This window comes from Mustela lutreola, chromosome 4, assembly GCF_030435805.1.
Source record: "Mustela lutreola isolate mMusLut2 chromosome 4, mMusLut2.pri, whole genome shotgun sequence".
NCBI lineage: Eukaryota > Metazoa > Chordata > Mammalia > Carnivora > Mustelidae > Mustela > Mustela lutreola.
Genome location: NC_081293.1, coordinates 51502492 through 51574386, shown reverse-complemented (window position 1 = coordinate 51574386; position 71895 = coordinate 51502492). Strand labels below are relative to the sequence as shown.

Sequence of the window (71895 nt, the reverse complement as noted above, 5' to 3'; positions counted from 1 at the left end):
GGCCTCTGCTCCTCCTGAGACTGGACTTGGAAGACCATCATTTTGTAATGGAGTAGCCAGTGAGACGGCACTCTGTGTGTGTGTGTGTGTGTGTGTGTGTGTGTAACATAAAGGACACATGGGACTTGTATCATTGCAGGAAAGTGGCATGAATGCAGAAGCATCCTGGAAGAGAAAGGACCAAGACTCCAATTCTTTCTGTGTAAGACTTGAAGGTATGAAGAACTTTTAGAATGTGTTTCTGATAAAGAAATTGAACTGTGGTGATGGTTGCACGTTTCTGTGACTAGACCAAACACCACCGAACTGTACATTTTAAATGGATGAATTGTATGACGTGCGAACTCTATTTCAGTAAGGCGGTTACTAAAACAACAACAAAGAAACCCAGTGGCAGGGAAGGTTATTGAGGTCCCAGAGATAACATCACCAAGGGACAGGCTTGGCACCAGTGGACTGGCTGGCAGAGAGGGAGCAGGCTCTGGGTGGGACAGACAGCAGAAACCAAATTCTGTCTTGGTCCAGTCATTTGAGTTTGCACCTTTGGATTTTGTGTGTAGTGGATTATTGAAGAATATATACATTTTTAGAAAAATTCAAACAGATAAAGGTACCAAAGGGGTTTTTAGAAGATGTCAAACAGGAAATTTCATATCCAAGCAGAAAGAGAAGAGTAGAATGAACTCCTGTGTACCCGTCACCCAACTTCAATAATTCTCAACACGTGGCTGTTTAATTTCATCCACATCCCGGTACACTTCTGTCCTTTCTAGATTGTACTGAAGGGAATCCTACACACATCACATCATTTTATCTGATAATACCATTATCACACCTAGAATAGTAATCATCAAATATCTGGTCATTATCTGAATTTCCAAATGTCTCATTAATGTCATACTTTTTAAAAAAATTGTTTGTCGGAGTCAGGATCTAAACAAGGTCGGCACATTGTGATTAATCGATGATGTATCACTAAGTCTTTTTCAATCCGTAAGTGCCTCCTCTATTCTTTTTTTTTCCTGAAGTTGATTTGTCGAAGAAACTAGAATGGTGTTCAGAAGAGTTTCTCGTAGCCTGAATTTTCTAATTGTATGTTTAGGAAACCTCCACTGGACTCTGAACTTTCTGTAAACTGGAAGTTGGATGTAGAAGTTTGATAAGATTTAGGGTCTCTAAAAAATTATTTATTTATTTATTTATTTATTTATTTATTTATTTATTTATGTTTTTGGCAAGACTACTCTGTGGCAGTATATTCTTCCTCTGGGAGACACATCATGTCTGGTTGTCTTTTTGTGTGTGTGTGTGTGTGATATCAGGGACCACTGATATTCAATACCTAGATCCAGAAATTCATAAGGGGCTGCAAAAACTATCGTTCCTTCTTCATTTGCTAGCACAAAGGAACTTCTCTTTGTCTATCATTTGGTTACTGAGTACAATGGATATAGGAATGGGAGACTAAGGCTGATTTGTTCTTTTCTTTATTAGTCTTCAAAAGAACAAGTTATCATCTGCCCGAGTTTGTTTGCTTTTAGTGTCATTATGCATGTATAGATTTAAACAGATTGACACATTTCAAACCCGTTACAGTTAGTTTTATTATTATTGCCCAGCTTGTCCCATCTTTGTCCAATGGGAGCATTTTAGTAGGCTCCTGAGTCCTTTTTTTTTTTCTTTTCTCCTGAGTCCTTTTGACAGCAACCTCGGGGTCTTTGGAGAGTCCTTGCTAACTGGTATACCATGGCTCATCTTACACATTTTCTGCCTCAGAACTGGGATCTGCCATTTTCTGTGGGTGAATACGTCTAGGCCCATCTGGGAGGAGGGTCATCCTCTCTCACGCTGTGTGCCCCACTTTGGGCTGGGCCCTGTATGACCCAAAGAGCTACACCCAGGTTCATTTCTTGGACAGAGCAGGTGGCAATGGTCTTGGCATAAACAGCATTTCCCCAAGAAAACCCTCCCCGCTCCCTCAGACCACACATCAGCAGCCTTTCTTTCTCCTTTCTTGTTTTACTTGTTTTTGTAACAGTCAACATTATTAGTTGCAAGCAATAGAAACTGTCTCAGGTAACCTAAATGATTTTTTTTTTTTTAAGATTTATTTATTTGAGAGAGAGATAGTGTGTGCACAAGCAGTAGGGAGAGGGGGAAGGGACAGACAGAATCTCAAGGAGTCTCCTGCTGAGTGTGGAGCCCGGCTCAGGCCTCGATCCCACGACCCTGAGATCATGACTTGAGCTGAGATCAATAGTTGGATGCTTCACTGACTGAGCCACCCAGGTGCTCCTAAACGATTTTTTTAAAAAAAAGTGTTTATTAGGATATTGGTTTGGCTGCATTGACAAGCATATAAAGATGGGTTTGTTTCTCTCTTGTAAAAATGTAAGGTGATGGGCACTTAGGGAAGGGGAGGCTGTAGGGTGACTCTGCTCCTCAAACTTGTCCAAGGACCCAGGTTCCTTCTGTCTTGTTCCTCCACGTCCTCCAGGACAGTGCTGTCCAGTAAAATTTTGGTGATGATGACAGTCTTCATGTGTCCAAGCACAGTAGCCACTGGCCACATCTGTCTGTTGAGCACGTGAAAGAGCAACTGAGGGACTGGGTTTAAATTTTATTTAATTTGAATTAATTTAAATAGACTAATGTGGCTAATGACGCCAGTGTTGAACACCCTATATAGACTGTTGTGCTTACCTGCCTGGCCGAAAGGGATGCCTCCAGGCCTTCTGGTAGATTTCAGGAAGGGGAAGAGAAATGGGAAGGCAAGCTGCTTCCTTCTCAAGACACATGTCACTTCCTCTCACGTCCCATTGGTGGGAACTTAGAGGGCCACACCTAGCTCCAAGAGAGGGAAACGGTCTCTGGTTGGAGAGCCAGGTGTTCAGCGGCCACTCAGCAGTCGCTCCTACTAAAAGGAAGAAGGGGGATAGTAGATATCGGGAGACCATTAGAGACACGGGCAGCTCTAGACGGTTGCTGGGAGTCAGGAGGTGACCAAGGCAGAGAATCAGGCTTTGAGGCCTCCGAAGTAGACGTAAAACTGAAAATTCTCCCTGCGATGCTGATCTCATGTCTTACTCACCAGGTGTCCCCAGCAATAAGTGCTCTGGGACACAACTGAGGGGACTCCGTTCCAGGGACGCGGTGTTGAACACAGTGGCCCTGCTGGTGAGGGCAGAGCTGGAACTTGAATCCAGGCCAGGCTGATTGCAAAGCCCACTATTTCCAGCGGGAATTTAATCCGTGAAGGTTTGAGAGTTAGGGCAGTGCGAGACCAGAGGGCCGGAGTTGGCCTGTATGAGCGCAGAAGGCTGGACCTGAGGTTCACATCCTGCATGAACTGTTTGGCTCCAAATCACAGGTTTCTTTTTGGTCTTTCTTTTCCCCCTTCCCCGGTCCTCCCCCGCCCTAGTGGGGTGTGCTGTGCCTCTCAAAGAGAAGACTTCCTCACATCTGTAAAGTGCTTTATCCTTTTTAAAGCAATTTCACATAATATGAAATCGAAGACTTTTTTTTTAGACTTGGCGCCACTTACTGTTCTTGATTTAAAAAGCAGAGGAGTTGAGTTCCTTTGGTATTTTTCAAGGAAAAACAGTTCCCAGATTAAGTTGATTTTTGTATGTGACTCTTGATTTCTTTTTGGGGTCAGTGACCTTTGATAGAAGAAAGTACCCGTGATCCTTCAGCCTGAGGAAATGGAAAGACAACAGGAGGTTTCAATAGCCCAAGATAGGAAGGAGCCAACCTTGTGCAGGGCCTGCTCCCCAGGGCCCAGGGCTACGGAGAAGACAGCTGTGCAAAGGCTGGCCTCCACAGGGAGGCTGGGCCCGGGCTCCTAAGGGCTGGATGCCAGGCTGGGAAGGCACCCCGGCGGTAGGCTGGGCATGGCTGCTCTTTCCAGAATCCCGGCACAGGAGCCCTCGAGAGCATTCGTGCTCATTCACTGCAAAGCTGCTCACATCTCCACACTCAGAACCCATGCAGACACGCACTGGTGTGCACACACAGCACATGGGTACACTTAGGAATAATTGCTAGTGCTTATTAGGCACTTACTGTGTACCACCAGCACCGTATCATCTAGTGCTTTTTGGACACATGAATTCATGTCAGTCCTTTCCACAACCCGCTGAGACAGGTAATCTTATTTTTCCCTTTTAACAGATATGAAAACTGAGACATGGAAGAGCTAAGTAAACTGCCTGAGTTTGGATCTGAACCCAGTCCATCTGGGGCTAGAGTCCATGCTAGAGTCCATCCAGGTTCCCACTTACTCTGTCTAATGTGACATGTGTGCATGTGTGTGTGAGCGCGTGCGTGTGCATGTGCACTTGTACACACACTAACATGCATCAGCCTTCCCTTGTACACACAGACCCACTCGTGCACATGGGTACAGACACACCCACACACGCATCTTTTGCCAATCACGATGCTGCCAGACCTGCTTGTGTGCAAACACACTCTGACACACACACTCACGTGCCGACGCTATGTGTGCTGCCCCTCCTGCCTGCCTTCCCCTCCCAGGGACCCGTTATCTTCTGGAGCCAATGACTGAGGCCAGGCAGCACCAGGTGTCAGGGTCAGGATAGGGGCAGGGTGGCTGCTGACAGGGTGATGGAAAGCAGGAAAGTCACAAATAAGCAAACAGCCCCGCCTGGACACAGCCTTGCTGAGCGTTTCCTGAATGTCCAGGGGCATGTTTATTTTTCCACGACCGTCCAGAGCTGATCCCAAGTCTTTCCCTTCCAGAATGGCTGTCTGGATGGAGCGACAGCGCTGTGGGTCTGGCTCCCTCCAAGCTGGTGTTTACAAATGTCTCTTCTTTAACGGAGGCCGAGAGGCCCTTGTGGCCTGTGTCCAGTCTACTTTTCAACCTCGTACCACCCCCCAGCAGCCCCAAGTGTCCTGCTGCCTGCCAGCTCTCCAACCCCACGTCCTGCAGCTCGTCCCGGCCTCCCTGCCTTTGCTCAAGCTGTCCCCTGACTGGGACGGCCAAATCCTGTTCTCCAGCTAAATCCTATTCTCCTTGAACCTCACTCAAATGACACCTCCTCCAGGAAGTTGTCTAGGAGAGTTTCAAGGAATCTCTTTCCCTGGCATTAAAAAAAAGCAAATTTTTAAACTTGTGATAAAATACACATAAAATTGACCATCTTAACGATTTTTTTAAAAAGATTTTATTTATTTATTTGAGACAGAGGGAGAGAAGGAAAGGGCATGATCGGGGGAGAGCATGAGCAGGGGGAGAGGCAGACTCCCTGCTGAGCAGGGAGCCCAACTTGCGGCTGGATTCCAGGACCCAGGGATCATGACCTGAGCCGAAGGCAGATGCCTAACTGACTGAGCCACCCGGTGCCCCTCTTAACCATCTGTAAGTTTACACAGTGGTCTTAAGTACCTTCCCTTCGTTGTGCAGCTGTCACCACCGTCCAACCATAGAACTCTTGTCATCTTGCAAAACTAAAATTTTGTACCCACTCATCCCCCCCCCCCCACAGCCACCCTTTTACTATCTGTCTCTATGGATTTGATAAATTTAGATATGTCATAATAAGAGGAATTGTACAGTATTTGTCTTTTTATGTCTGGCTTATGTTACTGAGCATAATGTCCTCAGGGTTCACCCCTGTTGTAGCGAATGGCAGAATTTCCTTTGTTTTAAAGGCTGAGTACAATTCCATTGCATGTAGAGACCGCATTTTGTTTATCCATCCATCCGTCTGTGGACACTTGGATCGCGTCCATCTTCTGGCTGTTGTGAATGATGCCGCTGTGGACACGAGTGTACAAGTAGCTCCTTAGCACGTTGTTCTTTCCAGCTAGTGCGTGTTTGTCCATTCATCGGTGGATGGATGTCTGGGTTGTTTCCAGTTTGGGGCGATTACAAATAAAGCTGCTGAAACATTTGTCTGTAGGTCTTCGCGTGGGTCTATGCTTTCATTTCCTCTGGGCACGTATCTGGGAACAAGCTGGATCGTCCGCTAGGTGTATATTTAACTTCCTGGAGAGACCGTCAGAACTGTTTTCCAAAGCCGTGGAGCCATGTGACGTTCCTAGCCACAGCGTATGAATGTTCCTGTTCTTCCACATTTTTACCTATGCTTGGTATGGTCGGGCTGTTCGGTTTCAGCTCTGTATTCTAATAGGTGTGCTGTGGCATCCTTGTGTGGCTTTCATTTGCGTTTCCCTACTGACTCTTGTTTGCCATATGTATATCTTCCTTGGGAAAGTGCCTGTTCAAATATTGGGCTGCTTATTTTTATATGGAGTCGTTTGTTTTCTTATTTTTGAATTTTGAAAGTCCTTCCTGTTTTTGAGCTGCAAGTCCACTCTCAGATGTGTGATTTGCCTATATTCCTCCAAATGTATGACTTGTCTTTTCACTCTCCGAACAGTGCTTTTTTGAAGAGTAGAAAACTTTTTAATTTTGATCAAGTCCCATTCATCATTTTTTTCCCTTTATGTGTCCTGCTTTTGATGTCATATCTAAGAAATATTTGCTTCACTCAAGATACAAAGATTTCTAGAAATTTCCAGTTTTAGGTTTTACATGGTAAGTCTAAGATCCATTTTGATCTAATGCTTTGCATATGGCATAAGGTAGAGCCTGAACTGCATTTTCTTAAACACATACATGTCCAGTTGTTTCAGCACCATTTGTTAAAAAGGCAAGCCTTTCTTCACTGAATTGACTTTGCATCTTTGTTGAAAATTTATTGTCCACATATGTGTGGGTCTCTTTCTGCTCCATTGATCTGTTTGTCTCTCTTGATGTCAGTTCTGTCCTATCTTGCTAACTGCAGCTTTCCTGAGATCCAGTAGTGCTGACCCCCTCCTTTGTTGCTTTTCAAAGTTGTTTTGGCTATTGTACGTTTTTTTGTATTTTTGTATTTCCATATGAATTTTAGAATCAGTTTAGAATTTTTCGGTTTCTGCCAAAAGCCTACTAGGATTTTGATTAGGATTGATTTGATGCTGTCCATGAATCTGGGGGAGAAGTGACCTTCTAATTGTCTCCTGACCTATGACCCTGGTGTATCTCTCCATTTATTTAGGTCTTCTTTGTGTTCGCTCAGTAACGGTTGGTAGTTTTTGCTATGTAAGTCTTACACATCTTTTATCAGATTTCTCTCTAAATAGTTTGTATTTTTGATGGCATTTATTTGATTTTTTAAAACATTTGAAACTTTATTGAGGTATAATCGACAGAGTTGTAAGATATTTATTTTTTTTAAGATGTTGTTTATTTATTTGGGAGAGGGAGACTGTGTGTATGTGAGAGAGAGAGAGAGTGAGTGGGGCGGGGGAGGAACAGAGGGAGAGGGACAAACAGACTCCATGCTGAGTATGGAGCCAATGCTGGGCTCAAACCCCAACCCACAACCCTGAGATCATAACCTGAGCTGAAACCAAGAGTCGAAAGCTTTCACCGACTGCACCACCCAGGCAGTCGGCTTTTAAGGTATTTAAAGTGGACATTACAGGGGCGCCTGGGTGGCCCAGTGGGTTAAGCCTCTGCCTTCAGCTCGGGTCATGATCTCAGGGTCCTGGGATCGAGCCCTGCATCGGGCTCTCTGCTCAGCAGGGAGCCTGCTCCCCCCACCCGCCCTGCTCGCCTACTTGTGATCTCTCTCTGTCAAATAAATAATTAAAATCTTTAAAAAGTAAAGTGGACATTACAGCATGTTGATGCACATATACCCTGTGAAAAGAGTCCCTTCCCCCCACCATCTAGTTAATTGACATCCATCACTTCATGCATTTATCTTCTTAGGGGCGGTGAGGATATTTAATCTCTATGCTCTTAGCAAATTCCAATTATGCAATACAGTGTTACCAACCATAGTCACCATGTTTTCTATTAGATCCTCACATCTCATTCATCTTATAGCTGAAACTGTGTACCCTTTTACCGACCTCTGCTTATATTCCCAACCCCCATCTCTGACAGCTACTTTTCTACAGTTTCAATGAGTTTGACCTTTTTGTAGATTCTGTAGGTAAGTGATACCATGCATTATTTTTTTTTTCTGCCTGGTTTATTTCACTTAGTATAATCCCTTGAAATTCAGTCCATGTTGTTGCAAATGGCACGGTCTCCTTTCTCTTGGCTGAGTAATATTCCATTTAAAAATATATCCCACATCTTCTTTATCCATTCATCCGTTGGTGGACACTTAGGTTGTTTCTGTATCTTTGCTATTTGGAATAATCCTACAGTGAACATGGGAGTACAAATATCTCTTCATTCTCCTGTTTTCATTTCCTTTGGTTATATACTCAAAAGTAAGTAGGTAGCGAATGTGGATCATATATGGTAGTTCTATTTTGTAGTGTTTTGAGGATCTTCCATTCTGTTTTCTGTAGTGGCTGCACCAAATTAGATTCCTACCAACAGTGCAAAAGTGTTCCCTTTTCTATACATTTTTGCCAACACTTGTTATCGCTTACCTTTTTGATTGATGATAATCATTCTAATTTCTTCTACAATGGAGTTTGAATTTCTGATTAAGTTTCCAGCTGTTAATTGCTAGATATGGAACTTTAATTGATTTTGGACATTGCTCTTGTATCCTCCAATCTTACTAAACTCAGATACCAATGGATTTTCTACATAGATGGTCATTTCATATGCAGAAAGACAATTCGTTCCTTCTTTTCTAATCTGGATGCCTTCTTAAAAATTTTTTCTTGCCTTGGGCCACCTGGGTAGCTCAAGTAGGTGAAAGCATCCAACTCCTGATTTCAGCTCAAGTCATGATCTCAGTCAGGGTCTTGAGATGGAGCCCCCTTGTCAGGCTCCATGCTTGGCTTGGAACCTGCTTAAGATTCTCTTTCCTCCTCCACCCCTACGGCACCCCCCAACACACACACACAAATATACTCTCTCTCTCTTAAATAAAAAATATTTTCTTGCCTTATTGGATTGTCTAGATTCTCTAGTACAATGTTGGCCAGGAGTGACAAGAGTGCCATCACTATCTTGTTCCTGACCTTAAGGGAAAAGCATTAGGTCTCTCATCATTACATGTGATTTAGCTGTGAACTTTCTGTAGTGCCCTTTATTATGTCCAGGATGTTCCTTCTTTTTCTAGTTTCTGAGAATTTTCCTCATGGATGGGTGCTGGGTTCTGTCAAATTATTTTTCTGTATCAGTTGATATATCAACTGGTTTTTATCACCTTTATTCTATTAATATGGTATATCATATGAATTGATTTTTATATGTTAAATCAGTCTTGTATCCCTGGGATAAACCCTACCTGATCATAATGTATTACTCTTTTTATATATCAATGGATTCAATTTGCTTAAAGTTGTTAAGAATTTTGATGTCAAGGGATATTGTTAACAGTTTTCTTTTTCAGTAGTGTCTTTGTCTAGTTTGGTAAAGTAATGTAAGTCTCAAAGAAAAGAGTCAGGAGTATTCTGTCCTCTTCAACTTTCTGGAAGAATATGTAGAATCGATGTTATTTCTAACTTAAATGTTTGATAGAATTTACCAGTAAAGTCATCTGAGACTGGGAAGGTTTATGACTATAAATTTGATTTCTGTAAGAGATACAGCCATGTTCAGGATATCTATTTCTCCTTGTATCAGCTTTCATAGTAGCTTGCTGAAAAATTGTGGCCACTGGGGTGCCTAGGTGCCTCAGTGGGTTTAACCTCTGCTTTCGGATTAGGTCATGATCTCAGGGTCCTGGAATCGAGCCCCGATTCTGGCTCTCTGCTCAGCGGGGAGCCTCCTTCCCCTTCTCTCTCTGCCTGCCTCTCTGCCTACTTGCGATCTCTGTCAAATAAATAAGTAAAAATCTTTTTAAAAAATTGTGGCTACTATTTCTTCTCTCTCTTTTCCTTTGGCAATTCATGTTGTTATGTGTGTTTGTATTTTATCTAGTATATATTACATAATATTGTAAAATTATATACTTATATATAAGGCTGCTTGAGTTGTTCTACAGTTTGCTGATGATGTGGCCAATTTTATTTCTCTAGAAGCTGATATGGGTCTTTTTTGTGTCTTCCATCTCTCTACTTAACATGTTTGCTCTCTCCTCCAGCTATTGGAAATACAGATACAGTTACAACAACTGTTTTAATGTTCTTGTTCCCCAATTCTAATGTCTGTGTCAATTCTGGATTTTTGTTGATAGATTTTTCTCCTCTTTATGAGTTACATTTTCTTACCTCTTTACCTAGTTTTTGATGAATTTTTGATGAATACCAGATATATTGAATTTTACTTTGTTGAGTACTTTGTATTTGTTTAAATCTTTCTGAGCTTTGTTCTGGATGCCATTAAGTTACTTGAAACAGTTTGATCCTTTTGGGTCTGCTTTTGTTAGTGGAACCAGACTAGTGTTTGTCTAGGGCTAATTTTGTAAGACCCTTCTAAGTACTTTACTCATTGCCCGATTGAAAAATGAGGGTTTCCAGTTTGGCTGATGGAAACAGGAAATATTCTTGGCTCTCTAATTTTCTCTGATAGTTCAGAGGGAGCATCCTCACATACCATACACTGGCCAGTCTTTGCCGAGTTTTAAGGGAGCACGGCACCTCTCTGAGGTTGTTTGTCTGTGCAGCTCTCTTCTCTCCAAGAATCTGTCCTGCTAATGCCAGATACCTTGGTTTCCTCAGAGGTCATCTTAGCTCCATCTCCTTAATTCATCTCCTTAACTAAGCTCTGTCTGGAATTCTTCCTCCCTTTGCTGCATCCTGGAAACTCTCAAAGCAGTGAGTTGGGAAGAGTGTATGGCTCACCTTGTTGATTTCCCATCTTTGTTGCTTCATTTTCAGTGTCTCAAAAATTGTCTCATATATTTTGTCCTATGTTTTAATCGTTTCAGGTGGGAGAATAAATCCAGTCCCTGTTACTCCATCTTGGCTGGAAGTGCAAAGTGCTCAGTGCTCTTTTGCTTTCAGAATAGTGTCATGAAACTGGGCGGTTTGCAGTTCTGGAGGACACTGAGGTGTGTTATGAGATTGGCTGGAAGGAGAGTGAGTTTATATGACAGGATGTGCATCTCTGCACCCACAACTGTATATCTGTCATCCCTGATTGCACATCTGTCTGTATGTCTGTCTGCAAGCCTGAATGCATTCTACCAGAGTTTGGGAAGCTGTCTGTGGCTGTCTCCCTGGGACAGGGTTCTTCCTTCTGTCTGTTCAGGTGAAATTCCAGGCTGCTCATACGGTCATACTGCCAAATTTCTGGATGTCCCATGCCAGAGTTCGTCAGACTGGGGCTTGTGGGAGGACAGGCTGCAGATGAGCCAAGCAGGCATTTGCCTTATGTAGTTCTGATTGGGAAGGCAGGGTGGGAGCAGAATGGTTTTTCTGTTTTGAGTCACTGGGGCTGATCTGAGGGTTCTCCTGCTCCTTTCCTTTCCCAAAGGCCCACAGGCTAACTCTTTTATGGTTCCTAGCTTGCATGCTGGTTTCTCCAGGCATAGAAGAGCTCTGGTTGCTGCTATTAGCCCAGTTCAAGTCTCAGAGCAACATACCTAGTGTTCTGTATGATGGATTTTTCCACGAGTTTCTAGGAGAACGAATGCCATCATACTTCCAGGAGAGCCAGCCTTTAGCAGAACTTTCTCTTTTTCTTCTCTTGCTCCCCACCTATGCCAGGGGCTGGACAAGGGTTCATGTTACCCAGGTCACCTCCATAGTATCCAGCTCGTTCTGATGCCTTTAGTCCAAAGGTGGACAATAGCACATAAAGTTGTATCAAAAACAGGTAGCAAATTTCCCATGATACTTGGAATAGAAGAATTGTGTATGTATATTTTTTTTAACCAAATTAAATTTGGTTCAAGGTTCCACTTGTCAAGATGGATAATTGGCCCAAGAATTCTAGAACTTATGCAAAAAAAAAAAAAAAAAAAAAAAAAAAGCAGGAAGGAGGCTTAAATCCAATTAAGTATATTAAGTGAGTATATCTCTGATAATCTACTGATTCAGCTACCTGGGGAATCTAGATTCCAAGGAAAATGTTCTCACAGGTCCATAAGGGGACGTGCATACGTTCACTCTGACATTGTATATGGGGATGTGGACTCGGAGGCAGATTAGCTGATGTCCCTCCTAGAGTAAGATGAGAACCAGGTGCAGGGAGAGCCTTACGGTGCAGTGTCTCTCATTCTGTAACAGCTTTGGTTTGATGTCCTACTGTGACGGGCTGCTCGGAGTGATGTGCTATGTTGTTGGGAAGTTCACACTGGGCTTCAGACATGTCAGCCGCACACATCAACTTGCAGATGACTATAGTGACTTCATTATCCTGGGAGTGGGCATATGCCTTTGGGAGAAATATCATGTACTCATTCATTCATAAAACAGTTATGGGGCAAAAGCCTCTACTAGGTTACAATCCAGTGGGGGAGACAGGTATTAAATGAAAAACATGTCATCAAATTAATAATTCTGGCCATAAAGGAAAATACCATCATTGGTATGATAGAACTAAGGTTCATAGGGGCCTAATGGAAGACCGCTCTGGAAAAGGAACATTGGAAATGAGACCTGAGAGCTGAGTGGAACTAGGTGTGTTCCAGGAAGAGTAATGCGGGCATGAGGGTCCTGAGGCAGGCAAGCACTGGGTCCCTTCAAAGAATGACTCTGCTTGGGGTGCCTGGGTGGCTCAGTTGGTTAAGTGTCCAACTTGGGATCTCAGCTCAGATCTCAGGGGTGTGAGTTCAAACCCCAAGTCGGGCTCCATGCTTGGCTCCTTGATAGGTGTGGAGCCTACTTAAAAAAAGGAAAAAAAAAAAAAAAAAAAGAATGGCTCTCCCTGGCTAGGGTGAGGTGTGTAAGCTGGAGAGAGCAGCGAGGAGGAGCCTGGGGGCAGAGGCAGGGCTGGGAACATGTAGAGTTTACTGCTTGATAAGGTGGCCACATAATTTATCATCCAGACTAGTACACATTTGAGACTGAAGGGGTGCTACTAATAATAATGTCGGGATAACAGGTCACCCTACTTGTAGGTCAAGGTAAAGAGTCTGAGTTTCATTCTCAAGGATATGAGAAGCCATTGAGATCCTGAGGAAAGAGAGATATGACCTGGTTTGCATCTGGAGCCTGAAATGGGGCCATAGCACTCAGAAACCTCTGTCATCCTTCCTATCTGCATGGAGAAGCCTCTGGGGGAAAGTTGTGGGCCATATCCGAAATCTGGGAGTGAGAGAGGCAGGCAGGAGTCCAGAAAAGGCCTGTGGAGTCCTGCAGGTTGGGCGGTGAGCTGGTGACCATTGCTGTGTAGCACCCCCAAGCCCCCAACCTGTGGCCCTGGAGGAGTGTGCCACCTGTCTCCACCCTGCTCTGGGACAGATGCCTCTCCCAGCAGGTGAATCTGCCTCCAGTTGGGGACAGTGATGAGAGCTTTCCTGTGGGTGCTGTAGACTCGGTGGGGAGGGAATGCTCAGTCCTACCCCAGCTGCAGGTGGAGGTGGGAAGAGAAAAACCCTCTTAAGAACAGCCTGCATCAACTTGACTGCCAACGAGTTTCCAAAGCCAGAGTGTGAAATTTCTCAGTAAGATGACAGGGTCTCTAGCAGGCTGATCTTTACCTTCCTGGGGGAGTTACCCCTCACTCCACTCACTCATGACATTGTCGGCCCACAGCTGGCTCTGGGGCTCACATGCAGGAGAGTAGTCATGGTGTCACCCCTCCCCATGCACACATATTGATCCACAGACCCAGGTCCAAAGGACAGAATACAAACTCCTACCACCACAGAGCTCGGGGTAGATAAAATCCAGGAAATATTGTAGCTTTGGAGGGAACCAAATTTCCAAACCTTCCCCCAAAGCTGTCTATGCACATATCCAGCAAATCAGTCTTTCTCCAGCTGGAACCTGGGTCTCTTCCTTGAGAACAAGAGAAGGCCAAGGGTAAGGACCAGGTGTGGCAGACACTGTCCATTGCATACCCAACAGCCATCCTCACTCCTTCCCTGTTAACAGTGTGATCTTTGCTGCTAATGACTGGAATGCCTTGATCTTTGGGAAACTGGGACCCTGGGGCCTCTCCCAGCCCCAGGAGATGAATCATGACTGGCGATTCAATCAATGAACTGTGGCAACTCATTCCCCTGGCTTATGATTGGTCTAGATGGGGCAGGGTGCGGGGGTTGGAAAGGTGGGAGATATGGGATCCAGTTCTGGTACATGAGATGCAAGTCTGCTGGGGAAGGCCCTTCTTCCCAAAAAGAAGGACAAAGCCTTGGCTGGAGAATGCCTTTTCACCCCTTTTCCATCCCTGGACTGAGACGTGATACTTGGGAGTGCACCAGCCGCTTGGTCACCAGAATGCAAGACGCTAGCATGCGGGAATGGTGGTATGGAAAGGTAAGAGGTTGGCTTCTTGAAGTCATTGTTGGTGGCACCTGTCCTGGGTGACCTACCTCTTATGTGAGACAATAACCTCTCCTTGTTTACGCTGCCACAGCCAGGCATCCTGCTCTCCGCAGCCCGAGTGTAGCCCTCACTCGCACGCTCGTAAAGCGGCTGGGGCTTCCAGTTTGGGGAAACCCTGCCCCCATCCCTAGAGGAGGAATTGAATGACACAAAGAAGTAGGAGACTCCTGAGATCATGAACACCAGCTTGGCTTCTGCTGTAACAGGATGGCCTTGGGTGAATTAACCTCACTGGGTCTTGGTCTCATCTGGGCAGGGGAGGCGATGACTAGCACTTTGCCTCACAGGGTTATTGGAAAAGAAGGGAGAAAATAAATGGGATAATGAGAAGGAAAGCAAGACCTCCAGGAAATGCCTGGTTGTACAGTAGCTGTTCAATAAAAGTCAGCTCCCTCCCCTCTTTGGGAGTTCCAGAACCACCCCTCCGATCCTGGCTGTCAAGTCACACACGGGCTCATTGTACGTGTCACCCTTATTACCAGGCGAGGATTTTGCATTATGGAACCTTGAGTTTTAAATTAAGTGTCAAATATAATTTGGCCACACTAAGAATTAATTATATGACTGCCCTTAGAAAAGCCAGGAAGCTCAGCTCTGAGTGTGAAATTGGTGTCTGCCCACAAGGGAGGGAAGCCCCCCCCCCCAACCCTGAAGAGGGAATGGAGGCTGGACAGCGATGGTGCTTGGCGTGGTCGGGGCATTTCCCACCATGGACCCTGGGAAACAGGGCTCCTTGAGGAGTGTGGCCAAGGGGTAGGGCTTTGGGGCAGAGATGAAAACAGTTTCCAGGAGGTACCCCGCCCCCCCCCCCCCATCACAGCCGGTCTGTCACAGCCAGCCCCGCCCTCCGTGGCTTGCGCACATCTGTCAGCTGCAGACACACATGTGGCTGGTGTCCGTCCTTCCCCTTTAAGGGAAGGGAAACATTTCCTGAGAGGGTGGGGGGGGGGGGGAAGAGGGAGCCATGTGGCCAGAAGAGAGGCCACATTTGTCTCGATGACAATCCAAGGACAAAAGCTCAGTCTGGAGCATTCCAGGAGGGGCCTGCCCTCCTCCCGTGGCCTCAGGCCGGGCCCTGTTTGGAGGGAGGAGGAGGCTGGGTGCAGGGTGTGAGCAGCCAGGCACTGGGCATCCCGGACCCAACCCACGTCAACAGCTGCCACCCCCACCCGGCCTCCCCGCTCTGAGGAGTCTGGGTTTAATTTTCTGGTCAGTGCCAAAAGCAGGAGGAAGAGGACGAGGAGGAGGAGAAGAAAGGAGCGAGCTGAAGCCCTAATGCGGCCGGCTGGGATCTGTCACTCAGCGCACGGCCTGCTGACGACTCAGGGCAGCCCCAGCTGTAAGCAGCCCATGATTTATGGACACCGAGTGAACTCCTGCGGCAGAAACCAGCCTTGAGATCAGAGCAGCAATAGGGCCCTTTTTTTGGCAGGAGACAGGGCCTGCATTTTTCTCATTCATGCCAAACTGCTTTGCACGGCAATTAGCTCTGTCCTCATTTAGTCTCCAGTCCCAAAGGGTAATGAAAGTCATAGATCATCTTCAAGACTGCTAATTATTGAGCTCGCTTACAGGTAGGCTTTGTAACTGTGAGAAGGGCCTGTCGGCCCGATATTTATTACTCTTCCAATAAGTAAGCAAAGTGGGGCGGGAGCACGGGAGGGAGAGGGGAAAGAAGAGGGGTGGGGTGGGGGTTAGACAGGGTGTTGGCGGGGGACAGCTTTCTTGAGACACCGCCCAAGCCCAGCCCCAGGATCTCTGACATACCTTCTGCAAATGTGCTCATCACAGGGGAAACGTCTTTATTCCACGGAGCCATTTCTCATGCCCTAACAAACCAGTCTGGGGGAGCAGAGTGGTGAAGAGAGGCCGGTGGAGGGATGGGCTGGGGTCTGCTCTGGGGGGTGGGGAAGGCGACTGAGAGCACAGGAAGAGCAGGGTAGAAACAGAAGATGGGAGCTCCCCAGCGCCCCCACCAACCTCAGGGTCAGAGCATTCCCCTGTCCTTCTTGGGCTTGCTGGGTGGGTAGAGATGGTCCTGAGTCAGGACCCAGGGCTAGGATGAGCTCTGTCGTGTCAAGGCGTGGAGTGTGTGAGGCTAATGCGGGAAAGGTTTTCCTCTGAGCCCTTTGACTTCACTTGGTCGTCCTGCCACCAAGCAGTTGTCCTCTCTGAATTATAATTTATACCAGCAGATTCCCGCGGATGTGGCTAACTAAGGGGAAGGTAGGCTCTTATTTCCACATCAACAGACTTAAAAAAATATAATGGCTTTAAAAAAAAAAAAGATTTTATTTATTTATTTATTTGACAGACAGAGATCACAAGCAGGCAGAGAGGCAGGCAGAGAGAGAGGGGGAAGCAGGCTCCCTGCTGAGCAGAGAGCCAGATGCGGGACTCAATCCCAGGACCCTGAGATCATGACCTGAGCCAAAGGCAGAGGCCTTAACCCACTGAGCCACCCAGGTGCCCCAATATAATGGCTTTTTAGAAAAACTAAGCATCGATATTAGCCAGGATTACTGATTTTTAAACAGAGGATGCAACTGAAGCAAGAGCTAAAGAAATATAACACGGCCTGTCAGATGCCACACTCAACATACTCAACAACAAATCCTTACTGAGTGCCTGTTGAGTGCCAGGCAAAGGAAAGAATTTGAGGTCATGTTTCTCCTCTGAGTCCTCATAACCTCCATAACTCCCACGGCGCTGGTGCCATCCCCACTTTACAGGTAGGTTAAGTTACATGGCCAAGGTCACATGGCTACTGAGGGTCAGACCCAACACCATGTGGCTCCGAAGTTCATTCTCTCAACCACAATACTGTATTTTCCTTAATTCATGCTCTCCCCTTGTCAGGGGTGGGGGGCAGTAGTGTGCCAGGGTCCTCCCCAACTCCATTCAGCGACATCACGTTGGGAGCTTGGAACTGACCAGGGTAGGAATGTTTACACTATGGAAAATGGCAAATGCTTTTGGGTTAGTTTTTCTGTTGGTTTGTTGGTTGCTTCCTGAAGAGCTATCTATTAAACTTTCACCAGCACATCCCCGGGGAAGGACCCAAGGGGAAAGGGAAAACATTATACTGTAGTTCATGGCAAGTTCTCTCCATCAGAGGCTACTGGAGAGTCTGGAGACGTGAGTTCTACACCCGGCGTTGCTAGTAAGGGACCCTGACTTGAGCAATTTGTCCTCATTTGCTTTGGATGGTCTTTCGGGTGCCACTATAGCCACAAGATTAAGTATAAAACTATTTGCATAAAGAGCCTGGAGACACAAAATTAAGCTTAACTGCCTTTCAGTTTTTGCTCAAGAACATAAGGCGGCTCTCCCATTCGCGGGCAGAGTAGGGCTCGGGCTGGGGGTGCATGTGCAAAGCGCATGTTGCTGTAGGAGCTGCTTGGGTGTGGAGGACATTCCTTCTGCTTCCTCTTTCGTTCCTCACTGTGTCTGGAGCCAGACAGACTAGGGTAGAAACACACCTCTTCCCACCTCTGTGACCTTAGACAGGTTGCTTGGCTTCTCTGCGTTTCCATTTTCTCTACTGGGAAATGAGCATAATCAGTAGTGTCTATTCGCAGGGTGGTGTGAAGACTGAATGAGATAATGCACACCAACTGCAGGTACTAACTTGGCACGGAACAAGTGCTCTGAACCTTCGCAGTGTTGCCCCTTTTCTCCCCGCCGCCCTCCTGTAGTTTCTTTCCGCATGGGGGATGGGGGGAAGGAAGGTCCCCCACCCCCCCATTCCCATCGCACCCCCTAGCTGCCAGGGCCTCTGTACAGGTGGCCAGGTCTGAAAAGGAGGGGCTGCTCTCTCCTGCCTCCGCCTGTGGGAGCAGCACCCCTCCCACACAAGTATGCAAACCATTGTGTGTTCCTACTGCTGGGAGGAAGGTGTGATCCTGGGGTCTCTTGCTCCCAGGGGTAGAGGCTCAGGCTGCAGGGGCATGACCCGGGACTCTGCAGGCAGGTCAGCTGGAAGGACACCAAAGAGGCTGTGGGAGTTCCTAGTCTACTCACCCTGAGCAGCTGTGCCCTCTGTGCATGTGGTTCAGAAATGCCCTTCCCTGTGGGTTGCTTCCGGTGGGCGGGACTGGCCCTCTCCTTGTATGTCTGGTGGTGGGCGTCTTGGGATGGCTTCTGTCTGTACCCTGGCCTTGGCTCTGGGAGACCCTGATCCTCTACCTTCACACCCCTCCGCATGTTCTAGCTGACTTCCCCACAGCCGTCTGAACACGGGCACAAGGTCTTCTTTTTTTCCATCTTTCAGCACTCCCCTATCCTCTGATCCTGGGGGACAGTGGCTCTACCAGCTTGGACACCCACCTCTCCCAAGCCTCTCTCCTGACCTTCTGTCTCCAGGACACCTTGCACTTCACCTCTCACCCTGGATCTGTTTCTCTTTACTTTCTTGGCCTCCCATCCCTGTTACCTACCATCCCAACCCCCAAACCCCGCCCCGCCCACCATGGTCTGGCCTTATAATACCCTCTAGACCCTTGACTTAAGGCTTCCTGAGGGTAGGTTGAACACACGAAGGCTTGAGCAGGACACTGATGAGTGGAACCAGGACCCCCAATGAAGTCAGGATGCAAGGCTCCATCCCTACGCTCTTTTGCTCCCTGGGGCAGTCCTCCTCTCCCCTCAGCTTCTCCTCACGGCAGTGTTGTGGCTGCGAAAGCTGTGGCCTCATCGATGCCCATAGTGAACGAAGGATATCTAGGGAAGGACTGGCTTGTCCAAGCCTGGGACATGGGCTCAACCTTGGCTGCATCACTGTGCTGACCAGGTGGGGTTCCAGGATGGGTCAGGCATGGGCCACCCAGCTGCCGGGTGCATGGTCACATGAAGAGCTGTCCAGAAGCAGGCAGATGCTCTGCTGAGCCAGGACGCAGGACGCCACTGCAGGTGAAGGCTGTCTGTCTGCCCCCCACCCCCCAGTCCAGCACTGGCTACAATAAGCACATGCGAAGTTGCACGGGGACACAGACACAGGTCCAGGTCCAGACACAGATGATGCTGCCCCATCAGGGATTTGTCTCAGGAGAGCCACAGTCATGTGCGGAGCTAGAGGACAATCTTTTATCATTATTATTACTACTACTATTATTATTTTATGAACCAGAAATGCTTATTGCAGAAATGTGGCTACAGTTCTAGTTGGGGGGCTCTGGTTGAGGCTGTACCAGGGCCCCCTGCCAGGACTGGGCAGGTGGGGCAAGAAGCAAGCAGAGGGAGTGTGTCTGGGCCTGGGGCCTGGAGCTGCAGGCAGATGCTGGGAGCTGGGCTACAAGAGAGGCCTGTGCCCTTCCGTTCCATGTTAAGGGCCTTTGCCACATCATCCTCCATCACCATGAAGAACCTCTTGAGTTGTTCATTCCCAAGGAGTGACACCAAGGGAATCATCTGTTAACAAATCTGTCTCCTTCCCAAAGGCTCCAGTGGGTTCAGGAGCCAAACCCTGCTTTCCGAGCTGGGGGCTCTCCCCGCCTCACCAGTCACAGACATCATGGACACTCAGGTGACCAGCAGGACCTCCTAGGCCTGCAGAGTGCCGCCCTGCTGTGTGAATCCTGGCAGATGGGCCTTGGGACAGCCCTGCGAATTCATGGGTAGAGGTCTAAATGGGAGTCATAGAACAGAAAGCACTTTCCCAACTTTGCTGTCCCAGGACTATGAGAAGAGGGTGTGGGTAGAGGGCCTTGTGGGGGTGGGCACAACTCCTACACTTTTTTAAAAAAATTAATTTATTTATTTGACAGACTGAGAGAGCACAAGTAGGCAGAGTAGCAGGGAGAGAGAGAGAAGCAGGCTTTCCGCTGAGTAGGGAGCCCGATTTGAGGCTCGATCCTAGGACCCTGGGATCATGACCTGAGCTGAAGGCAGCCACTTAACCAACTGAGCCACTCAGGTGCCCCAACTCCTACACTTTTAATACTCCTTGTTACTTGCTTGCTACTTGCTGCTACCAGGAGGGGTGGAGACAAGGACTGTTAATGTTAGGGGCAAGGCCTAGGTTTTGAATTGGGATAAAATCTGGCTGGGGAGAGGGACAGTTTGGGGAAGCGGGTTGAGACAGAATAGAGGGTAATAACTGAGTCACCAGTGGGTCCCAGCCCTGGACGTGTCTCATGCTTACAGGCCTCTGAGAACCTCCTGGCCATCTTCCCCTACTGTGTGGGGAACACACATACATAACAAACACACACACATACATAACAAACCAATCCAAACCCATTTTTATTGTGTCACAGATTCTGTGGGACAGGAATTTGGAGAGGGCACAGTGAGAATGGTTTGTCTCTGGGGACCTCAGCTGGGTTGACTCAAAGGCTGGGGGAATAATCTAGAAAAGTCTTCATTCACATGTTTGGCATTTGAGGCTTGCTGTGAGCTGGAAGGTGGCTTGGCTCTGGGTCAGAAACCTCCACCAGCCTCTCCATAGGAACTTTGTGCGGGGGCTACTTTGGGCTTCCTCCCAGCATGGCAGCTGGATTCCAGGACAGGCACCCCCAGAGAGCCAACAGAAGCTGTGTGCCCTTTCTAGTCGAGCTGTAGAAGTCATACAGTGTCACTTCTGCCACATTCTATTCAGGGAAGCAGTCACAAGCCAGCACAGATTGAATGGGAAAGGAATTAGCTGCTTCTTCATGGGGAGAGACAAGGTGATACTGTAAAGAGTTTATGGGAAAGGAGATGTTGTTGAGGCCCTTACCAAAAGTACAAATAGCCACACCTTTGGAAAATTCAACTGCCACACCCATAAATTGCGAAGATGAGAGGGTCCAGGGGCAGACAGAGCCTCACACCCACTTCATAGAGGGGGAAACTGAGGCTACAAAAGTCATTGAATTGAAAAAGGGCCCTTGGGGTGCCTGGGTGGCTCAGTCGTTAAGTGTCTGCGTTCAGCTCAGATCATGATCCCAAGGTCCTTGGATCAAGCCCCACATCTGGCTCCCTGCTGAGCGGAAAACCTGCTTCTCCCTCTCCCACTGCCCCTGCTTGTGTTCCCTGTCTCACTGTATCTCTCTCTGTCAAATAATAAATAAAATCTTTAAAAAAAGGAAGAAAAAGGGCCCTTAAAGCCCAACATATACTCTATTTAGAGATTCTTTCTATGGAATCCCGTGGAGCTAAGGATCTAGTCTCTTCCTGAATGCCTATACTGATGTGGAGCTTGCAAAGTGGCCCATTCCAATTGCTGCGTGGTTGAAATTGTCAGAAAGTTCTTAGATTGTGATAAAAGCCACGTCCCTGTAATGTCTGCTCATCGGCACTGATTATGCCCCCAGTGAATGAGGATGGGTCAAGAAAAAAGGAAACTAACACTCTTGGGTGTTAACTGTGTGTCGGGCCTGTGTCTGGGCCCCTCACAGCCCTTTCCTGGAGGGTAAAAGTGTGCCAATCCACTCACTGTCGATGGACTTGTCACTTTTCCATCTGAGGTCTTTCCCCTTTCCCTCTATGACCCGTTTTCTATCACCTTTGCTTATGTTCCAGCTTCTCCTGGCTTTTTTTTTTTTTTTAAGTAGCCACATCACACAAGATCAGCTTACCTTAAGCTTGCAGTCAGCCGAACATCACCAGTCATTTTTCATTTCGACTGCTGCTGCCCCTGATCTCTCCCGTGCCACCTTTCATCCAGGAGTCTTCTCATCAGACCAGGATTAGCAACGAAGATGGATAGCCAGGGGTCCATGGACGGCCCCAAAGGATGTCTGAGCACAAGGGGTGCCTGAAGGGTGGGATCTGTGAGCTGTCTCAGGTGGACCAGGGATCAGCCTGAGCTCTGGCTTCCTTGTAGCCAAACAGATTTATTCAGAGACTGTGAGGACCATCCCTTAACACTCACCATGCCTGTCCCCTTCTTGCTTATGGGGGAGGGGACAAAGCACAGGGATAGGGACATAACATTCCCGACAGGCTTACAAGGACGTCACCTGAGTCTGGCCTGGGGACAGGCTTACCGCCTGGCATGAAGAGTGAGGTCACGGGGAAGACTGCAGAGATGGAGGGGATCAGAGAAGGCTCACTGCAGCTTCCTTCATTCGGGCCCCAGCAGATTCTTAGTCACATACATATGTGTAAAAAAAGAGTAGAAGCATGTATTAATTTTAGGTGAATCCTGGTAAATTGACATGTCCCTTGAACACCAACCAGTATGAGGACTTCCGGAAATGCAAGTGGTCAAAACAAAACTAAAACTAGTCTCAGTAAGAAAGGGAATATACTGGCTCACCTGCTGTGAAGGCCAAGGGGAGAGTGGGCTTCAGGCTGGACTGGATGCAGGGACCTGGAGAAGTCATCAGACTTGTCATCAGAGGACTCTGTTGCTCTAGTTGGCATCATTTGCTTCTACCATAAATTGTTTCTTTTTCTTTTTTTTTTTTTAAGATTTGATTTGTTTATTTGACAGAGAGAGAGAGATCACAACTAGGCAGAGAGGCAGGCAGAGAGAGAAGGGGAAGCAGGCTCCCTGCTGAGCAGAGAGCCCCATGTGGGGCTCGATCCCAGGACTCTGAGATCATGACCTGAGCCTAAGGCAGAGGCTTAACCCACTGAGCCACCCAGGTGCCCCCATAAATTGTTTCTTCAGGTAGTGGTAGCCAATGCTGTAAGAACTTTGGGGTCCTAGCCTTGTGATTCTCAATCTAAAAGAAATGGACGCAGGGTACCTGGGTGAATCAGCCGGTTAAGCCTCTGCCCTCAGCTTGGGTCATGATCTTAGGGTCCTGGGATCAAGCCCCGAATCAGGCTCTCTGCTCAGCAGGGAGCCTGCTTCCCCCCACCCCCTGCCTACTGCTCTGCTTACTTGTGATTTCTCTTTTTGTTAAATAAATCAATAAAATCTAAAAAAAAAATAAAAGAAACGGACACTATCTCTCCTTCAGAATCAGTGTATAAAATCCCAGGGAAGGACTCTGATTGCCCTGACATAGGTCACATGCTTCTCCTGGGCCAGTCTTTGTAGGCAGAATGATAGGATAGAAGGATTGGCCGGGTCTGGGTCATATATCTTTTCTAGTGGCCTGCTGCCTCCCAGGCATCCAGGGGCGGGAAGGAGTATGACAAGCCTTAGAGGACGGGAATGAGCAAGTCAGGAATTAAAGCTATGCTGTCTTCTGGATCTATCTGATATTTCATATCTGCTTCTTTTCGTCCACTTCCTCATTCTCCTGTTTTCCTTTGAGGATGAGCTGCTGCTGCTTTTTTTTTTTTTTTTTTTTTCCTTTCTCAGTGTCTACCATGGCTCAAAATGGCTGCCTCAGCCCCAAACATTAGTGACTTTTAGGAGCCTAACACCCTCTGTGGCTGAGCTCAGATTTTCAAGGAAGAGAGAATCTGATTGGTTGCAAGGATAGGTGTTCACTACGGGACCATTCCGCTGTGGTGAACATGCAGTGCGGACATGGCCTCTGAGGTCTCCCCCTTGAACAGGCCTGGTAGGAGCAGTTCCTTAGAGAAGGGAGCTGCGGGTGGGGCAGGCATTTTGGACCAACATGTTGTACTAGTCCCGGGTAACCCAGGGAAGGGCAGAGCATGGCACCCTCCTTGTCCTCCAGTAGCTTCAAGTCGAGCTGGGCAGGAAAGATGCTCATTTGGGCCAGGGCTCATAGGCCCTTGGAGAAAAGCAAGGTCATCATGGGCCATGGCAGGCAGAACAAACTTGTCCTGGAGGTGGTGAGAACAGAGCTGGCTTTGTCAGGTGGGCAGAAAGGAAAGGACGAGATACTCCAGAGCACGGAGCAGATGTTCTCTTCCTCACACCTGAGCTGGCTCACCTAAACCAATACACAAATGCACCTGAGGTTCACGATTGAACTTTTCCTCAAAGCAAGGGCTCTAAAGAGGAAGCTTCTACGTGCCTTTCTATCTCCTCCCCCAGGTTCCCGCCAGACTCCTTATAACACCCTCCACCCCAGGATGCCCAGGAAGTGATCCTCCCCCCTCCGCCACTCACCATCTCTGGACATGTGTGTGGAGGCTGCAGGGAGTTTTCCGTGACTTTTTGGAAAGTCAAGGAATGTCTGTCTCCAAAAGCCAAGGAAGGAAGGCAGGAAAGGAGGGAAGGAGGGAGTAAGTAAGTAAGTTTGGTTCAAGAATAAAAAGAGGAATATTAACTGTTTGCATCTGGAGAAGGTAAAGAAACTCTAAGGTAGGGACTTCCGTCCCCTTATTGTGGATGAAGAGAGGTCCAGGGCAATTCCGGCCTTGCTCAAGTTCCCATGGTGGGATTAGAACCCTGGCTTCTCACTGCCCTGGCCGGGCCCAGAGCTCTTTCCATGAGCCCTTGCTTGCCTGCTGGCCTGGCTGGGATAATGGGGGGTGGGGGAGGCATGGGGAAATGCCTCCCCATCACAAAGTGGGAGTAGAGGCTCAGCCCAGGAAAGTGTGGCCAAAACTCAGTTCTCCTGGGAGCCCCAAGGGATCCAGAAAGTGACTAAGAGGTCACCAGCGGCTCCTCTGGGAACTGGGCTAAAGTCCCTCCAGTAGGCTTTATCTGGGCAGATTCCATTTCCTGTTGGAGGAAAAGGAAGAGATCTTTGTGTTTCTCTGCTGTTTTCCCCTTTCAGGCAGATCAGAAACCAGATGGAGTCAGATAAACCCAGTTGAGAAGAAAGAGTACCTGGCTGGCTGGGAAGAGAAGGGTCCCTTTCCCAAGTCACGCAGGAAGACACCCAGAGAGACCCTTCCCCTGCAGAAGAGGGAGAAGGGGTTCAAATGGGTCTCTCCTTAGACTTGTAATAATAGTATTTCCAAATGAGGTTGTCCCTACAGTGACTGTGTTATTATTTTGCATCTGGTTGAGAGCGACAGATTGTTAACCGTGAACTTAAGGACTTGACACTCCTTCACAGTTTCAGCAAGGTCAGTCTCACAAAATGCAAGTGGCCCCAACCTCACTTGACCTCCGCGAGGCTCCCTCGAAGGCAGTCTCGGAGGGCAGGGGGCGTGGAGGAGGAGGCCGAGGAGGTGCGGAAGGGAGAGCGGCTAGAGGGAGGAGAGAGGAGCAGGGAGGAGCAGAGAGGAGGGGTGCGGGGAGTCCGGAGGGAAGGAAACAGGAAAACCGGAGGGAGGGCGAGGAGGGAGCCCGGCGAGAGCGCGCGAGGGGCGAGGGCAAGGTGACCGCGGGTATCAGTGAGGGGCCAGTTGTCAGGGTTCTATCTGCGCCGTGATTGATGGGAGCCTGGGTTTTTCTGTCAGCCTGTCACGGCGCAGGAATGTTTAATGTTCTCATTATTGGTTACGCTGTTGTGTATATTTCTCTGTCAGCACCGCGGACCCAGCTGAACTGGCAGAGCACTTCAAAGGCCTGCGGGTCATTCATCATCCCCATGACGCTCCGGCAAATGCTCAGCTTCAGCTCCGCGCCAGGGATTTGTTATGACTTGCGAGCCGGCTGACAGACAGGACGGTGGCGGCCGCGGGAGGGGGACGCGCGGGAGGGAGGCTCGCAGCCCTTTTGTCACTCCGGGGGAGAGGCAGCGCCCAGCGCCCGGAGTCGGGGCGGGGTGGCAGGTGGGGGGCCGGGGGGGGGGGCAGAAGGTGCAGCCTGGTCGGGAGTCACCCGCGGGGGCGGACCAGGGGTGCACGGGAGGGCTGGGGTCCCAGGACCCCCCCACCCCCCCGCCCCAGGCTGTCCCCGCAGGCCCAGCGAGCGCCCTCGCCCCTCCCGTCCCACTCTCCTCCTCTCGGCGGGCGGCTGCGTCTCCGAAAGTTGTGCTGAAAACCCAGAGGTTGGGGAAAAAAGGGAAACTTGCAACCGGCCCGGCCCGGGCCGGGAGGGGCGGAGTTGGGGGGGGGAGGGGAGGGGAGAGCAGCAGAATATCGGAGCTTTGTTTCCTTTCCCAGGCCGTGACATGATTAATCGTTTTCTTCTGATCTAATTTTGGAACATGAAAAACAGCACATTTGTCTTGAAGAAAAATGATGTGCCGAACTGCGCAGATGGAAATTTCGAGCAATGAGAAAGATTAAAGTGAAACCCCACTCCTTAGACCTAATCATGAGTTGTAGATTATTCTGTCGGCCCAGCCAGATGGTAGCTCTGATTCCACAGCCCCTTCTTATATTAATGAATACTAGACTGTTATATTTGACTTAGGTAAGTGAAATGTCTATCAGAGCTAATGGACTGCCAGCCAGCATAACACATGTTGTACCGCTAAGGGTCCTTGCTGCATTTTTCATGTTTTATACTAATGTAGAACATTTTGTTTCCTACTGTTTTTCATCATTGTCACTGTTTGCTAAATATTTTCACATGGAAGGGGGGGAGGGAGACAAAGTCATGAGGAAAAAGAACCCCCCCTCCAAACTTGTGTCCAAAGCTAATTTCCTCCCGTTGGGCTTGGCTATAACTCTACGAGTAAAACAGTCACCCCAAGCTATGCGTACAGGAACTCAATAGTAACGTGATTAAGTTCCTAGTCAACAAGACTACACTGGACTGTATGTTAACAAACCTAATTATAGCCCCGTGGTGATAAATTGGGCCAGGGCCCTTGCCACACATCTCTGAGGTCATGTCTAGAAGAGCAGCTTGACCCTCTTATCCCAGGGGAGAGAACTGTCCTGGAGAGGAGTCCCAAGCTCGACTTTCATGAGGGGCTCTCTTGACTCAGGGGGTCCTTTGCCTGGGGAGGGTGGGCGCAAGGTCCGAGACGTGGTGGTGGAGCTGAAGGTCAGAGGTATGAGCCACCAGGCTCTCCTGGAGGAGGCTGAAAGGGGGCGGCTTCAAGCTGTGGGCACCAACAGTGTTGTGAGCGCTGCCAGGATGCCTGAGAGGGGAGCGTGCTGTTCCCAGTTCACTGGTTCCGTGGAGACCTTGGGACCTGGTGGCTCACCTTCTCTGGGCCCCATGATGGCAGTCCCTTCTTCCAGCACCTCCTCTGTGCACTGGGGAGGCCCCGAAGAGCTTGCTGTTCAAGAGGAAATCCTGAGTACTTATTTGTGAAAACCCCAAGGCCGGCTGGGACTAGTGTCCTGGAGAAAATGAGTCCTGGAGATGGAATCTGAAAGCTGTTTGGGCAGATAAGACGCAAGCGGTTGAGAGATATCTTCAAAGGGGAGTGCCTATTTTTTTTTTTTTTTTGAGATTTTTGTTTATTTATTTGACAGAGAAAGAGAGCTCAAGTAGGCAGAGAGGCAGGCAGAGGGAGAGGGAAAAGCAGATTCCCCGTTGAGGAAGGAGCAGGATGCAGGACTCCATCCCAGGACCCTGGGACCCTGACCTGAGCCGAAGGCAGACGCTTAACCCACTGAGCCACCCAGGTGCCCCCAAAGGGTAGTGTCTTGAGAAAAAAATGAAAAGAAATACACAGAGAGGGGAGACCTATACAAGACAAGACATGAGAGAGAGAAAGAGAGAGAGAGATGGAGAGGGAGGGAGGAAGGGAGAGAGAGAGAGAGAAGTAAGAGAAGAATGCAGAGAAAGAGAGAGACATTGAGGCAAGGAGGTGTATATACCAACAGAGCAGATAGCCAATGAATTCAAACTATTCTTGCTCCAGTCAAAATGAGCTCCCTACAAAGCGAATTTCATCCCTGCTTAAAATTCTTTCTTGGTGGTGATTCTTGCAGGAGTCAGTTCAGATGTCTTGGCTGTGAAGAGATGACCCTTTTCCATCGACTCCCAGCATACTTCTACAGCCTCATCTCTCACCTCTCCTTCACTATGAACCCTGCACTTCTGCCACAGGAGACTTCTCGGGGCTCTGAAGAATGCTAGGCTCTTTCACAACAACGTATTTGTGTCTGTGTTTGTCTGTCTCACTCCCTTCCATTCTTTATCTGGCAAACTCCTATTCATCCTTCAAGACACAAAGCCAATGTGTCCTCCTCTGCCCCTTTCCTCACATTCCTCTGGGCATTATTTAATACTCTGGGCTTCCATCACATTTTGTTCATATCCCTGTGGATATATGGGCTGGGTTGCATTGAAAAATGCATGTTTTTGTAAACACACTTCTACATTTCCTTTCCTTTCCAACTATTTGTGCGTTCATCCGTTTGTTCATGCATCCGAGTAGTGCGTCTTGAGAACCTACTGTATTGCCAGGTGTTGTTTCAGGCCCTAGGGATTCAGCTCGGTACAAAATTCTCAGCCCTCTCAGAGGTACCATTTTGGTATTATCTGTGTGGGTCTGTTAGTGAGGCTTCTTTGCAGGAAGAAATAGAAATTAATTTAGGCCAGCTCTCATAGTGGGGGTTACTGTAAAATAGTGGCAATAAAGGAGCGAAAATCTCATGGAGACCCAAGAACAACTGAATGGCTTCTGAACAACCTCTCAGCTTCTATAACTCATTATTGGGTCACTCATGGCCCCTCCCAGGCCTTACTGCCATTTAAAAAACTTTGTATTGTGGTATACACGCAGAAAACTGCACATAAGGGGCACCTGGGTGGCTCAGTCGCTAAGTGTCTGAACTTCTGCTTAGGTCCTGATCCCAGGGTCCTGGGATGGAGCCCTGCATCAGGCTCTCTGCTCAGCAGGGACCCTGCTCCTCCTTCTCCCACTCCCCCTGTTTGTGTTCCCTCTCTTGCTGTGTCTTTCTGTCAAATAAATAAATAAAATCTGAAAAAAAAATACTGCACGAGAACACAGCTCAATGATTTTCACAAACTATAATTCACAATAAGATTAAGCGACAGAATATTTAGCACTCCAGTGCCCCCTCTTGTCGTCCTTTTCCGTTTCATTTTTAAGTTAAATTCCCACCCAACTTCCCTCCATTATTTACTATGACATTTTGATTTCTTTTTCAGTGGGTTTGTTTTTCTGAACAGCTTTATTGAAGTAAAATTTACATTCCACAAAATCATCTATTGTATAGAATATTACTCAGCCATAAAAAAGAATGAAATCTTTCCATTTACTACAACATGGATGGACCTACAAGGTATTATGCTAAGTGAAATGAATAAGGCAGACTTGAGAAAGAGAAATACCATACGATTTCACTTATATGTGGACTCAAAAAGACAAAACAAACGAGCAAACAAACTCATAAATACAGAGGACAAACTGACTGGTGGTTGCCAAAGGGGAGGGGTTGGGGGAGGGGTAAAATGGGTGAAAGGGATTAAGAGGTACAAGCCTCAAGTTATAAAGTAAGTCATGGAGAGAAAAGTACAGCACAGGGAATATAGTCAATAATATTATAATAATGTATGGTGACGGATGGTGATTACACTTACTTTGGTAAGTACTGAGTAATGTGTAACTTTGTCAAATCAATATGCTGTACATCTGAAACTAATATAACGTTGTATTTCAGTTATAGTTTAATAAAAAATCACCCATTGTAAGTGAACAATGCAATGATTTTTAGTAAACTTGTAGAGTTGTACAATCATGACTGTAATCCAGTCTTAGGACATTTCCAACATCCCCCCCAAATTCTCTTGGGCCCATTTTCAGTCAATTCTAAGTTCCAGCCCCAGTCCTAGGTAAAGGGCTTTTACATCGAAGTCTGTGATCTATTTGAAAAAAAGACGACAACTTTTTTGAGATACAATCTGCAGGCTATAAATTCCATCCTTTAAAAAATGTAAAATTCAGTGGTTTTAATATATTGCAAAGTTGTGTAAATATCACCACTCTCTAATTCCAGAATATTTCATCACCCAAAAAAAGAACCTATCCCCACCCCATGCTTAAGCAGTCACTGCCCATTCCTCCCTCCCCCAATCCCTGGCAAGCACAAATCTGTTTTCTCTCTCTATGGATTTGCCTATGCTAAACATTCCGTACAAATGGAATCATAGAGTATGAGGCCTTTGTGTCTGGCTTGTTTCACTCAGCATAGTGTTTTCAAGACTAATCCATGCTGTAGCATGAATGAGAACTTCATTTCTTTTTTATGGCCAAATAATATTCCTGTATTACCATACAGATTTATAATATTTTGTTTATCCATTCCTCATTGATGGAGATTTGGGTTGTTTCCATTTCCTGGCAATTATGAATAATGCTGCTGTGACCATGTGTGTACAAATTCTTGTGTGCACATATGTTTTCAATTCTCTTGGCTATATATCCAAGAGTAAATAGGATTGCTCGATCATATGCTAACTCTATATTTAATTTTTGACTGTGATCCATTTGAAGCTAATTTTTGTATAGGTATAGATTGAGAGTCTAAGTTCATTTTTATTTTCATATGAATATCCAGTTTGTCCCAGCACATAACTTTTTAAAATCATGAATTATCACTTGGGTATGTCAGAAGTTTTTCCTGCAACTATAGAGTGAGGTATTAAAATCTCTAGTTCTTATTGTTTATTTATTTCTGTTTGAAATTATCATATGAGTTTTGTCCTTTATTCTTTTTATATGGTAGACCATATTAATTTATCTTCAAATATTAAACCAACCTGCCATTCTTGGGATAAATACACTTAGTCACAGGATGTAATCCTTTTTATGTGTTGCTGAATTTGGTTTGCTAGTATTTTGTTAAGAATTCTTGCATCTGTTTTCATGAGGGATGTTGGTTTTCTTTTCTTTTTTCTGTGACATCTGTGTTTGGCTTTGATTTCTCACTAAATCTAGCATCGTAGAATGATTTGCAGTATTCCTTCCTTCCACTATTTTTTGAATTTGTGAAGGATTGGTATTATTTCTTCTTTAAATATTTAATATTTGATTCACCAGTAAAGCTGTCTGGGCTTAGTCTTTTCTTTGTGGGAAGATGTTTAATTACTCATTCAGTTTCATTTTTCATCATAAGTTTTATCAGATTTTCAATTCTTTGTGAGTCAATTTTGGTAATTTGTGTACTTCTACAATTTTCCCACTTAATTTAGTTTTCTAATTCGATGGCATGAAGTTGTTCATGTATTCTCTTACAATCCTCTTAATTTTTGTAGTATCAGTAATAATATGTCTTCTTGATTTTGGTAATTTGTATTTTCTCTCACTTTCTAGATAGTAAGGTTAAGAATTTTCCAATTTCATTGAGTTTTTCAAATAACCAAATTTGGCTCTATTGGTTTTTCTCTATTTTCCATTTCATTGATTTATGTTCTAAGAATGTGATTTAATTTACAAATGTTTGGCATTTCTCCTGTTTCTTTCTTATGGATCTCTAATTTAGTTTTGTTGTGGTCATGGAACATATTTTGTATGATTTCACTCTTTTTAAAGTTAAACGGACCTGTTTTGTGCTCTAGCATATGATTTATCCTGGAGAATGTTCCATGTGTTCTTGAAAAGAATGTTTATTTCACAGTCTTTGGGTAGAATGTTGTGTACACGTCAGTTAGGTCAAGTTTGTTGATAGTGTTATTCACATCTTACATGTTTTTTTCTGACTTCCTAACTGATTGATCCATTATTGAGAGTAGGATGTTGAAATCTACAATTATTATTGTTGGATGGTCTATTTCTCCTTTCAATTCCATCAGTTTTTGCTTTATGTATTTTAAGGCTCTCTTGTTAAAGGCATTCACATTTATTTATTTATTTTTATTTTAAAAAATTAACATATAATGTATTATTTATTTCAGTGGTACATGTCTGTGATTCACCAATCTTACACAATTCACAGCGCTCACCATAGCACATGCCCTCCCCATTGTCCACCACTCAGCCACCCCATCCCTCCCACCCCCCCTCCACTTCAGCAACCTTCAGTTTATTTCTTGAGATTGAGAGCCTCTTATGGTTTATCTTCCTCTCTGGTTTTGTCCTGTTTCATTTTTTCCCTGTCTTCCTCCATGATCCTCTGCCTTGTTTCTCAAATTCCACATATCAAGTGCACACACATTTCTAATAATTACTTCCTGATATAGTAATATATTCCAGATATATAAATATCCCTTATTATAAAAAATTCCCTCTTTATCTCTACTAGTATTTTTTTGTCTTAAAGTCTATTTTGTCTGCTATTAATGTAGACTCTCATTAGTAAATTTGATTATTAGTGAAAATAATCATGATCTTCAGATATATAGAAGCTCTGCTAATTAACCTTCATTTAAAAATATTTCTTTATTTCCTCTGTAAAACATACAAACTGATGCTCTAAGCACAATAAATACTTGTAACTGGTATGCTACTGTCCAACACTAGTTGTGTTATCTGCTTACTACAAATCAGTTGTGTATGTTCCTAAGCCTGTTTATATCAGCTTTACTTGTAATTTTCATTACCTACTTGATTTAAATATAACATAAACTCATAAAATCTGACTATAACAAGAAATGAATTTTTCTATATTAACTAAATTGAATGTTTTAGAAAGACTCAATAAAAACAAACGGCAAAAAAAATTGTGTCAAATTGAGGGTGCATATGATAGCTAAAAATTTGAAGAAAAAATCACAAATATTTAGAAGGAATTTCCATATGTAAAGAATTCTGCTTGAATTATAGCTGTGTTTACAGTGTAGAAGAGGTAGAGATGTCAAAATTATCTGACAAATTTTAAAGTAATCATGATAAAAATGTTCCAACAGACTATTACAAACATATTTGAAACAAACAAAAAAATAGAAAGTCTTAGCAAAGAAATAGGAGATATAAAGAAGAACCAAATGGAAATACTGTAACTAAAAATACGATAACCAGAATAAACAGCTCAGGGAGTAGAATTAATAGTGGAATGAAAGACAGAGCAAAGAATCACTGAACCAGAAGTCAAAACTATGGAAATTATCCAATCTAAAAGAGAGGGGAGGTGGAGGAAAGACAGAAAGAGAGCTTTAGATATCTTCAGACTACAACAAAAGATCTAACATTTGCGACCTCAGTGTCAGGACACTGAAAAAGTATGGAAGAAGTAATAGTGGAAACCTTTCCAAATTTGTCAAAAAACATAAACTTATAATTCAAGAAGCTGGATGATTCCCAAATAGGATAAATTGGAGATGTCTATACTAAGATGCATGATAATTAAACTTCTGAAAACTAAAGGTAAAGAAAAGTCTCAAAAGCAGGCAGATAAAAATGACAACTTACTTGAAATGAAAAAACAATGTGAATTATGGTGTATTTCTCATCAGAAAATATAAAGGCCAGAAGAAAGTGGCACAATATTTTCAAGTGCTGTCAAATCAGAGTCCCACAGCCAGCAAAAATATCCTTCAGAAATGAAGAGAAAATGGAGACATTCTCTGATGAAGGAAAAGTATGAGGATCTGTCACCAGTAGAACTATCCTAAAAGAATGACAAAAGGAAATTCTCTAAACAGAAAGGAAATAATAAAATGAGAAACTTTAGAACAGCAGGAAGAGATAGTACAGTAAGAAAAAATATGGGTAAATATGATAGTCTTTCTCTTATTAATTTTTCTAAAACAATGTTTAATAATTCAAACAATATTATAATACTATCTTAGTGGTTCTAATTGAATATAAGGGAAATATTTAAAACAATTTTAAGTGGGAGAGAATAAAGGAACATAAAGTGAGATAAAGTTTCTGTTCTTCACTTGAACTGGTAAAATGACATAGATTTTGACAAATTATATGTATATAATATAATACTTAGAGCAACCACAAAAAAAGCTCTGCAAAGAGATACACTGAAAATCACTATAGGCAAATCAAAATGGAAGTTTTAAAAAGTTAAGTAATCCATAGGAAGGTATAATTGAGAAAAGAGAGATGAAAGCAGGATGAAAAAACAGAAAACAAAAAATAAAATGGGAGACTTAACCCCCAGCAGATCAATAATTACATTAAATGTAAACGATCTAAATACAGTAATCATAAGACAGAGAATGGCAGCTGGGTTTAAAAAACATCACCCAAGTAAGTATATGCTGTACACACACACACACACACACACACACACACAATTCCATTTAAATGTAATGATATAACCAGATTGAAAATAATAGGCTGGAAAATGATGTATTATGTAAATATGATCAAGAGTGAGCAAGAGTAGCATACATGAAATAGACCAATACCAAGTACAATGCCAATTACCACAATTTACTCAATATGAAATAGATATTTTGAATAGCCCAATAACTGTTAAGGATATTGAATTTGTAATTTTAAAACTCCCAAATAAGAAATCTCCTGGCCCAGGGACGCCTGGGTGGCTCAGTTGGTTAAGCAGCTGCCTTCGGCTCAGGTCATGATCCCAGCATCCTGGGATCGAGTCCCACATCAGGCTCCTTGCTCCGCAGGGAGCCTACTTCTTCCTCTGACTCTGCCTTCCACTCTGTCTGCCTGTGCTCGCTCTCGCTTGCTCTCTCTCTGACAAATAAATAAATAAAATCTTAAAAAAAAAAAAAAAAAAAGAAATCTCCTGGCCCACATGGTAAAACCAATTACTTCACATCCTCTACAGCACTTGGTATTGGCAGTCTTTCGAATTTTAGCCCTTCCAATAAGTATGTAGGAGTATCTCATGTTGGTTTTAATTTTCTTGTCCCTACTGACTAATTATGCTGAGTATCTGTTCATGTGCTTATTAGCCACCCATGTATCTTCTTTGGTGAAGTATGTGTTCAGAACATTTGGCACTTTAGAAACGGGATTACTTGTTTTTGTATTGTTGAGTTTTTTTATTGTTGAGTTTTATTGTTGTTTTTTATTGTCTATAATCTGTATATAAGTATTTGTTAGAAATATGATTTGCAACTGTTTTTTCCAACCCACGGCTCATTTTTGAATTCTCTTCAATGAAGCAAGAGTTTTTAATTTAAATTTTAATAAAGTTCGAATTAACATTATTTTCTTTGTGAGTCATGCTTTTGTGGATTATACTTTTAGTATCTAAAACCTCTTCGCCTAATGTAGAGTCATGCAGATTGTCTTTTGTATTTCTTTTTTTTTTTTTAAAGATTTTATTTATTTGTCAGAGACAGAGGGAGAGAGAGCGAGCGAGCATAGGCAGACAGAGAAGCAGGCAGAAGCAGAGGGAGAAGCAGGCTCCCTGCCGAGCAAGGAGTCCGATGCGGGACTCAATCCCAGGAACCTGGGATCATGACCTGAGCCGAAGGCAGCTGCTTAACCAACTGAGCCACCCAGGCATCCCTCTTTTTTTTTTTTTTTTTTAAGATGGTTATTTTATTTCTATATTTTATTAACATATAATGTATTATTTGCCCCAGGGGTATATGTCTGTGAATCATCAGGGTTACACACTTCACAGCACCCACCATAGCACATACCCTCCCCAATGTCCATAACCCAACCACCCTCTCCATACCCTCTACCCCTGGTAACCCTCAGTTTGTTTTGTGAAATTAAGAGTCTTTAATGGTTTGTCTCCCTCCCAATCCCATCTTGTTTGTCTTTTATATTTCTACTGAAATTTGGTAGTTTCACATTCTACATTTAGGTTTATGGTCCATTTTGAGTTAGGTTTTTGTTTTTTTTTTTTTTTGAAGATTTTATTTATTTATTTGATAGACAGAGATCACAAGTAGTCAGAGAGGCAGGCAGAGAGAGAGAGAGAGAGAGAGAGAGAGAGAGGAGGAAGCAGGCTCCCCGCTGAGCAGAGCCCGATGCGGGGCTCAATCCCAGGACCTGGAGATCATGACCTGAGCTGAAGGCAGAGGCTTAACCCACTGAGCCACCCAGGTGCCCCTTGAGTTATTTTTGAAAAACATTTTGTTTTATTGAGATATAATTCACATACTATGAAATTTACTTTTTGAAAGTGTACAATTAGGTGGTTTTGGGAATATCCACAAGGTTATGCAACCATCTCCACTATCTAATTCCACTATGTAATTCCAGAGTATTTCATCATCTGAAGAGGAGCCCATTAGCAGTCACTGCCCATTGCTCCTCCTATAGCCCTAGGCAACACTAATCTTTTTGTCTTTAGAGATTCTTTGACTTAGTGTAATGTTTTCAAGGTTCATCCATTCTGTAGCAGGTATTAGTACTTAATTTCTTTTTATGGTGGAATGTTTTATTGTATGGATATTTGAATTTTATTTACCCATTTATCATTCTATGGACATTTGGGGTTGTTCTCACTTTTTGGCTTCTATGAGTAATGCTACTATGAACATTCATGTATGGGTGTGAACACATACTTTTGGTTATCTTGGGTATATACATAGGAGGAGTTGAATTCATTTTTATAAATGGTAGGAGGCATGGGTCAAGGTTTTTTTTGTTTTGCTTGTTGATGTTATTTGCATATGGACATCTAATTAATACAGAGCCATTTATTAAATAATTATCCTTTCTCCATTGAATTGTTTTTGACTTTGTCAAAAGTCTGTTAGATTCTGTTTTGTTCCATTTATCTCTGTGTCTTTTTGCTAATACCACGTTGCCTTGATTACCATAGTTAGTCTTGAAGTTAGGTAGTTCACTTCCTCCAACATTGTTCTTCTTTTTCAAAATTGTTTTGGTTATTCTAGATCCTTTACCTTTCTCACGTACATTTTAGAATCAGTCTGTAATGATTTTTTATTTTATTTATTTATTTTTTAAGAATTTGTTTATTTATTTTTTTTTTTTAAATTTTTTATTTTTTATAAACATATATTTTTTATAAACATATATTTTTATCCCCAGGTCTGTGAATCACCAGGTTTACACACTTCACAGCACTCACCAAATCACATACCCTCCCCAATGTCCATAATCCCACCCCCTTCTCCCCAACCCCCTCCCCCCGGCAACCCTCAGTTTGTTTTGTGAGATTAAGAGTCACTTATGGTTTGTCTCCCTCCCAATCCCATCTTGTTTCATTTATTCTTCTACCCATTTAAGCCTCCATGTTGCATCACCACTTCCTCATATCAGGGAGATCATATGATAGTTGTCTTTCTCTGCTTGACTTATTTCGCTAAGCATGATACGCTCTAGTTCCATCCACGTTGTTGCAAATGGCAAGATTTCATTTCTTTTGATGGCTGCATAGTATTCCATTGTGTATATATACCACATCTTCTTGATCCATTCATCTGTTGATGGACATCTAGGTTCTTTCCATAGTTTGGCTATTGTGGACATTGCTGCTATAAACATTCGGGTGCATGTGTCCCTTTGGATCACTACATTTGTATCTTTAGGGTAAATACCCAATAGTGCAATTGCTGGGTCATAGGGCAGTTCTATTTTCAACATTTTGAGGAACCTCCATGCTGTTTTCCAGAGTGGCTGCACCAGCTTGCATTCCCACCAACAGTGTAGGAGGGTTCCCCTTTCTCCGCATCCTCGCCAGCATCTGTCATTTCCTGACTTGTTGATTTTAGCCATTCTGACTGGTGTGAGGTGATATCTCATTGTGGTTTTGATTTGTATTTCCTTGATGCCGAGTGATATGGAGCACTTTTTCATGTGTCTGTTCGCCATCTGGATGTCTTCTTTGCAGAAATGTCTGTTCATGTCTTCTGCCCATTTCTTGATTGGATTATTTGTTCTTTGGGTGTTGAGTTTGCTAAGTTCTTTATAGATTCTGGACACTAGTCCTTTATCTGATATGTCGTTTGCAAATATCTTCTCCCATTCTGTCAGTTGTTTTTTGATTTTGTTAACTGTTTCCTTTGCTGTGCAAAAGCTTTTGATCTTGATGAAATCCCAGTAGTTCATTTTTTCCCTTGCTTCCCTTGCCTTTTGCGTTGTTCCTAGGAAGATGTTGCTGCGGCAGAGGTCGAAGAGGTTGCTGCCCGTGTTCTCCTCAAGGATTTTGATGGATTCCTTTCGTACATTGAGGTCCTTCATCCATTTTGAGTCTATTTTTGTGTGTGGTGTAAGGAAATGGTCCAATTTCATTTTTCTGCATGTGGCTGTCCAATTTTCCCAGCACCATTTATTGAAAAGGCTGTCTTTTTTCCATTGGACATTCTTTCCTGCTTTGTCGAAGATTAGTTGACCATAGAGTTGAGGGTCTATTTCTGGGCTCTCTATTCTGTTCCATTGATCTATGTGTCTGTTTTTGTGCCAGTACCATGCTGTCTTGATGATGACAGCTTTGTAATAGAGCTTGAAGTCCGGAATTGTGATGCCACCAACGTTGGCTTTCTTTTTCAATATCCCTTTGGCTATTCGAGGTCTTTTCTGGTTCCATATAAATTTTAGAATTATTTGTTCCATTTCTTTGAAAAAGATGGATGGTACTTTGATAGGAATTGCATTAAATGTGTAGATTGCTTTAGGTAGCATAGACATTTTCACAATATTTATTCTTCCAATCCAGGAGCATGGAACATTTTTCCATTTCTTTGTGTCTTCCTCAATTTCTTTCATGAGTACTTTATAGTTTTCTGAGTATAGATTCTGTGTCTCTTTGGTTAGGTTTATTCCTAGGTATCTTATGGTTTTGGATGCAATTGTAAATGGGATTGACTCCTTAATATCTCTTTCTTCTGTCTTGCTGTTGGTGTAGAGAAATGCAACTGATTTCTGTGCATTGATTTTATATCCTGACACTTTACTGAATTCCTGTATAAGTTCTAGCAGTTTTGGAGTGGAGTCTTTTGGGTTTTCCACATATAGTATCATATCATCTGCGAAGAGTGATAATTTGACTTCTTCTTTGCCGATTTGGATGCCTTTAATTTCCTTTTGTTGTCTGATTGCTGAGGCTAGGACCTCTAGTACGATGTTGAATAGCAGTGGTGATAATGGACATCCCTGCCGTGTTCCTGACCTTAGCGGAAAAGCTTTCAGTTTTTCTCCATTGAGAATGATATTTGCGGTGGGTTTTTCATAGATGGCTTTGATGATATTGAGGTATGTGCCCTCTATCCCTACACTTTGAAGAGTTTTGATCAGGAAGGGATGTTGTACTTTGTCAAATGCTTTTTCAGCATCTATTGAGAGTATCATATGGTTCTTGTTCTTACTTTTATTGATGTGTTGTATCACATTGACTGATTTGCGGATGTTGAACCAACCTTGTAGCCCTGGAATAAATCCCACTTGGTCGTGGTGAATAATCCTTTTAATGTACTGTTGAATCCTATTGGCTAGTATTTTGTTGAGTATTTTCGCATCTGTGTTCATCAAGGATATCGGTCTATAGCTCTCTTTTTTGGTGGGATCCTTGTCTGGTTTTGGGATCAAGGTGATGCTGGCCTCATAAAATGAGTTTGGAAGTTTTCCTTCCATTTCTATTTTTTGGAACAGTTTCAGGAGAATAGGAATTAGTTCTTCTTTAAATGTTTGGTAGAATTCCCCCGGGAAGCCGTCTGGCCCTGGGCTTTTGTTTGTTTGGAGATTTTTAATGACTGTTTCAATCTCCTTACTGGTTATGGGTCTGTTCAGGCTTTCTATTTCTTCCTGGTTCAGTTGTGGTAGTTTATATGTTTCTAGGAATGCATCCATTTCTTCCAGATTGTCAAATTTATTGCCGTAGAGTTGCTCATAGTATGTTCTTATAATAGTTTGTATTTCTTTGGTGTTAGTTGTGATCTCTCCTCTTTCATTCATGATTTTATTTATTTGGGTCCTTTCTCTTTTCTTTTTGATAAGTCGGGCCAGGGGTTTATCAATTTTATTAATTCTTTCAAAGAACCAGCTCCTAGTTTCGTTGATTTGTTCTATTGTTTTTTTGGTTTCTATTTCATTGATTTCTGCTCTGATCTTTATGATTTCTCTTCTCCTGCTGGGCTTAGGGTTTCTTTCTTGTTCTTTCTCCAGCTCCTTTAGGTGTAGGGTTAGGTTGTGTACCTGAGACCTTTCTTGTTTCTTGAGAAAGGCTTGTACCGCTATATATTTTCCTCTCAGGACTGCCTTTGTTGTGTCCCACAGATTTTGAACCGTTGTATTTTCATTATCATTTGTTTCCATGATTTTTTTCAATTCTTCTTTAATTTCCCGGTTGACCCATTCATTCTTTAGAAGGATACTGTTTAGTCTCCATGTATTTGGGTTCTTTCCAAACTTCCTTTTGTGGTTGAGTTCTAGCTTTAGAGCATTGTGGTCTGAAAATATGCAGGGAATGATCCCAATCTTTTGATACCGGTTGAGTCCTGATTTAGGACCGAGGATGTGATCTATTCTGGAGAATGTTCCATGTGCACTAGAGAAGAATGTGTATTCTGTTGCTTTGGGATGAAATATTCTGAATATATCTGTGATGTCCATCTGGTCCAGTGTGTCGTTTAAGGCCTTTATTTCCTTGCTGATCTTTTGCTTGGATGACCTGTCCATTTCAGTGAGGGGAGTGTTAAAGTCCCCTAATATTATTGTATTATTGTTGATGTGTTTCTTTGATTTTGTTATTAATTGGTTTATATAGTTGGCTGCTCCCACGTTGGGGGCATAGATATTTAAAATTGTTAGATCTTCTTGTTGGACAGACCCTTTGAGTATGATATAGTGTCCTTCCTCATCTCTTATTATAGTCTTTGGCTTAAAATCTAATTGATCTGATATAAGGATTGCCACTCCTGCTTTCTTCTGATGTCCATTAGCATGGTAAATTCTTTTCCACCCCCTCACTTTAAATCTGGAGGTGTCTTCGGGCTTAAAATGTGTTTCTTGGAGGCAACATATAGATGGGTTTTGTTTTTTTATCCATTCTGATACCCTGTGTCTTTTGACAGGGGCATTTAGCCCATTCACATTCAGGGTAACTATTGAGAGATATGAATTTAGTGCCATTGTATTGCCTGTAAGGTGACTGTTACTGTATATGGTCTCTGTTCCTTTCTGATCTACCACTTGTAGGCTCTCTCTTTGCTTAGAGGACCCCTTTCAAGATTTCCTGTAGAGCTGGTTTGGTATTTGCAAATTCTTTCAGTTGTTGTTTGTCCTGGAAGCTTTTAATCTCTCCTTCTATTTTCAATGATAGCCTAGCTGGATATAGTATTCTTGGCTGCATGTTTTTCTCGTTTAGTGCTCTGAAAATATCATGCCAGCTCTTTCTGGCCTGCCAGGTCTCTGTGGATAAGTCAGCTGCCAATCTAATATTTTTACCATTGTATGTTACAGACTTCTTTTCCCGGGCTGCTTTCAGGATTTTCTCTTTGTCATTGAGACTTGTAAATTTTACTATTAGGTGACGGGGTGTGGGCCTATTCTTATTGATTTTGAGGGGCATTCTCTGAACCTCCTGAATTTTGATGCTCGTTCCCTTTGCCATATTGGGGAAATTCTCCCCAATAATTCTCTCCAGTATACCTTCTGCTCCCCTCTCACTTTCTTCTTCTTCTGGAATCCCAATTATTCTAATGTTGTTTCGTCTTATGGTGTCACTTATTTCTCGAATTCTCCCCTCGTGGTCCAGTAGCTGTTTGTCCCTCTTTTGATCAGCTTCTTTATTCTCTGTCATTTGGTCTTCTATATCACTAATTCTTTCTTCTGCCTCATTTATCCTAGCAGTGAGAGCCTCCATTTTTGATTGCACCTCATTAATAGCTTTTTTGATTTCAACTTGGTTAGATTTTAGTTCTTTTATTTCTCCAGAAAGGGATTTTATATCTCTCGAGAGGGTTTCTCTAATATCTTCCATGCCTTTTTCGAGCCCAGCTAGAACCTTGAGAATTGTCATTCTGAACTCTAGATCTGACATATTACCGATGTCTGTATTGATTAGGTCCCTAGCCTTCGGTACTGCCTCTTGTTCTTTTTTTTGTGGTGAATTTTTACGTCTTGTCATTTTGTCCAGATAAGAGTAAATGAAGGGGCAAGTAAAATACTAAAAGGGTGGCAACAACCCCAGGAAAATATGCTTTAGCCAAATTAGAAGAGATCCAAAATCGTGAGTGGGGAGAAAGGGGATAAAAAGAGGTTCAAAAAGGAAGAAAGAAAAAAGAAAAAAAAAAAGAAAAGAAAAGAAAAGAATTTTTTTAAAAAAAGAAAACACCTAAGAAAAATGTAAAAAAATATATATATATATTAGATAAACTAGTAAAAAATCGTTAAAAAAGAAAAAGGTAACAGTTAAAAAAAAAAAAAAATTTTACCCGAAGGCGAGAAAAAAAAAAAAAAAAAAAGGAAAAAGGAAAAAGAAAAAATTAAATTAACTGCAAGACTAAAAAAAATCACAGGAAAAAAGCCATGAGTTCCGTGCTTGGCTTTCTCCTCCTCTGGAATTCTGCTGCTCTCCTTGGTATTGAAACCGCACTCCTTGGTAGGTGAACTTGGTCTCGGCTGGATTTCTTGTTGATCTTCTGGGGGAGGGGCCTGTTGTAGTGATTCTCAAGTGTCTTTGCCCCAGGCGGAATTACACCGCCCTTACCCGGGGCCGGGGTGAGTAATCCGCTCGGGTTTGCTTTCAGGAGCTTTTGTTCCCTGAGCGCTTTCCGTAGAGTTCCAGAGGACGGGAATACAAATGGCGGCCTCCTGGTCTCTGGCCCGGAGGAGCCGAGAGCCCAGGGCCCCACTCCTCAGTGCGCCCTCAGAGAACAGCGCCCAGTTACTCCCGTCTGCCTGACCTCCGGCCGCGCTCCGAGCTCACCGAGCCTGCGACCGGTTCAAGGTAACACAGAGCTGCGAGCTTACTGTCGGCTCTGTCTCTGTAGCCGGCTTTCCCGTTCCAATACCCGCAAGCTCTGCGACACTCAGACACCCCCGATCCTTCTGTGACCCTGCGGGACCTGAGGCCACGCTGACCCCGCGTGGGCTTCGCCCCGGTTTAGCCTCTGGAGCGATGTCCCTCAGCGGAACAGACTTTTAAAAGTCCTGATTTTGTGCGCGGTTGCTCCGCCGCTTGCCGGGAGCCGGCCCCTCCCCCCGGGGTCTATCTTCCCGTCGCTTTGGATTCACTTCTCCGCCGGTCCTACCTTTCAGAAAGTGGTTGTTTTTCTGTTTCCAGAATTGCTGTTCTTCTTCTCTTCAATCTGCCGATGGATTTTCAGGTGTTTGCAATCTTTAGATAAGCTATCTAGCTGATCTCCGGCTAGCTGAAGCAGTCTCAGCTTGCTACTTCTCCGCCATCTTGACTCCTCACCCCTCAAAGGCTTTTTTTTTTTTTTCAAAAAAGTTATATAAATGACCAACAGGAGCATTAGAAAGTGCTCAACGTAAAAACTCAGGGCAAAGTCATTATGTTGTTGTTGTTGTTGTTTACCTCTGCTTGCAGAGCGTCGTCCAGAGAAGCCATGGGGCAGGACGGGGCAGCGGGCCGCGGGAGCGGGACAGTGCGGCCTCAGGGGCTGGGCTGGAGCGCGGGAGTGCGGGGGTCCTGCAGTGCCTACGGGGCCGCAGCACAGCACAGCGGCGCTGCGCGCCCCTCCACCGCCAGCCCCTCCACCTCCTCTCAGACTCCGAATTTGTTTATTTATTTATCAAAGAGATTGAGAGAGGGAGAGCACAAGCAGGGAGAGCAGCAGGCAGAAGGAGATGCAATTTCCCTGCCTAGCAAGGAGACCCATGTGGAAGGAACCTTCGCCCTCTCTCTCTGCCTGCCTCTCTGCCTACTTGTGATGTCTCTCTCTGTCAAATAAATAAATAAAATCTTTAAAAAAAGATTAGTCCTGGGACGCCTGGGTGGCTCAGTTGGTTAAGCGGCTGCCTTCGGCTCAGGTCATGATCCCAGCGTCCTGGGATCGAGTCCCACATCAGGCTCCTTGCTTGGCGGGGAGCCTGCTTCTCCCTCTGCCTCTGCCTGCCACTCTGTCTGCCTGTGCTTGCTCTCGCTTCTCTCTCTATGACAAATAAATAAATAAAATCTTTAAAAAAAAAAAAAGATTAGTCCTTCTTAAAAAAACAAACAACATATACTATATACATATATATATATGTATATATTTGTTTTTATATATATACATATATAACAACAAAACTACTTGGCTTCTGGGTCCCTCAGATGTTTGCTTGCTAATCTACAAATGCCTGCAAAAAAATGTGGCCATCTGTCAGGTTCACATGAATGGACTTTTTTAATCTTGATAGTCTTGGCCTCTTTGTCAAAAGTCTGTTAGATTCTGTTTTGTTCATTGTCCTGGTAATTTTTCTTTGTGTTAAAACTTGCTTTCCTAGTTGTTTTTGGCAAAGAGGTTGGTATGATACAAGTGAATCCACTATATCCAGAAGCAAAATGGAGAGCGTGGACCTTGGAGCCAAACCTGTAGTATTCCAATTTCAACTCCATCATTTATGTACCCTGTGATCATGAACCAGTTTTAATTTTTTGGAGCATGACTTTTTCTTTTCTTTTCTTTTTTTAAGAAAGAGAAAGCGCAAGCGTGGTGGGGTGGAACAGAGGGAAGGAGAGAGAGAGACTCTCAAGCCGACTCCACACTCAGCATGGAGCCCGACTCCAGGACCCACGACCCTGAGATCATGACCTTAGCTGAAACCAAGCATTGGACATTTAACTGACTGAGCCACCCGGGTGCCCCAAACCTCATTTTTCTTATATCTAAACTAACGATAATAATAGTAGCTACTTTATAGGGGTCTTGTGATGATTAACAAGTACATATAATAATACTTTTAAAAATATAAAATGTTGGGGCGCCTGGGTGGCTCAGTGGGTTGAGCCGCTGCCTTTGGCTCGGGTCATGATCTCAGGGTCTTGGGATCGAGTCCCATATCGGGCTCTCTGCTCAGCGGGGAGCCTGCTTCCTCCTCTCTCTCTGCCTGTCTCTCTGCCTGCTTGTGATCTCTGTCTGTCAAATAAATAAATAAAATCTTTAAAAAAAAAAAAAAAAATATAAAATGTAATATATAATCTTAGAAAAGTGTCAAAAACTGCTGTGCTGTTATTTACTATTATTATTTTTACTTGGTCTTCTCTCCAGTTAGTGTTGTTTTCCATTGTATAATGTCATTCACACATCCTTCCTAGGCTGCACTGGCTAGTAGGCGGGGTCCAAACTCTAGATCTGTGGTTCTCAGCCTTGGGGGAATGTTAGAATAACCTGTGATACTTTTTAAACTCTTAAGCCCTGAGTTGAACCAGGCCGATGGCATTAAAATGTTTGAGGTGGGGTATGGATATCAATCAGTATTTTTAAAAGAGCCCCAGGTTATTCTAATGTTCAGTCAAGATTGAAAACCTCTGTTTCACTTCCTAGCTTTCCACATCCCTTATAGTCTGGCCCCAACCTATCTTTCTTATGACCCTTTTCTCTGCTTCCCAACCTGAGCCATCCCCTATAGCAAGCCCATCTGCTCAAAGTCCAGGCTTCCACCTGCATAATCTCCTAGGCAAGGTGCAAGGATTAAAAGCTGATGGTTTATCTCTTCCCCTTCCCTTTCAAGGTAGTGAAGGTGGAGACCCAAGCCTGTGCTTTTTGTCCTTATGCCCTACCTCTCGGCCTTTATCTCTTTGCCATAACTTGGATCTGTTTCATGGTAAGTTTTGCTCTTTTTTTTTTTTTTAAGATTTTTAAAAAATTTATTTGCTTGACAGAGATCACAAGTAGGCAGAGAGGCAGGCAGAGAGAGGAAGGGACGCAGGCTCCCTGCTGAGCAGAGAGCTTGATGTGGGGCTTGATCTCAGCACCCTGGGATCATGACCTGAGCCTGAGCCAAAGGCAGAGGCTTTAACCCACTGAGCCAATTCCTAGACCTTCCATTCACCTTTCTTTTTCCAAGACTAAGCCAGCCTCCGCTCCTGCCTAGAAACCCACTTTGTATACTTGGCCTTGTTAACTGGTAACTCGGCACAGTAGCTAATTCCCAGTGATGAGGGAGCAGGAGGCTGGCTGAGGACAAAGCAAGAGCTGGCGCCTTGCTCCCCCACCCCTTCCATCCGCTCCCCTCCATAGGTGTAGCATTCCTCAGGCACCCCTGACTGCCATAAAATGATAAATAGTTAACTTGCTAAGATCACAATCCTACAAGACAGGAGTCTCCCTTGGTTTGCAAATGTCCTTGAGATTTACAAACAAAGAAGTTACCTTATCAATAGCCCAAATTCCAAAGACACAGAACTCAGTTTCTCAAGCCTAATGTCACCCTCCCCTCCATAAAAACCGAAGGAGGTGGAGGTAGAAGGAAAAGTAAATAAAGTTAAATTTCTTCTAAACCTAAATCTCATTAACAAGGATGCTTGATGGCAGGAATGTAACATTCCATCAGGAGACTCTCAATTGTCTTTACTTGATAGTAACTAAGCCTTCAATACCCTGATAGTATTCTTTGCCCCAATAGCCCTTCTGAATACCCCTTTGTCCTCACCTACCCAACTCCTGCGTATATAACCAACCACCCCTCACAACCCGGGGCAGCAGCAGCTCTTCCTGCCCACGGGTCCTGTCCCCGTGCTTTAATAAACCACCATTTTGCACCAAAGATGTCTCAAGAATTCTTTCTTGGTCATCGGCTCCGGACCTCAGCCCACCAAACCTCACCTAGGTTCTAGAACTTCATCACCAGTGACAGGGCTTGAGAAACCTGCTTTGCTCTCAGGAACCAAGACCGATCGACATCATGCTTATTCTTACCTCCACTCCTTTGTGCTTTGCCTTCTACCCAGAATTTCTCTACCCCTACCCCTTTCTCTGCTTATTTTAAATCTATCCGTATGCATGTTTCACTTGTCGATGAAGCCTGCTCAACATCTCCAGTGCACACTGTTCTGCTGTCTCTGTCATACCCCTCCTGCTCACCTTGTATATTCCACACAATTTAACCTCCAAATTATATACTGGCCTCCAAGAGAGGACATGGGGACACAACAGGAATTCAATTCTTAATATTTGCTTGTTAGACTCACATGAAATTGACAGAAAGAAGCCTTAGCTCAAAATTGCCTAAATTGATTTCTTTCCCCCAAATAATAGCAACAACAGCATGGGTTGGTAGGAATATGGTAGGGAATTGCATTTTTCTGTTGCTGCATAACAAAGTACCACAATTTGCTATTTATGCAACAGCTTAAAGCAACACCCATTTATTATCAATAAGTTGAGGTGGCTCCGGGCTCCTGGATGGCTCAGTCAGTTAAGCATTTGCCTTTGGCTCAGGTCATGATCTCAGGGTCTTGGGATGGAGCCCCGTGTTGGGCTTCCTGACTAGTGGGGATGGTTTTCTCTCTCCCTGTGCTGCTCCCCCTACTTGTGCATGCTCTCTCTCTCTTTCTCAAATACATAAATAAATAAAATCTTAAAAAAAAAAACACCCTAAAAGTCCAGGTGGCTTGGCTGGGCTCTCTGCTTAGGATCTCACAAGGTCAAAATCAAGATACTGGCCACATTGGAGGCTCTGGGGAAGAATCTACTTCCAAGCTCATTCAGGTTGTTGGCTATTTCAGGTCCTGGTAGCTGTAGGACCAAGGTCCCCTTCTTCTTGCTGGCTGTTGGTGGGGGCTCGGATGGGAATGGGGGTTACTCTTAGGTCCTTCTATGAGAGCCTTCTATCTCAGCCGCAGAGAACCTCCTCTAGGCTGACTTGCTTTCACACTGGGAATTTCTAACTTTTTGCTCTGCTACCAGTGGGAGAAAACTCTGCTTTCAAAAGGCTCACCTTGTTGGGGGAAGCCTACAAGAGTATCTCTGTATCTTAAGGTCAATTGATTTGGTCTTTAATTACATCTGCAAAAGCCCTTCATGGAAGGACCTGGATTGGTGTTTGAATAACCAGGGGATGGAAATCTCAGAGAGCTATCTTTAGAGTTCCGCTTACCACAGGGAAGATGGACCAGAAGGCCAAACCACTAAGAATGCAACCAAAGGACCAATGCCATGCGGAGTGAAAAACACCTTAAGGAACAGCTAGTCCAATCCTCTTTGCCTGATGGAGACACGAAGACTCCATCATAGGGGATTCATAATTCATAATTCATCTTCCACAAATCCACCTTGGGCCAGACACTGTATTAAAAGTTTATGGAGGGGCGCCTGGGTGGCTCAGTCAGTTAAGTGTCTGCCTTTGGCTCGGGTCATGATCCTGGGGTCCTGGGATCGAGCCCACATCAGGTTCCCTGCCCAGTGGGGAGTTTGCTTCTCCCTCTCCCTCCGACCCTCTTGCCTGCTTGTGCTCTCTCTCTCTCTCTCTCTCTCACACACACACTCTCTCTCTCTCTCTCTCTCTCTCAAATAAATAAATAAAATCTTTAAAAAAATTAAAATTTTATGGAGAAGGTACAGATAAATAAGACCCAGCATCTGCTTTTAGGATTTTATTACCCACGTGCCTAAGGCCCATGGAATCTAGTTTTCCTTTAGAAAATGGCCTGTTTATCCTTTGGAAACTCTAGAATTGTGTGCTAAAAAGAGATAAAATAGTCCAATGTTTCTCAAAAGTAGAGCCAAGACTTTAGGTGACATGTTGACCAACATTTTAATTGCGTTTATTTTAACGTTACCTTCTACTTACGGCAAGTGACACTATTTCCCCTGCAGTCTGTGAAGTTTTCTTCCTTCCTCCCTCTTTCCCTTTTTCTCCCCCATCTTAATCTCACCCTTACAGATCACCTAATTGTGCGGAGACAATAGAATGTGATATATAAGTATACGTTGGGCTCTGGAAATCAGAGAAAGCTGGATTTTGAATCTGGCTTCTCCCCCTGAGCAGCTCTTCACTTAAACTCTGTAAGTCTCACTTTCTTGGTAGTTAAGTAAAAATAAATATATCATTTGAGTGACATAATGTGTGTAACGTGCTTAATGGAAGGCCTGTCCCATTGTAAGCATTCAGTAGATGTTAGCTATAATGAACGTGGGCTCCGTTCTGGTTTATGGGGAAGGGGGGCTTCTGCTAAGGGCAGCCAGGGCTGGTTTTCATCTTCCATGACCTGTCTGGGGAGTGGCGAGCCATGCTGGGGGTTCTTGTAACTCTCCTTCTCTCCTTTTGAGTGAATAGAGAGATGCCTGAGATATGATACTTTTTAGGGGGAGAGGAAATGGATACAGAGAATAAAGGAAAACAGTGCAGGGGGCCTGTGGGAGTTACCCATCCATTCTTTAGAGAAGCAGCAAACATGGATTGAGCACCAGCTCTGCTCTGTGGCTCCTTTTGGGAGGGAGCCACTTCAGCTGACTCTCTGTTGTGTCTCCACACCAGGCCTTCTAGTAAGTCCTTCTTTCTACCCCATGACTTTGCCTCCCTCTCTTTATTCAGAGGCCTGTTGAAATATCTCCCCTAAGAAGGCTTTTTGGTTTGTTTGTAGGAGGATACTTATCACATGGGCTCAAAATTATTCAAGGAGGGGAGTGGGGGAGGAATGGGGCCGAAGATGGGGACCTTGGGTGGCAAAAAGCACCAGGGGACGTGGCCGTGGGTGAGGGCGGAGCATTGGAAAGGAAATAGGAGAGACTTCGAAAAATTTATTAGATCACATCTCACAGGCCAAACTGGGACTGTGTCGTTAACTGCTTAGTGTATGCCAGTAATGGAAGAAGTTTCAGGCCTTGCAGTGCTGGTGGGGGAGCTATTTTGTCAGAGCTAAAGAGAGAGCCCACAGATAGGTACCTATTCTGCCAGCAGGGACCCAAGCCCCCTTTCAGGGACACAGAGTTCCTGGGTGGAAAGAAGGAGACTGGGGTGGGGGTGGGGTGGGGAAGGGAATGGGTGTGCTAGGGAACGGTTATAAACATTTGGGTGCTACTTAAGTTATGAAGATATAGCATGTAGGTCTTTGTGAGCCAACCAACCGTGTTTCTCCTGAGCCAGTGCAGAAGTGGCTTGTGAGGCCCTGTGATTTGGAATGCCTCCTGGGTTGCTTTGCTGTTTGGACAGGGAGCAAGAACAGATGACCTGAGATTTTTTTTTTTTTCTTTTAAGGTTTTTACTTACTCATTTGTGTGTGTCAGAGAGAGAGAGAGAGAGTGTGTGTGCAAAAGTGGGGCAGCCACAGGCAGAGGGACAAATAGGCTCCCTGCTGAGCAGGGAGCAGGACCCAGGACTCAACCCCAGGGTCCTGGGACCATGACCTGAGCCGAAGGCAGAAGCTTAGCCACCTGAGCCACCCAAGTGTCCCTGAAGACGTGAGATTTAAAGTAGTAATAACTGCACAGAGTGCAGGGGAACCGGCCTTTGAACTCTGCTGGCGGGAATACAACTTTGTCCAGTCTTTTTTGAGGCATGTGGACAGTAGGAATCAAAAATCTTAAAAATGTTCATACACTTTGACCCAGAAATTTACTTCCAGGAATCATTCTAAGGAAAAGCTGGACAAGTGTACAACGCTCCACATATAATGACATTCGTTATAGTTTTGTTCACAATAGTGGACAACTGAAAACAAACCAAATGTTCAGCAGTCATGGATTCGATATGAAATGGGGGTATCTTCACAGATACGATGCAGCTAGGAAAAAAGATACTGCTTCTCCTCTGTATTTATTGATATGGAAAGATGTTTATACTATTCAAGTGAAAAATAGGTTGCAGAATCACATTCACTATGATCTTCCTTTTATAGAGAAAAGTAGATAGTCATTTATTTCAGTAAGTTTTTTTTTCTCCCAGACCGTCATTTTATTGAAGATGACTTTATGCTGAGACATAAAGTCATGAGGAGGACCAGCTTTACACAAGGTCACTCCCACACACTAGTTCATCACCATAGTGTTGAAGCAGGCAGAGCATATAAATTACTTGGCATAGTGTCAGACACATAGTAGGTGCATGGAGGTAGAAAGTCTCTTAAACTGTTCAAGAAAATCTCCCTCTAGGATGGTTTGACATTTGTTGTTGTTGTTTTAAGATTTTATTTTTTATTTATTTGAGACCACAAGTAGGCAGAGAGGCACCCAGAGAGAGAGAGAGAGAGAGAAGCAGGCTCCCTGCTGAGCAGACAGCCCGATCTGGGACTCCATCCTGAGACCCTGAGATCATGAACTGAGCCGAAGGTAGTGGCTCAACCCACTGAGCCATGCAGGCACCCATAGGATGGTTTGACATTTTTTTTTTTAAAGATTTTTATTTATTTATTTGACAGACAGAGATCACAAGTAGGCAGAGAGACAGGCAGAGAGAGGAGGAAGCAGGTTCCCCACCCAGCAGAAAGCCCAATGCAGGGCTTGACCCCAGGACTCTGGGATCACGACCCGAGCCAAAGACAGAGGCTTTAACCCACTGAGCCACCCAGGTGCCCCTGGTTTGACATTTTTAAAGAAGATTTTATTTATTTGATACATATATGGTGGGGGGCGCTGAGCAGGGAGTCTGATGTGGGGCTCCATCCTAGGACCCCAGAATCATAACCTGAGCTGAAGGCAGGTGCTTAACTGAGCCACCCACGTGCCCCTGGTTTGACATTTTAATAGAATAAAAAGTATGATATAAAAACTGGCAAAGTTCTGTGGCCAGAAAACATGGTTATGATCTCAATTTTGAAAAAAATGGTACCTGCATCCATATAAAAAGTCTGTTAAAATATAAACAAAAAACAAAAATGGTAAGAGTGTTTGAGTAATGTTGGATTAAGGGGGTGATTTTTATGTCTCTGTTTTTGTTTTAATACACCCAACTCCATGTGATAGAACAGACTGTCTTTATTACTGTCTTTCTCTTCACTCAAAGTTAAAAAAAAAAAGACTTTAATTACTGATATAAAGTAAAACAATTACTTGTTGGTTGGCTGAGAATTGCTAGAAATTAATAAATAGTTTGGAAATTATTTAGTAAATTCTAATTACTTAGCAAAAGTAATTAAAATATTTATAAGTGAACACCCATAAAACACCACCGAGCAAATACATTACTCAATAAATGGTTTAATTAGTATTTCATTACTAGAAATTAATCTCAGTAACCAAATATTACTACAAATTACATGTAGGATGGACAACTTATTTTACTGCTATTAATGATTTCAATTACGAAGTTTGTGCTAGTTTAATTCCCCCTCTGCTTCTCCCACCCTCCTCCTGCACCCACCCAGGCGACTTCGCACTTCCCAGACACTGGGGCCTGGCATAAGATGTTAGGGGCTGGTCCCACAGCTTCCACCTTGTTGGGAATCCCCAGATTAACAATTTCCCTCCGTTTATTTCCCAGCTGTCTTGCTGAAATACTGGCCCTCATTACTTCTTAATCAGCTAGAATCAGACTCCAGGGGCTGGGGAGCTTCTTCCCATAGATATTCTAGAATCTTCTAAATCACTCAGCTGGGCTGCAAGGCCCGATTCTTCCCCGTGACCATGCCAAGGCCCCTCTGGCACTGGCTGTGTTCCTGGTTCAGTGCTCAGACTTAGTGGGTGGGGATTGGGTCAGGCTACGGCTAACTCATAGAAGGGCAACTTCAAGCAGATTAAAAGGAGTCCTCTCTTCCAAACAGAAGCAGTCGCACCCTGGGGTGGGTTTCAGCCCCATGGGTTCCTTACTTAGGTTCCCAAGAAGCAGCTTGTTCCCCGTACAACCTATCTGGAGGCCCCTCTGGGAGTGAGTGGCCTGAGGCCAGGAGTTGAATGGGCATGAGTTGTCCCATTGTTCTCCTGGGGCTGAGAGGGATCTTACCTCTGGACTTCAGGTGGACCCCTGCTTAGCGACCAGCTGATACTTATGCCTAGACTGTAAGCTTCATGAGGGCAGGTACCTGTCTCTAAATTTAAGTTTGTGGCTCAACTAATCTTTGCTGATTGAATCTATAGTAGTAAAGATAAAATGTCACTCAAATGCACTAATATAAACTGCGGTACGCTTGATAGGATATACACTTGCAGGATAATACAGAGAATCTGAGCCAGGAGGCTTCCCCAAAGAAATGACACTTGAGCTGAGACCCAAGGAATGGGTTAAGAGTGATCCAAAGAAAGTTAGGTGGGGTGGGGCTGTTCCCAAGCGCACCGCCCCACCCCCGCCCTGACAGTCATTCACTTCTGCGGCTCCGAAGCAGGTCTCCCGGATGGAGACGGAGGACCTGCGAGGTCACGCGCACTGAATCTCTGCTGTTATCTGTTGCGATAACGTATCCTTTGTCCTTATCACAGCCTTATCTCGTACAAGATTCTGGTGGCAGCTTTTTCACCAGACCCTGCTCAACCACAGCGGGATGCATCTGCCTGTACCTGGCAGGTGCTTCCAGGAGTGCGAGGTCTAGGCGAGTAGTCACAGCTGGGGGCGGCGATCAGCCTGGGTTGCCCACAGGGCGTCATGCACACGGACGCCACGTGTTGCAGATGCCCCGGGAAGGGTAGCAACCGGGCAATACCACATCTACCCACCCCCGTTTCCAGTTTGTCTTTTTCCCTCTCCCGGGCCTTTGCGGCCGTCGGGGCCTAGCTCCAGATTCCTCGGTGCGGGAACGTTCCTCACTGCGCAGGCCCGCGCTCTACTCCGGGACCCCTCCGTGCAGGCGCATGCGCGCTCCTTCCTCTGCCGGCCCACCACTCAAGAAGCCCACCGAGGCTCGTCCTCAGAGCTCTGCCTGGCCACTCCAGGTCATAGTGGGCTCACCCCAATGAGCATTTCCACAGCTCTCAGCTGTAGATTCTTCAGGGCACAGACTGTTTTAGAAGCCCCGGGCACGGTAGGATGCCTGCCTGCTAGAGAGCAAGGAGGTTGTGAAGAGGCTGAAAGAAGATCCGGTGTGCGCATCCCTGCCCGGATGCTCTGGTGAGTGGCCGACAGTGTCAGTGGTGGGCTGGATGACACCCAACGGTCTCCTGGGCAGGTACACTGGGAGGGGTGCCACAGGCCTGGCTGTCGCTGGTGGTGGCAGGACACGGAGGGAGGCGGGGAGGAAGATGGAAAGTTCATGTTCATCGTGCCTGGAACTTTGCTTGCCTTGTCCTTAATCAGTGCATGGCTACTTAGCCTCCCCTCCCCCCGCCCCCACCTCGGCGGAGCGCCATTAATCACCACAGCAGAACGCAGAGTCAGCAGGACCTTCTGCTGGTGTGGCGGGTAGTGGGGAGAATCCCAGGTCCTGGGGTGGGCCCTTCTTGCCTGGGGCGCTGAGAGGGCCATAAGGATGCAGGGGCTCCTCTGGGAGGATACCTGTAGCAGGTATTGGGCAGGGGCCCTGGGGCCCTGAGGCCCTGCGCCGCCTGGGAAGATTGCAAGAGGAAGAGTGACCTATCTTACCCCTCCTCTGAACTTCTACATTCCATTTTTGCTCGTGACAGTGTTTTGGCTCTAGACCAGAGGCTCACTTCCGCAGACTCACTTGCAACGAGTGAAGCCATATGAGACCGTTCCGACCGACAGGGCATAAGCTGAAACCTGGGGCTCTAGGAAGGCTTTTGCTTTCCTGGTAAAAGCCATCGGGTACTGCTGGTGCTGCCCCTTGGTGCTCTTTCTCCTTTCCTGCCTTGAGTGTTGACTCTAAAGGCTGGAGCTGCAGCAGCCATCAGCCTCCATGAGGAAAAGACCAAGAGAACTGTCATGAGCTAGCAGACCAATGCCAGTAACCATCCGACCTCTAGACTTCTGGCAGGTGAAGATAGTAAGTCTCAATTTAGCCTGCTGTGGGTTGGCATGGTTACTTAAAGCTGAACACAATTCTAACTAGGGGAACTTAGATGGTACCAGCCTGATTGCAGAAATGCCTGTGGTACCCAGAATAATCAGACATTCGTGGGCTTCAGCAGCTGGTGGGCATGAGTGAGGTTATGGTACCCAATGCCACTAGCTCCGCCCCTCCTCCAGTCCTTCATCCTTGAAAGCTTCATTCTCTAACCCCTTATAGCCACCTGTGTTATTAAGAAAGTATCTGGATGTGACATTCATGTATCAGTCATGTTAACTCTCTGTAATAGAGTTCCTAGTAAGGCAAAATTAGATTTTCTGGCAAATAAGTAATGCCTCTTTTCTTGGTTATGGGACTCTGAGGTACATAGGCAAACACATTGCTTTGGAGGCCTGAAGACCATGTGGCTCTTATTCTCAAGGTTGCGAGTTCGAGCCCATGTTGGGTATAGAGATTATTTAAATAAATAAATGATCTTTAACAAATTGCTCTAGAAAAAGGGTGCAACAAGGAATACTGTGATTCTAATAAGGGTTTGTGTGCATAGGTGGGGGTATTTTTAGGGCCAGGTAGCCTCCTAGGAGGACTGGGGTAAAGACTCTGCCTGACCCTTCAGCCTCTTTGGGGTTTTGGATTATTAGATCAATTTCTGATGACCTGAAAAGATAGAAAGGATCCCAGAGGGGAAAGTCACCATCAGGAAAATGGGTGTGTGAAGAGGTGAGCCAAGCTAATATCAGAAATGAGATGTTTGTTGAGGAGTGGGGGCTAGTGTCCACCCAGTAGGTGACCTGCTGGGCAGAAACCTTTCTGACCCGGACACTCTGGCAGTGGTCATGCTGTGGGAACAGTGGTTGAACAGATGAGTGTGAATAGAAGAGTTACAGTCTGGGGCCCAGGTGTGCTGTGTGTGCCCAGGGACTGGGCAAGCAAAGGCGGCCCTGAACTGTGGACTTGGAGGTGTCAAACTGTACAGGACCTGTTTACAACAGTGACCCCTGGTGGCAGCCGACTGGTATGACTGCTTGTTTCTGTCTGTTCAGCTTTTAGAGACCGATGCTGATGTATCGAGTCAGTCTCTCCAGTTCTTGGACAGTTTGGAGAAGGTGAGAGAAGGAAGACCCCTGAGAGCTAGAGAGGTAGGATAGTACTGTAGTACAGTATCCTACAGAGGTAGGATAGTACTGTACAGTTAGGAGAGTGGACTCTGGTATCAGACTGCTGGGAGTCAAGTTTATGCTCTGCTTCTTGCTGGTTTCCCTTATGTGCAAGTGTGGCTTCAATTACTGCAGACCTGTGCAATCTCACAGGAACCTGCCTCAAACTAGCCCCACATGTGACTTCATGCTTGGTACCCTGAAAGTCTTAATAATTTTGAATAAGCCTCCTTCCTCCTCCCCCCGCCCCCGCCACCCCATCTGTAAAATGGGTAAAAAACTATCTGCCTCAGTGAGCTGTTCTGAGCATTAAGTGAGTTTTTTTTTTTTTTAACCACACCACAATCAGGTACCACTTCACATCTTCTATTTTTTTTTTTTTTTAAGATTTTATTTATTTGTCAGAGGACATAAGCAGTGGGGAGCAGCAGGCAGAGGGAGAAGCAGGCTCCCCACTGAGCAAGGAGCTCAATGCAGAGCTCCATCCCAGGACCCTGGGACCATGACCTGAGCTGAAGGCAAATGCTTAACCAACTGAGCCACCCAGGCCTCCCTTAAGTGAGTTATATATATAAAGTACTTAGCACCGAATCTGGCTTTGTAATAAGCTCTGTGTGTTAGCCATTGCTTTTATTCCTATTAATTTAGGCAGATGCAGACTCTAGCAATTAATCTGCAAAGTGCAGAGATGTGAGCACATTTGTGTGTCCAGCTAGTGGAGCATATCAGATCAAGCACTTGGCGAAACAATGCAGGGAGAGGAAAATGTGACCCCTGGATTTACTTCTCACACAAGATGAGATGCCTCATCAAGCCCACATCCATCTGGGTCCTCAGGGCTGACAGGAGAGGAAGACAGCCAAGGTCTGAGAAGCATGGAGTCAAGGCCAACCTCTCACTGCAGCGGCTGGCAGCAGAGGTTGGGCACTGCTTGGAGGGGCAGGCTGGGGAAGCTTCTGGGAGGAGCCTGCCATCACCCCCCCCCCCACACACACACCCTGAGGAATCAGGCTGCAGGGCAGCCTGTCATAAACTGATGCCCCATTTCCCATCCTCTCAGATGTGACACACTGTCAGGGGAGGGTGGTCTGGCTCCAGCCTTCCCTCCAGCCTGGGATCCTTCCTGCATTTACAGCACCAGCTCAGAGAAAGGCGGGGGGGGGGAGGGGAGTGCTTTATTAGGATGATTATTCTAAATACACTCATCCAGAAAAAAAGGGAGAAATCCTAAGTGCCCAGCTCAGTGGGTCCTCTTTGAAGTGAAGATACCCAGTTCAAGAAGCAGGACGTCCTTGGAAGTCCAGAAACCCCTTCCTAGTCACTCCTTACTTTCCTAGTCAATTAGGCAGCTACCCTGCATAGCAGTTTCTAAAACCATTATATTTCATATTTGGGATTTTTTTTATTTTGAGAAATTCCCAATCTACAAAATAAATTGGAAAAATAGAACAGGAACATGCATATACTTACCTAGATATACCAACTGTTAACATTTAGCCTCATCCGTCTTTCTGTCTCTCTCCTTTTCTGTCTTTTGTCCCCAAAGTCTACACATGCAATTTTTGGAAATATCTGAGAGTTATTTGCAGATATCTTGACACTTTATCCCTAAATATTTTAGCACATGTCTCCTAAGAACTAGGACATTCCTACGGTGTAATTCTCACACTGAAGAAATTTAAATTACTAAACGACTATTATAAAATACATAGTTGATGTCTATATCTCCCCAATTATGCCAATAATGTTTTTTATAGGTATATATTTTCAAATCTATAATCTAAACCTGGAACACATTTTGCTTTTAGCTGTATGTCTCTTTAGTTTTCTTTAATCCAGAGCAGTCCCTCCCTTCCTTATTTATTTATTTATTTATCTTTTGGTCTTTTGTGACATTGACTTTTTTTTTAAAAGAATTTATTTATTTATTTGACAGACAAAGATCACAAGTAGGCAGAGAGGCAGGCAGAGAGAGGGAGAAGCAGGCTCCCTGCTGAGCAGAGAGCCCAATTCGGGGCTCAATCCCAGAGGCTGGAACCCCCTGAGCCACCGAGGTGCCCCCGTGACATAGACATTTTTAAAGAGTACAGACAAGTTTTCTAGAATGTCTCTGAATTTGGATTTGTCTAATTTTTTTTTTTTCTCATGACTGAATGTAATTTTGACATTCTTGGCCAGAAAGCTACATGAGTTTTCTTATTAATTTTGTATTTGTTTTGTATAATTTATCGGTAATCATGGCTGCAATTTATTGAGTGCCCAGCATGTGACGTGGTAATTACTGTGTCCATTTTACAGATCAGGTAACTGAGGCACAGAGTGACTAAGTACTTTTCTCAGGGTCACATAGAGCAGAAGTGCGGGGATTTGTTCTCTTTCCAATGCCCGTGCTCAGAATCAGTTCCTTTTTTTTTTTTTTTTTTTTAACAGCTGATAATCAATTTATTAAAAAGGTTGATTCCAACATCGGCATTGGTGACTTCAGTCTCCTGACTTAACACTGCCGGAAGCAGTCTGCTTACCAATCTCAGAAGGACTGTGTAAATCAATGAGTTGTTTGTGGATCCTTATCTGAAAATGATCCCAAGTCGCAAAGCCTTCACCATGAGGAGTTTTTCTTGTAGTGATCCTCAGAGTCTTGGTGGGTGTCAGAGCTGGTTCTTTCACCTTGAGATTCTTTTTCTTAGTGCCTCTGATCAAGTCAGCACATACCTTCTCCAGAGCTTTTATGTTGCGGCTGCTTAGAGTAATTCTAATTCGGTGAAATGCCACCCCTGGCTCCATGGGTGTCTTCTGAGTGTCTTTAAAATCCATGGCTATGCATGGCTGCCTGACCAACTTGTTGCTCTGTGAGAGCAAACAGTGGACAGTCAGGAGCAGGAGCAGGTGCCCAGAGCTCTCCTGTCACTGCAACCACATCTCCCTCAAGAAAAATGCTCAGAATCAGTTCTACCCACTGTCGGTAATGACTTCCCCAACCAGGGAAGGTACAGGTGAGGTCCAGAACGGGGGCTCTCCCCAGCTTCACTATCAGAAGACTCAGATGCCCTTGGAAGGAGACCTGAAGCTGTGTCCTGGAGGGCAGGGGCTGTGTTGTGTTCTCTGCTGAATTCCACGTGTAGACAGGGCCAAACCCAGGGCAAGAGTCCATAATTGTTTGTTGAATAAGTGAATAGGTAAATAAATGACATTTGTTCTACTGACAAAGGTTAGCGTGGAATCCATGGACCAGTGGCATCAGAATCACCCAGAAATATACATCTGTGTACCCCAGTGGCAACAGAAGCTACATCTCTTTTGGTGGGACTTGAGGATCTATTTGTTAGTTTTTCCTGATGATACTGCCATAGATAAAATTCAGTGAAAAAAGCAATTTTCAGAACAGTGTGTACTGAATAATTCCGTATGTCTCTCCGTATGTTTCTCCATGTTTTGAGGTTATGTGTTCATACATGGATTCGCAGTCTCAGGGAGGATGCTGGAACTGTTAGCAATTGTTGCCCTTGAGGATTGGGGCTGGGGGCTTGGAGGAGGGGAGGAAGACTTTCCCTTAAAACGGATGCACTTTTAGAGATGAGATGACACAGATGATCAATTAATACATTCTGCAAAAAGTTAAATATTACAAATAAGTAGGGTAATTATATACTTTATCACCCAATTTGAACACTTTTGAGACTGAAAGTCCATGCTGTTATTAGTCACACTAGCAACAGAGAAAACAGGTAGTAACCCTGCCAAGGCCAGAGTCCCATTTGATCATCTCCCCTCCTGGATACGGCTGTCCCCAGTCAGTGGTATAATCACTGTTATGTTTGATGGGTGTTTTCGATTCTACAAGGACAATATGAAGCTATTGAAAGCACTTTGTTTGGGAGCTTCTCTTTTTACATGAATGATATCACACTAAATGTAACAGCATGCCAGCTGCTTTTCTTTCACTCAGCGTTGTCTTCGAGGCTTCACCATATCAAGCACACATGGGTCCCCTTTATTCCTTTTAACTGATGTAGAGCATTCCACATATGATCATATCTTATTTTTCCATTGTCTTGCGAATGGATATCCAGGTTGTTTCCGATTTGAAATTACTAACAGTCCTAATGACTGTGGTGATGGTGATAATGTCTCAATGGTGAAACAACCTAACATCCATCAGAGGTCAGTCTAAAGTTAAAATATTTTCAGGAGATAGCATTTTTGAGGAATAACTGAATTTATAAGCACAGTCCCTCTCCAGGCCTGAGGATTCCCCACTCTCCCCAGCCAGGGAAGTTACAGGTGAGGTCCAGAAGTGGGGCTCTCCCCACCTTCACCATCAGAAGACTCAGATGCCCTTGACCTCCCCAGATCTTTCCACCCTAGGATCCTCTCCCCAGGCAGATCTGACTCCTCCAGCTTGCTGTTCTCTTCCTTCTACTGTTCATGAGGCTCTGTCGCTCAGCTTAGGTAATAGCTGGGTGCCATGGAAAGAGCTTGTTCTCTATGGCTGGACAGACTGTGCTCTGTTCCCAGTTCCACCGCTGACTGTGATCTTGAGTGAACTGCTTTACTTTTTATTGGTAGAATGGGGAAAATATTATCTACTTCCTGGGATTGTGGGCTCTCATGAGGGAAAACAGAACAGGGAATAAGCATATCCTTTGTTGCCACCAAGTAGGTGCTCAGTAAGTATTCACTTCACTCCCCTTTTCCTTGTCTCCTCATTGCTTGGCATGAATTAGTGTCACAGCAAAGTCTAAAAGCCTATGGGTGCTCCCGAGGACAGGGATTGTTGCCACCTCTTTTGGTACAATCCCTGCACCTCTCAGGTCCAGCACAGATTTGGGGCACAGATCTTGGAGTGTAAGGAGGCTGTCTTTGTCTAAGGTCCCAGGAGACTACCCAGAGAAAGACAGGGAGACAAGGCCCTACCCTAGGACAGATGCCTCACTCATGGGATTTTATTTTTTTTATTATTTTTTAAAGATTTTATTTATTTACTTGGGAGAGATACAGCCTGAGAGGGGAGAAGATCAGAGGGAGAAGCAGACTCCCCATGGAACTGGGAGCCCAATGCAGGGCTCGATCCCAGGACTCCAGGATCATGACCTGAGCCGAAGGCAGTGGCTTAACCCACTGAGCCACCCAGGCACCCCTCACTCATGGGATTTTTTTAATCTGATAAAAGCAATGGTTTCTAATTCCAGAGGTGTCTAGTCTGATCAACGAGACCTGGTCTTTGTCTCCAAGGGATCTCCCAATCTGATGGGACGGACATGGTCAGTATACCCTGAAGTGCCTAGCCTAATGAGGGAGACATGATATCAATTCCCAGGGAATTTTCCAGACTGACGGAGGAGACATTCTCTCTGAATACCTTGCTAACTTTCATCAAAGACTTCCATTTTGCATGGACATCTTGTAGCTTCTCTTCCTTCCATATAGATGTATGCTGCTCTCACTACTGGACTGTGAGTTTCATGAGGGTGGAATTGATATTTCACCTTCGGGATCTCTAGGCTCAGCATTTCTCAGGAGGTTTGCAGACTGGCCATGTTTTCAGGGGCTCCCAATAGTCAGGCTCCTTAGGTCTCTCAAGGGCACAGGCAAAGCAGTTTGGAGAATGGGAATGAGTTATCCAGGACAGCCAAGAGGAGGGGATGGTGAGAGGTGGCCTGGGGCCAGCACCCCCCGACCCGGGGTGCCTTTTAGAATCCACCACAGCCCTGTCTGTGTCATCTCAGAGGAGTGCACACATGGCTTCTCCCCCTCCATAGGAACGATTTGCTGAGGTGGGCATCTCTGTCTGTGCAGGAGAGGAGAAAACATGTCAGACCCAGAGCTGACGGGCAAGTCAAAACTGCTGGTTAAATGGCTTTAAAGTCGTGGCCATTTATAAGTTAATGAAAGAGAAAATAGGCACATTATACATACAGATTTGTCCTTAATGAGGGGAAGAGGCATTGTTTACTGATGTTCAGTTCTAATTATCCATGCACAAGGCTAGCTTTTTTCCAGCAGTGCAGCGTGCCTCCATTCTCCCATCTTCTACCATGTTCTTTTAACCCCTTCTGTGCCCAGCTGGGCACTGACTCATCGCTCAGAGCATCGGGCTCCAGTGCTGGCTGAGTAGCCAATTGCTGACGGAGTCTGCAGGGATCTTTGACCCTGAGACAGGCCTAGCAGCTGTTTGTGTCCTCTGCTCTCCTCAGTTGGGTGGCCAGATGCGAGACAGTGCTGCCGAGGACCCTCAGAACAGAGCTCAGGGATGGCTACTTTTCTGGGGAGGAGGCTGCAGGGGAACAGGGAAGACCCAACTGAGGAGGCAGATGAAGGGTGGGAGCGGCAAGCCAGGGACTCCCCACAAGGCAAGGGCTTAGGAGCATCATCCCCCCAATACCATCCTTCACAGTTTCTCTGAAACTGTCAAGAAAGAAGAGGATCTCTTGGAAAAGGTGTACAGTGGAGTCCATCCCAGACACACACCCCACTGAAGCCATTGCTGAGGTCACCTTTGACCCTTTTTCACTCAGCATAAGTACACCTGGATGAACAGATAACTCCTCCCCACCCCAAACACTTTTCCCTCATCTCCAGGTCCCAGCCTGCTAGATGTTGCTTGTCCTCAGTGGGGAAATAAACTAGCAATAGGGATGAGAGTGGAACATGCCTGACTCTTGCCAACGTGAGGTCACAAAGCCTGCTCAGCTTGGGAAATCTGTGAGGACAGAAGGTGCAGGAGTTACACACTGTGGTGCGAGGGGGTCGTCAGGGGAGGGAGATGGCTCAGTCAGTCTCAACCACAGGCCTCCAGGTGCCCATCTGAGCTATCCTTATGGCCTAGGCTGGGAAGTGAGTGAGTTACTTTCTCTCGAGCTTTATGGGTGAGCCACAGGCAGCAGTGGTAGCTTGCGAACTCAGAGGGCCTTCACCGCACTGCCCTGGAAGGTCCAGGAGAATGTGCCTGGGGGCTACCTTCAGGTTGTCGCTTGGGCAGTGGCAAAAACGTTACCTCTGTGACTTCTAGACAAGTGTACATGGAGTGACCCCATGGCACAATTTTGAGGGCTGATAATGATTCATTAAAAAGTCAGTTGAACAGATTTATACCAACAAATGTGAAAATTCAGGTAAAATGGACAATGTTCTGGGAAAAAACAAATGATCAAAACTGACAAAAGAATAGAAAGGCTAAGTAACCTTATAACTGTTAAAGAATCTGAAAGCTTAATTAAAGGTCTCCTCACAGAGGAAACTCCAGGCTTCAAACAGTTCTTCCTTTGCCTGTTTCTGGACTTTTGCTGCTATTAAAGCCAAGAATTCGATCTATGTTTACCTTCTTATGCCTATGTCCAACACTCCTGTGGTTGAGGCCTGTGGTTGAGACTGACTGAGATCAGAGGAGTGATGTTTGAATCCTCTTTCTCCACCTTCAACCCAGAAGAGCGGTTATGTAGCATCGTTTTTGTAAATACCTCCTATTTCTTTGATGGTGTGAGTGGGTAACGAAAAGAAATTTTATAAGACTATTAAGGGTCTATGTGTTAAGCAAGCCAAGCGTATTGATCTTTTTTTTTTTTTTTAAGATTTTATTTATTTATTTATTTGTCAGAGAGAGAGAGAGAGAAAACACAAGCAGGCAGGGTGGCAAGTAGAGCAGGCTCCCCGCTGAGCAAGGAGCCAGATGCAGGACTTGATCCCAGGACCCTGGGATCAGGACCTGAGCCAAAGGCAGCAACTTAACTAACTGAGCCACCCAGGTATCCCCAACCATATTGATATACACAAGCATCATGCAAGAGAGACATTATTATCCCTGTCTGGGGTTCAGAGAGGTGGAATGACTTGTCCCGAGTCATGGAGTTGGTGAGAAGGGAGACAGGAAAGATGGAGCTCAGGGCCATCTGCCTCCAAAGCTTCTTCCTTTCTTACCGCCCTGCACTGCTGCCCAGAACAAGCCTGTTCTTTCCTTAAGGAAAAAAAGATCAGGACTGAATGCTCTCCTCACCTAGCCCCCATCTCCAGCTCAGAATTCCACATCCTTCGCATCCTGATTACAATGCTCAGGAATTTCTTCAGTGGGTCAATGACCCTCTTACATAGCAGCCCCCAGAACTGAAACTGGCATTGAAAGGCATGGTTGGCTGTTCTGTTAATCTTTTGCTAGGCTAAAAATGATCCCAAATGTAGTCGAGTAAAACATATATTATGCTTACAGACCCTGTGGGTCAGCAATTTGAATAGTGTACAATAGAGATGGCTTGTCGCTGCTCCATGATGTATGGTATCATCTGGAAGATCTGAATGCTGAAGGTGACTCAGTCACTGCGGTCTCCTTCACGCATATATCTGGTAGCCGGTGCTGGCTCTTGGCTGCAACTGCTGGCCAAAATATCTATCTGTCTGTGGCCTCTGTATGGCGTTGACTTCCTCACAATATTGCGACTAGGCTCCTGTGTGAGAGAGCCAAGTGGAAGCCATCTTGCCTCTTAGGACATAGTTTTGCTAGTTGTACAGTGTCACATTGGCGACATATCATTTGTTGAGATAGCCACAAAGTCCTACCTAAATTCAAAAAAGGAGACATAGTCTCAACTTTTTGATGATCAAGTCAAGGTTCTAGAAGAGCAAGTGGGACTGGAAATATTGCTGTGGCCATTTTCAGAAAATTTGGTGTGCCTCATGGGCCTAGCTTGGAGGAAGCTTTCCACACAAGGGGACTTGGGTGTCTCACAGTGTCACTCATTCAGCTGACACAAATTCAGTGATCAAAGTGTCTTCTATGTGCCAGGTCATCGGTGTCCTCCCCTTGAGGCCCTGAGAGATTTGATCAAGATGAGGGAACTTTGGACTTGATTCTCTCTAGCCTTCTGGGAGACATTGCTCTGGGTCATTGTGGCTACAGTTCAGATAATAATTTCTCTCTCTGGGGGCTGCTGTTAAATTGAAGTTTTATACTCCCATTCCTGAAAGAGCAGGTATATTGAACAATGGAACAGTTTCTGTTTCTTGAAGAAAAAAAACAATTTGTTTTTTACTTATATGAAGCTCTTATTTTTGTTGCCCCAGAAAAGAACTGGGTCCCTCAGTAGAGAAGAAGTTCCTGCCCTTTGACGAGACTCAAAAGCAGAGCAATCCATTTGTGAATTAGCTGTCTCTGGTATAGAGGAGGAAGCTGGGAGAGCTCCTCTACCCCTTTTCTTGAGCACACGAGCATGGCAAGTAGAACCGGTTCACTTGCTGTCGTCCTGGAAAATGGGACTATCTGGTCATGACAAGCTGAGGTGTAGCAAGCATAACGATCACAGTACTAACACTATGGCTCACACTCCAGGCTCTGGGCTGAGCATTTTACACACTGTCCCATTCAGTCCTCTTCACAATGCTGTGAAGAAGGTACTAATCTTGTTTTCACAGAGGAGGAGACTACTTACGGAGGTTGAGACAAATTAAATAATTTACCAAGGGGACACAGCTAGGAAGTGGTAGAACTGGGATTTGAATCTAGAGATTCAAATGGATCCCTAGACTCTTCTCTCTTAACATTGGACTCTGCTCTGCAGACACTGCAGACACTGGCCTGATAGCTCAAAGGGAGGGCTCTTGGTTGGGTGACAGAGGCTCATTCTGCTGCCTCAGTCTTCTCATCTGTAAATGGGGTTAATACCTACCTGAGCAAGTTATGTAAAGGCACCAGTTAAGTGGTGCTCGGTGTCTGGTTGGGGAGCCCCCTTCCCTTCCCTTTCTCCTGCCTTCATAATTTGCCTTGACCTCCTCTTTCCCAGAAATACGCAGACGGACAAGATTATTTTCTTACCCATAGCCATTCTCAAATCCCTGGTTCCCTAAGCTCTGGCTGGATTTCAGGATTCCAGTCCCTCTCCATCATGCTTTTCATTGGGAGAACTTTAAATGATTTTATAAAAACTGCAAATGTACAAGGTAATTGAGTCTTCTGTTTTATTACCCTGAGCTGCCTGGACCTTGCCTGGCCTCCTCCTCACTCACCAAGCCGCCGGAATAAAGTTGGAAGTGTTTGTGCTGGTAATATATAGGACTTAATTAACCTGGCCTTTTATAGCATTTCCAATGGAGGGTTGGAACGAACTTCGAGGCAGCTTGAGAAAAGCGAAGGGGGGGGCCTGGGGTGGGAGTGTGTATATATGTACAACATTCGATGTTGGGTTTTTTTCCTCCTGTTCTTTTCTCTAGTACTTTAATCAGCATTTAATGACCTAGTCGAAAATCCATCATTCAGACCCAGGCACTAGTGGGAAGGGCTAGAGGGGAAGCCTGCCTTCTTTCATCGTCTACAGCAGGCCATGAAATGGCCAATGAGTCCAGCTACACCAGCTTCATTCCAGAGGCTTGCAGCAGAGGTTATCCTGCTCATCTCAGGTGGGAGAAAGTGAGTGGACATGAATAAACAGACTCTCTGTGTTGGCTAATACCACTCCCCACTCAAATGCAAACAAACCTAAGAAGGCTCCGCTGGGGTCATGTCCTCATTCCTGGGAGCCAAGTTGAGTTCATCTCCTATTCTGTCCATCCCTCTCTCCCTCTACTCCTGAACATTCCTACTCCTTTCCCCCTCCCAGCATGAAGCCATGCCTGAGCCAGACACCCTTCTAAACCAGCCCAGGAAAAAGTGACTCCACTCAGATCTACCTTGGCCACGGGGGAGGGGCTTATAACTGCCAAGGTACCTTCATGTCTTGCAACCATTATTTTAGGGAGACTTCCAAGTGAGGGCAGTCAGGGTAAATGCCTCTCACCAGCTGCCTGTTCAAACCATTGCCCCATATACCATGGCTCATAAATCCTACCCCAATCCTGCCGAGTGCTTACATCATCTCCAAATCTCATGCAGCAATTCGATTTGGAAATAAAAAGGCAGGTGTTAATTGACTTACTCCCTCTCTCCCTTTGTGATGCCCCTGACCCTTGATAGCTTTTAACCTCACAGTTAATAAAAGTTTGGGGCCCGGTCCCAGAACAGTTCTTCATTCATTCTTCATAACGTCAGCAAATTCTTACTGAGGAACTATAATGTAAGTCATTGGCCAGTCCCTTGGGGGAGAGTGTTAGGTGGCCAAAGGTGAGCAAGAAGCATTTCATGCCTGAGCAAAGCTTCCAGAGGGTGATCACAAATTATGCAGATTTGAGCAGCAGGTGCTATGTGTCCCTAGAGAAGACTTGGGTGCAGCCACAGTTTTAGAAGTCTCTAGCTCTCAGGTTGAGTGCTCTTGAGTCTGCCTGCCCAGGATCCATTCCTTCTCCTGGAGCATCTGGATTCCCCTTGGGGGAATTTATATCTCTTTCCCTAACTTGACATAGTTTCAAACAAGACTGAATGTCTGGGGTCTGTCCATGACCAGAACTAGCCTATCAGAGCAGGTCAGCCCCCTCCTCTGGTCCCAGTGATTAGTTCAGTGACGGGCATGAAACTGAAGCTGGGCTAATGAACTCTATAGCTTCAGCTACTGGCCAGGAGAAGTCATCGGTGTTGGCCAGAAGTAGGTCTGGGGCTGTCAGCAGCTCCCTTGCCCTCCCTCCGGAGATGCTTTCTGAGCCGTAGAGCGAAGCCATCACTTCAGTCCCTCCTTTGGCTTCAGGTTATGTGCCCGCCTGCACCACTATGAACAGCTCTTGCTTTTTATGGGTGTGTATTAACCCAGACCCAAGTGATCCTCTCTCAACCTTCAACTAGTCTGTGTCTCAGAATAATGCTGAGGAAAGCAGAGCTGAGAGATGGAGAGGAAAAGATCGTTGAGGATGTTGGGTAACAGGATCCAGCACTGCCTAAGTTCTGAGCCCCCGAATTTTCACTTAAGTGGGCTAATGACCTGCTTGAGTTTTCCCTCTGTTTACATTTGCAAGATCCATTTCCTTAGAATTTCTGTTGCTGATCCACTCCCCAAGTCCCAAGCTTTCCAGGTACAGAGGCCAACTGGAAGTCACCTTTTCCCTCCCCAACTCAACAGTGAGCCCAAGGAGGCATGGGCTCCTTCCCTCTTTCATTTATGATAGAGTCAGGGCAATTCAGGGTCCGGCTCTGGCAAGAGAGTGCCTAGAGAACATCATTTTGGGGTACTCGTTTTCAAGGTCTGCACTAGTGTGATTTTGAGAGTGAGTGCCTCCTTCAGTTGTACCTTAAGCTCCTTTTGTCTTACCCTAATCCTGCCCCTATTCAGGTTGCTGGACATCCATACCTATCTGTCTCCAGACCCAGTCTAAAGAATTCAGAGTAGATTGCTACCATTCTTCCCCCCCAAGATGGGGTTGGCCCATTTTCTGGGCCTTGGAGGATAATAGTTTATAAAGGTCTGTTACGGGGCTTTAACAGGTCAAACTAGAGCAGAACCAAAGGCAGCTGTCCTTCTAATGCAGGTATCCTTCAAAAGGGCAACCAACCTGTAGCCTCCCTGTTTGGCCCAGATAAATCGATGGAGAATCTTCCAATTAGAGTGGGTCCAGAATTATTGGAGATGCCACATTGACTTTCATCTTTGTCTTCACTCATGATTGGACTTACCTTAGAATGAAACAATATTCTTTCTTAGCACAGAGTGGTTGAATGTTGACAGAGGGTCAGGCACTTGGCCTTGGGGATGCAGAGATAAAACACACACATGAAGACCAAGAGCAGCTCACCGTGGTGCAGGAATAAGCATGGCCTGCAGCCAGAGGCCCTCCCTTGATCACAGCAGCTGGCTGTGTGTCCTTCAGCACAGCTCTTCATTCCTCTGACCTCTGCTACCTCCATTCGGAGGAGCAGACCATAGAGGATGAGTTCTAGAGGCAGAGAGATCCGCCCACAGTCCCAGCTCTCCCTCACTCGGGCGAGCCCCACTCTGGGACTCGTTATTATTCCTCAGTGGGCATCATAAAGATACTTCCCTCTTAGGGTCGTTTTAAGATTCAATGAGATGATGAAGTGCTTAGCACAGCGCCTGATATAATTTCTCGATTAATTGTTATTAGTGTTAATATTATTCTATAAAACAAGAAGGCATTTTAGAAGATCAGAAGTACTGCCAAGCATTCAAGTGCTAATACCAGATCTCATTCCAGTCCTTGGAGAATCATTGTTTTCAGAGCGTTCCAAAGCCAGTGTGAGCTGACTGTGTGTTCTCTGGGGAAAGAGCCAAGCCTTGCTGGTCTCATTTTAAGACGTCTTCACCACCTCCACCCACAGCAACACCACATCAGGATTCCTCCAGGACAGAGGTGTTCACTCCCCTTCTCTTTTTCTCAATGGATGCCTTTTCTTTTTCTTAGAAATCTTGTAAGGAAACCTGGACTCCTCAGATCACTGAGATGACCCTTAAACCTTATACCCTCTGACTGGTGATTTCTTTTCAGATATGTGTCCTTTTCCCTTGTTAGGTCATCAGTGCCTTGAAGGCAGGGACAGGTCCTGAACTTCTTGGTGCCCTCATAAATCTAGGTACAGAGCAGGTCCTTAGACATCAGTATTGGGCTCACGAGGCCCTGGCCAGTTGGGTATTGTGTGTCTGGGACTGGGCTGGATGAGAGAGGATACTAAGGAAGTTCTTGGGAATGAAGAGTGCCTCTGACTGCAAAAGGCATCCCATACTCTTTGGGGGGATAACCAGAGTGTTCTTTCTGAAGCAGCAGCAGTCGGCAAGACCTGGGGGGTTCGGTTACCGGAAGCCCTTCCTAAGGCCGCAGCTATCCCGGGTAGCCTGCCTGGTTTCCCCACCAGCCCCAGGGCTGCAACTGAACAGTGTTGGCCTCTTAATAAAAATAGCACCAATGCCAAGTCCTAACTCCACGGGAGAAATAGCCCTGTGCCCCTCGATCCCATTAACATTTCACACCTTAATGTGGCCATATTTTTGGAAAGCCAATATGAGCTGAATAGCTTATTGGTATGCAGCTCCAGGTGGAGGTGGGGGCTCCAGGGAAGGGGGGCACTCTGAAAAGGGGATGTAATTAAGCCTCAGAATGTTCGATATATGCCCCAAAAAGAGGGCTTTTGGGGGTACGAGAGCAAGAGCGATGGTCTTGTCCCAGAGGTTCGTGTGCACGAAAGCTTGACCGTTGCTGGGAAGTCCCAGTGCATCTCCCACCCTTGCTCAGCCCAAGCCCCCACCCGAGCAGGGCCACCCACTCACCCTTTGGGTCCCGAACTTTGCATTTCCCAAGCAGACCCTATCGGCAGCTCTTCTCAGATAAAATACATCATCATTTGCTCCATTAGAAAATAAATGTATGGCTATATTATGGGATTTGCATTCCATTACCTTGGTTTGCATGCCATAAAACATTTATTACACCCTTGGGCTAAAGTCTTAATAATGACTGGGTGCGAGGCACTAATGTGGCGCTGGTCTTGCTCGGGAACCAGAGATTAATGCCTTTTGATGTCACCCAGCTAATAGTCGTGCTCACCAATTTGTCCCATCAGAAGACATTAGAGTCAGGCCCTGTGTGGGGGTGGGGACCACTGCTTAGCTTCAGCTGGGAGATGGGGCTCCCGCTCCCTGCCCCCTACCTGGTCTTGTTCAAAATGCCCGGGATGAAATCTCAAAGTCCTCCCTCTTCCATTCCCCATTCCACGGCGACCCTCACCCCTACCCCACCCCGAGCCCTGGGCAAGTCCCCACCCCTGGGTGTGATGAAGCTGCGACAGCACAGGCGAGTAGCTGGCTGCTTTCTTCCCAGACGGCAGTGGCAATAAGAGTGCCACAGGAACACACACACACTCCTCTCTTCTCTGTCACAGAATTGCCAGGCCTGTCTCATTCAGTCTCTTGTGGTAGCCTGGCAGCCCTCATGAGGCCCAGGTCCACGTTCTGCCCACAGTGAGGCCCAATTGCAGCCCCTGGGAGGCAGACAGGCCCAGTGTGGGGGGTAAACATGCTCTGTGGGGATGGTACTGTGGGTCCTTTGTCTCCTGAGCTGGCTCAGTTGGAGCAGAGCGAGGGCCGGCCTTGGGTTATGTACTAGTTTGTGTGTTTTGTGATTCTCTGTGGGGCATGCCTTCATGCCTTGCTTTGGGGCACGCCGAGTGCTTTCTCTCTTGAAGAGACCAAGCCATGAGGCCAGAGATGCCCCTCTCCCCAGCTCTTTTGCTCAAGGCCTTGCCCAGGAGGTGACAGTCTTGCCTGCTCAGTAGCCAGGTCTTTCTCTTCATTCTGTGTAGTCACCTCACAGATTAAAAAGAAACAAACAAACAAAAGTCCAAGCTCCATCCATGTTTGCCAAATCAGATTATCCAGACTGGCGACTGGGGTCTGATTTTAAAAATCTGATTCTTGGGTGTCGCTAAGACGTGTTGCTTGGACCTCGTGGGGGCACCAGAGAATGTGTACCTTGCGATCTGCTTCCTGGCAGCTTCTGCACCACAGGGAAGGCCGACAAAGGTCAAAGATCACTGGTTACAGAGCAGCCTCAGCTGTGAGGAAGCTGCAAGAAAGCCCAGGGTGTGATGACAGAATCCTCTGTCTTCCCTAGGCAGCCCGCCACTCCCTGGCTCCCTCAGGGGTCCCAGACTCCGATATCCATCAGTGTGAACTCCACAGGGGAGCACTGGGTCCCCTTTTAGGTCACCTGCTCATTCTTCTGTGGGTCGAGCTGCTCTGGAAGCAGTGTTGCTTGTGGCCACATCCTTGGCCTACCTGGAAACTCTGAAGTCATAGAAGAAGTGGGGGCCTCTAGAATGAATCAGGGCTTGAGGACCCAGTGCAAGGTCAGCAGGGGGCACCTTCTCTATCCTTTGACAACATACCTTACAAGTAACAAAATATAGGGTGAGCTGTATTGCTAAGCCTTATCTAGGTTAGGAGGGAGCACAGAAGATGTTTAATGAGGTTGGTGACTTAAAAATGAGGCCAAATAGTAATCATAAGGATTTAATTTTTTAAAATTATATTAAATGTTTTATTTTACCTCCAGTATAGTTAACATACAGTGTTGTACTAGCTTCAGGTGTACAATACAGGGATTCAGCAATTCTGTGCATTACTCAGTGCTCACCAAGAAGTGTGCTCTTAATTCCCTTCACCTGTTTCATCTGCCACCTCCCCCATCTCCCCTTAGGGAACCACCAGTTGGTTTTTTGTAGTTAAGAGTCTGTTTTTTGGTTTGTCTCTCTTTTTTTCCC

The 71895-nt window shown here is 45.3% G+C and overlaps 1 long non-coding RNA gene across 3 annotated transcripts; it reads left to right on the top strand.

Annotated features, from left to right (window-relative positions):
- Window positions 1-15384: 15384 nt before the first annotated feature.
- Window positions 15385-29542, top strand: LOC131828796 (uncharacterized). 3 transcript variants are annotated; one of them, XR_009352577.1, is made up of 4 exons: window positions 15385-16004; window positions 24320-25302; window positions 25708-26171; window positions 26287-29542. It is a non-coding gene; the product is annotated as an uncharacterized LOC131828796 (long non-coding RNA). The 3 variants fall into 3 exon arrangements; XR_009352578.1 differs by lacking the exon at window positions 24320-25302 and having other exon boundaries at window positions 26287-26539; window positions 28018-29539; XR_009352576.1 differs by lacking the exon at window positions 24320-25302.
- The last annotated feature ends 42353 nt before the right edge of the window (window positions 29543-71895 follow it).